The 62522-nt window shown below is 35.6% G+C and overlaps 3 protein-coding genes across 5 annotated transcripts; 2 read left to right on the top strand and 1 right to left on the bottom strand.

Moving 5' to 3' along the window:
- Positions 1-15813: 15813 nt before the first annotated feature.
- On the bottom strand, positions 15814-22132 carry LOC149075947 (myosin regulatory light chain sqh-like). 3 transcript variants are annotated; one of them, XM_089243464.1, is made up of 5 exons: positions 22055-22116; positions 21763-21851; positions 19838-20039; positions 19446-19675; positions 15814-16397 (listed from the first exon to the last, which is right to left on the bottom strand). In XM_089243464.1, exons 3-5 carry the CDS (start codon positions 20022-20024, stop codon positions 16278-16280), a joined length of 537 nt encoding a protein of 178 aa, XP_089099590.1. In that variant the 5' UTR covers positions 20025-20039; positions 21763-21851; positions 22055-22116; the 3' UTR covers positions 15814-16277. The 3 variants fall into 3 exon arrangements, with proteins under 3 accessions (XP_089099590.1, XP_089099591.1, XP_089099589.1); XM_089243465.1 differs by lacking the exon at positions 21763-21851 and having other exon boundaries at positions 22055-22132; XM_089243463.1 differs by lacking the exon at positions 22055-22116 and having other exon boundaries at positions 21763-21892.
- Positions 22133-23028: 896 nt separating this feature from the next.
- On the top strand, positions 23029-42948 carry Tgs1 (Trimethylguanosine synthase 1). The gene is made up of 11 exons (XM_089243462.1): positions 23029-23197; positions 26859-26965; positions 29633-29888; positions 31718-32892; positions 34502-34594; positions 34857-34992; positions 36451-36784; positions 37133-37264; positions 40299-40516; positions 41666-41740; positions 42127-42948. Exons 2-11 carry the CDS (start codon positions 26874-26876, stop codon positions 42262-42264), a joined length of 2649 nt encoding a protein of 882 aa, XP_089099588.1. The 5' UTR covers positions 23029-23197; positions 26859-26873; the 3' UTR covers positions 42265-42948.
- Positions 42949-46019: 3071 nt separating this feature from the next.
- Positions 46020-60229, top strand: LOC149075945 (nucleoside diphosphate kinase 6, mitochondrial-like). Its single transcript, XM_089243461.1, has 6 exons — positions 46020-46586; positions 50545-50647; positions 52620-52659; positions 52890-52973; positions 55447-55523; positions 57383-60229. Exons 1-6 carry the CDS (start codon positions 46509-46511, stop codon positions 57556-57558), a joined length of 558 nt encoding a protein of 185 aa, XP_089099587.1. The 5' UTR covers positions 46020-46508; the 3' UTR covers positions 57559-60229.
- Positions 60230-62522: the final 2293 nt, after the last annotated feature.

Below are 62522 nucleotides of genomic sequence, written 5' to 3'. Positions count from 1 at the left end.
TCTCCGGAGTTTGAAGAAGTGTTTCAAGGCGTGGCTTCTCCAAATCTCTTTCACATTCCCCTCCTTTTTACAAAGAAGAATAGCCCGTACACACTCCAGTGACTCTGTAATTACGTAAAACAGCATCTCTCTCTCTGTGTGTGCGCGCTGGAAGAGATGGTATGTGTGTGCGTGTTCAAGAGTAAGATCTCGACGGGAAATACCTTCAAGTCTTTTAAACTTGAAAATAAGTTTTTCCTTTCCCTGAAAAATTTCCAACGTAACACCGGATGCCCATGGACGGGAAAGATGAGTTTCGACTGTAACCGTATCTCTTTCGATGGTTCTAATGCGATGGGAATGAAAGGAGGTACGAGGGAGTATGGAGAACGCATATATACGTACTCTTTTAAAGGCACGTACATAATATAAATATACGAAGAGAGAGTAAAATACTTCTCACCGTGTATATTCGTGTCTCAAGATGAATGGAAAAGAGGCAAAAAAAAAAAGAAAAAATTGTGAGGTATGCCTGGTAGCTAAACACGTCAATGGGGTTTATTCTGTAGTTGCTGACAGGAGATGGATTAGTTTGTTTTAGGATGTGTGTGTATTAAGACGGGAAAAGGAGAGAAGAGTGATGGAAACATCATGAGGTTTACACGGATAGTTTAAACCTTTGTCGAGTAATAGTGTGTTAGTCACCAAACATTGGCTTTCACTTACGGCATATATACTAAACCCATGGACTGCGTGCCAAATGTAGCGTTCGAAGCATCTAGTGTGGCCTACGTAGCTAAACCTCATATCAGACCCACGTATAAATACAAGACTTTAATCAAAAATGTGAAGGTTCCAACTGATCACATATTGACATTGGGTTCTTTGTAATTAAAATCTGACCCCGAGTGGTGAATTATTCTCTCAGTAAAATGGTGATTGTTCCAATCATGGCCATTTAAACGACGTCAGATATTTTTTAGGGACACTTTAAACTTTTTTTTTTCTATAAAAACTGCCCAACCAGGGTAAAAAAATTGAATAGTGTTGGATACTGCAGAGGTATTTCGAAATAATTGAACAATAATGGATGCACAAGAATCTTAAATAAACGCATTTTCAATGTTAAGTGAATAAAAATGTTGGGCTTCCAGATTTCCTAGCCGATTTTTTTATTAATTAATTACTACCTTAAATCATAAATTCCTTATTAGAAAAACTTCATTGGTAATTTTGAATGAAATCTTATGTTGAAAAAAAATTTACATGTGATTTTGATATCATGTAAACCGTTTACCTTCAACTTTTAAACATGATCGATTTTTTTAAGAACTTTTTAAGACCTTTTGTTTTGTTACACGAACAGTATTTTTGGCAATTTTTTGGATGTTTCGTCCCCCCTCCTCATACCAGAAGCATGAATGTGCAAATTTTCAAAACGTGGGAAATGACGTTTGAATGTATGTTGAAATCTATTTGAAATGACTTCACGTGACGCAGTCATGAACGACTGTCTTGAGAACTCTATGGGGCGCAGTTGCCCAGGTCGATAAGGTACTCACCTAAAGTACCAAAGGATGTTTAGAGGTGTCGCAGTTCGATACCCGGCTCGACCTTGTCAGGAAACTTTCCTGACACAGGGGTACAACAGAAACGGTGACATGACCGCAGAAAAAATTGATACCGCAGGGAGATTGATACCCCCACCCACTTATCATCATCCCCATCGAGGGGTTAGCGCACCAACCTCTCGATGAGTATAAAACAAGCCAGCCGTTCGGAATCGGCAATAAAATGTAGGTCCCGTTTTTATATTAGTCCTCATGGGCAGAAAATGAACGTGGTGCAACAAAAATGATCAAATGAGAGAATTCTATATAGTTTTACGTTTGGTTGTCAACTTTGAGAGGCTGTTTGTTTTTCTTCTCGGACGATGTTTGTTTCTCGAATGTATCTTCTCATACATTGAAATATAATTCAAATTATTTAGGCTGCCTGTCACTGTAGCTGACTCGTATAATAGTTTCTCTACCCTGTTACCCTATGACTATCATTCCTTAAAACACTTCATAACATGCGTTTAAATAGAGGTTGAGCATTCGCGTTTCAGACAAAACTTACGAGAAAAGAGTTTGGAGGTGACGTCTTCAAAAATTTTTGAAAAAGTTACCACTGATTCTACTCAGTCAAATATGCACAAAAATATTTTTAAAAGTCCGGTGGAATTATCATGGGTCACTCATAAAAAAATTTTAATAATTATATTTTTGACGCCAATATATAGGTGGATTTTGAAATTCATTCTTGAATTTCAAAATCCCGCAACCGTGGAGACTTAAGTGGAAAAAGGAGAGCTAGAGTGTGGAAACGATTTATTTTATAGATATCGCCAACAAGCACAAGAGGTGATGAGTAACCAACTGCTGTTATTTTTATCAATTTTTTTTCGGCTTTGATAGCGGCATTTCGCCGCTAAATTTTTTGATTTTATGTGTTTCTGGGTGAGATGAACGTACTTAATTTTTTCATAATTTTTTGGAAATGACACTTTGGGACCCTTTCCTTGTTAGATAGCAAAATAAAGGATCCAACCAGCTGATAAACCCTAAAAAAGTGAAAATTTGCACATACATGCTTCTGGCATGAGGCGAACGATTTTATCAAATATTTGGAATACTTACAGAGTAACTAGATAATTTTTTTTAAGGCAACAAAATCCGAGACTTGGTAATGAATCATGAAAACTATATCTCTGCATTCATCTTCGGTTCTTCTGTCCATGCATTCAAACATTATCCGTTCGAAACGTATGAACTGCATTATAATATTTACTATATAACTGTATTCCTAATAAAACGCAGCTCTGCAAATGATCTGCGTTTGCAGGTCTACCGCTCATGGTATCTTTCACCATCCCCGCAACCACAAAAAAAAGAAATTCTGAAACCTCTTCAAATTGTAAAGTGGGGGAAAAACCCATTGATATTCATATCACGAAATAACCTCAGGCGAACAAGCACCACCATCGAAGTTTCACCTGGTTTTTCAGCAACAAAAAAATCTAGCGGCAATTGGATTTAAAAAGAACGGCTCTTCTCAGCGTGTATTGCAAATTAATATTGAAAAATACACGCAAAACAGGAAGGGGGGTGAAGCAAAAAAAAAAAAGTGTTAGGAGGAACGTCCTCCTTGTTATGAACGCACCACCCACAAAACCTCTCTCGGGACAATGGAGGGCAATGCGAGAGAAAATGAACGTCCTCTCTACGAAACAAAACGACCATCTCATGTATCAAGCTTTATAAGCCCGAGTTTTAAATTCTCCCCCACCCCCTTATCATCATCCTCGTGTACGTGGAATTCCCCGGAGGATGAATTTGCCCTACCGTTCTGGTAGATAGAGAGTGGGAGCCGCAACCAAGCCACCATCACTATCTTGCTCCACTTCACACAACTATAGGAGAGAGAGAGAGAGAGAGAGTCCATCATTTCGAGAGAGTTTCTCTCCCATTTCATTACCCCCCCATACTCCACCAAGTTAAATTGCTCCCAGTGCACGCTCATTTTAGGGCGAAATCAGACATAATACCAACTTTCCCAAAACCTTTAGATTGCGACCATCTCAGCGTTATAATGATGTAATTGGAAGTCCCTTTTGGGAATCTTTCGGATATTGGCCCTAATTTTCCGGGGTCTGTCAGAGCTCCCCGTTATCTCTTCCCAGGATACTAGCTGTGGGAGAGGGAATATTTGGGAAGGGGAAAAAGCAATAAGATGATGTCCTAATTTACATCTTGAATTCAAGAAATCTCTCCGCTTTATCACTGTTTTTACTTCTTTCTCCAAAGCATTCGAGGAATTCGAGGGGAAATTGAAAAATTGGTCGCGTGATTAGGTATTTTAACAATATGTCTTCGAGGACATTATTTCGTTCTGCTGTGGAAGGAATACAGCAGTGATCGGCAGCCAGATTTAATTAGCGAAAATCGAATCTGATATATAGTGGAAGCCACTGCAGATTGCAAATACAAATACAAATTCCACAATATAACAGGCAAAATGGCCAACGAGGTGGGGGGGAAAAATATCCATAAAAAATATGGATGTCAAATATATCTAAACACATATATGCTCAACCCATGGCTCGCGGGACAAGTATGGTCATCGGACTCATTTGATATGGCCCGAGCCTCAAACCTAATTTTGTAAAAGTCGCACATTTTTATAGATCACTTGAATAGCACCTAGTTCATTTAAAGATCAGTCAGTAACTGACCTGCAGTGCAGTTCCAGATAAATTAAGTGTTAAGTGACTCGCGACACAGTTCCGGATCACTTAAGTGATCCGTTGAACAGTTCAATATCACTCAAGTGATCCGCGGCACATTTCCAGGATACTTGAGTACCCGTGGAACATCTCCAGAGCAGTTAAGTGATTCGCGGCACATTTATCGGCTCAGCATCAGCGCCAACGAGTGCGAGCGTACACGCGATTAGCGTAGTGTCGCCTCGTGTCTTACCCATACCATATTAATTGTCTTAATTTGCGCTGTAGTTTTGATTTCCGTTGGAAGCAAAACAGAGTGCTGCCCTGCGTCGTATCGCGAACACTACTAGCGGCTAAATTTGCTCTTTGCCTTATAGATCACTTATGTGGTCCGCGATAAGTTCTCAAACCAAAATGAAGGGACCTTCACTCACTTGAAGGTTGAGTATTCTTGACCTAAACCAGTGTTTTCCAACATGGACATTAATGCCCCACTGGGGGGGGGGGGGGGATGGAATAGTCCGGGGAGGCGGTAGAAGGCTACTGGTATAATATAGGATCCTAGCTTGCGTTGGAGAGCGATGGGAGAAAAAATAATATCTGAAAAGAAGGTGGCGATGGGGACAAAAAAAGGTTGGGAGACACTGAGGTTGGCTGCAACTAGATGCTTGGTCAGCAGAGGCAAGCACTCATTTTGGCACCCCTTTGTAATGCTGAAGGGTGAAATTTGCACCCCCCCCCCAGTCCACAGCCCGAAACACCAGACCTGCCTGCTCCCCAAGTTGCAACCCTGGATATTGATCTAAACCAGCGGTTCTCAACTGGCACTCCGCGGAGCCCTTAGGGCTCCCTGTGCACTCTCCAAGGGCTCCGCGGCCGCTCAAGTAAAATTTAAAAAAATATATTATAAATATTTTTAAATAGTAAAAATAAATCAGTAACTTTGATGAATAATTAAAAAATTGTGTCTACGGGGCTCCGCCATAGAATATTTTTACTAAAAAGGGCTACGCGAGTCAAAAGAGGTTGAGAACCGCTGATCTAAACTCTATCAAAAATACAGCAACCCAATAAGAGCAATTAAAAACCAATATAATTATGATAAAATATAATGCACTGCCCGTAAAAAGTTTTTTATTGTCTATTTCTAAGTATGGAAACCTTTCGATTTACCCCGTATTTATCCGTATTTCTCCGGTATTATCGTATTTCTTTTTAAACGTGTCAATTGAGTTGACTTTCAACTTCTTATTGGTATATTACCATTAAATCTACCCGAATATTTGATTGTGACCAAACTTTCAAAAATATAGTTCCAATTATCTTCACAAAATTTATGCTTTCCCTTAATTTTGTTTGTAAGGATATCAAGAGAAAAATAATCGGGACAAAAAAAAAATGTTCCAGTGAATCGACCAACAAAATAGGGCCCGCGATCTACCGTCAATCGTGATTTTGCGTGGTCTGTTTCAGAATAAGAGTCTATTACAGATATTTCCATCGCTTTCCACGACCTCACTTTACGCGTTTTCGCTGTAACGCGATTGATGAAAAACTTGCAATATATATTTACGATTTATATCCGAAATTCTCTCAGGCTCGTAACATCAATTTTTATAGGGATGAAGATTGTTACCCATCAACTGAATCTCGCGACTATTTCGTTCAAAAGTAAGCTTGTCATCCTAAGCTCATCAGCAGAGCCCGATTTCCGCATGGCCAACATGGGCATTAACCCGGGGGATGCCCAAATTTATTAACTATATACTGTGTTTTAGTCAAGTTTTTATAAATTTTATTTGGTAAAATTTTGAAAAATCAAAGAATTTTTCCTGAATCACATGATACTTTTCCAAAATGCCCATTATTAGCAAACCCTATTAAAAAATAATCAATATTAATTTTATTATATTTTTATATATTTATTATACAATGCAATTGTTGCAATATTAACTTTACGACAAAAATATTTTTCAATGTGTCACAGTCTTCAATTCTTCTTCGTTCGATTCCTCAATTTCAAATCTTTTTGAGCGTAAAATGATTTATGAAACGATGCCGAGAAAGTTTGCATGTTTGATCAACGTAAAATCCATAAATCTTCATAAAGTATGTATGTTTGCAGTGAATCTGATGCATCTGGTCTCGAAAACATTTTTCAGACAAACTGCAACAATTTTTCTCCCTGGTTCAAGTTGGTGACACGATGCCACAAATATTAGATACCGCTAGAGACGTTTCCAAATGTTGAGACAGTATTGATTCATCATTGACAACATTCCTAATATCCTAATATCAAACTGATTTAGAAGAAGATCATTCTTATTAAAAAGGATAAAATCATCAGTTCGCTCAAGTCTTTCACAAGGAAAACTATCATCTTTAGCTTTATTTTGTGTATTGAAGCTAACTCAAAAAAAATTATATTTTTTTGATGATATTATCAATGATTTTTTGCTCATATGACAATGCGAAAAAAGCACTAACTGTAAGATGGATAATTTTACATTACATTTCTCATTTAAAATAGTGTATATAATTTTTTGATTTTTCTTTAAACAACATGTACTGTATTTGATGATGTACTAAACATCTTCGACCACAGTCGAGGGTGGGGGGGGGGGGTCCTCCAATACCTCTTTTTTGCCCAAGGCCGCATCAAGTCAAAGTCAGGCCCTGCTCTTCAGCAGAGAAAGATCTACCAGAACAACACCAGATTCTTAATTGAGAACAGTCAGAAATATAAATTTAAATTTTCATTTAGCGCGTGAATTCACGAGGTTGATTTACTCTAGTTTGAATAATTGGTTCATTCACAAAAATTCATTTTGCAACTGAAGTTGAGTTTATTTTTCTATCCTTCTATACTTCGCATCTTCCCTCATTAAAAAGGTATGATTACACAAGTGAGAGCTGATCCTATGTATTAGAGATTTTGAAATAATTTCAAATCTCGTCCTATAAAGGTTATATGATATCTCACGTTTTACTATCCCCTTACGGGCTCGTCGTAACTATGAAAAACAGGGCAATTTGAAACGAATTGTCTACAAAATCGATCATCAACGTTTCACACGTAACTCAATTAAAATAAATCACAAGGAGTAATGTCAGAAAATCTGAGAAGCTTTTTTTATCAAAGCAGCAACCACTGATAAATCTTATCAGGAAAAACCAGCCCTCCATTAAGATGCTACACTTCATGTTTTCGTGTATGCTTGAGAACGAACTATGTGTTTTTCTTCATAAAATAGTTGCCATAAATAGCAGTCATAAAAGTGTAACCTGGGCCACAACCTGGAGGGAGGGGGGTGTCGAAGAGCAGGTGGACCTGGTTCCCGAGAGCTGGACCAGAGAGAGAGGGCGCAAAAATTTCACCCTTTAAACTCTCCTTCAACATTATAAGGGGCACCAAAGCGAATGCTTGCCCCGGCTGACCAAACATCTCGTTGCGGGCCCTGGTAGAGGCCGTAAGATAGCAGTGAGGTCGCAAGAATTTTTTCTATAAGTCTTAATTGGCGGAAGTTGTACTTTTGAGACCCTGTTGCACATTTGTATTCTCTCAAATTGTGAAATCGTTTATTTCATTAGTTATGTGATATTGCTTTCATTATTATTTTACGAATTTTTATTTATTGAGAAATTATTTCTTTCATTAAAAGATGAATTTTTCCGTTTGTTTCATTTCAGTAGATATTTTTGGGGTGCCTGAGTTTCTTCGCCATTTCTGTATGACCTTCAAGTCTGCGTAAATTGGATTACGATTTTCTCTTCACGAGAGCAAGCATACTCCTAAAAAAATAAATATTCAGACAGAAATTTTGAATTTGGCGCGTTTTTATATTAGCCCCATCTTATTCAGTTACTATTTTCGGACATTCACTGCCATCTAGCGACAACGGATCAAAACAAATGCATAATAAAAGTTTAGTTGTTACCTATCACTTATAGATGGCAGTAAAACAAAAGTACTAGAAGTGTGTGTTTGTATCCTTATTTAACAGTCTAAAAAGGTTTTTTTTTTCAATATCAAGCAAAGAAATTTTCCATTTAGTTCGTAGCTATTTGTCAGAAGCATAAAATTATTCGAATGAAGCAAAAGTATAAAATGTTATGGATATTAACGGATGTCAATGTTATGATGATGAAGGGTGTTCAATGAAAAATACACACCCACCATTTGTGTATACCAAATTACTCCATAATAGAATACCCAAGGAGATAATTAATTATAATTAACTATAATATAAACAATTGACTTGTCCAATAAAACCAAGAGTTATTTAACAGCCATTCAAATTACTTGATGTCTTGGTTAACATCACTGTTCAACCCAGGGTCGTCCTAAGAGCCTCGTGGAACTCGGGCAAATTGATTTTTCTGAGCCTTCCCCCTTAGAAATAATGCCTGCCTACCAATTCACGTGCTTAATCTCGAAAATTTGAACCAGATCCAGGACCGTCTTAAGAGCATCATGCGCTCCCCGGGATAAGGGATTTTTCTCAGGCCCTACCTGGAAAATTCTCGAAAAATTCAACATCTCCCCGGGTCAGCCCATGCGTTGAGATGACACTGGTTCAACCCCACGGCTGGTCCTGAACATTTTGTCGCCGAACAATTTTTTGCCGTTCTTTCAATGCGACTTTCTGAAGAAAGCTTTCTTTCTTCACGTCCATAACACTAATACGGTGGTTCCCAAAGTGTGGGACGCAACCCCTAGGGAGGGGTGGGGTCATAACGTTTATCGCAGCTCCCCAGAATAGTCTGAAAAGAGAACCACTTCAAAATGCTAAATAGGCAATGTAACGGCTCACCAAGACGTCCTTGACAAAATTAGGCGACACCCCTAGTATAGCTGTCGCACACACTTTGAGAAACACTGGTCTAATCCCATAGAAAAAAAAAAAAAGCACAGACGATAAATAATTCAAAAATTTAAGGTATTCTTTATCGGAGACAAATTTGTGCACCAATATCATGTCGCTGTTTCTGGTGATATTTTGGGGCTGTCAAATTGCAATAGAGAATTAAGTCGCATCAAAACGGGAAAAATATAATGTTGTTAATAAAAATTAATAAAAATTATAATATATTGAACATGTTAAGACCGCTGCAGAAAAATGGCATAATGCCAGTAGCTTTTTATGGCAACTTGTTTGCCAATTATCATGTTCCCTACGACGCCTCTGACAAAGGCTGGGGACGTCCCTAGGAGACGCGATGAGCACTTTGAGAACCACTGGTATCCAAAAACGAGCAATCCAAACATTCCTGAGCCGAGACAGCACCACACTAGAGATCTATCGCCTATCTTTAGTATGGTGTTGGTCGAACTTGCTGAGGGATTCGGCCGAAAATAAAGTTGACTGCAAAATGTGTTGATAAGTGAAAAGATCCTTTACAAAGAAGATGAAGGATCCTAATTTTTCAGAAACCAGCTGCTGTAGAATGCGAGCCGATCTCCCCGTTAAAAAGTCTCGCCGCAGAGTGCAACAGGCCTACACGTTACAATTGCTCATTCATTACACTTCACTCACTATTCGTTGAGGGAAAACTCATAATTTACAAAAATTGATTGCAGATGGCAGCACTAAACGTAACAAGCATTACACAGAAACAAACTTCACTGAAGGTTCACTATACATACACACACATTCCAACATGTACCAATTCGTTAGAAGTTCCGTAAAGGAATATGGACGAGGTGCATGTCTGGTTAGTAGTAGTAGCTTCTATAGAGACCTCAACCTGAAGAACTACATGGACTCAAGTTCCCATCACTTACGCGATTCGAACTGGAAAAGCTATAGTTCGCTGTCTATGTCCGGTGCGGCTGTCCGGCCTATGTGTAGAAGCCGGATTTACTTTTTGGAAGTGCAGGAAAGGTGGTGTATTGAAATAAATTGGGCATTGAATGGCAGAGAGTTCGAACAGAGAATTTTAAAAGATAGAGTATTGTATTTACTCATCACACTTGCACTTTCTCTCTCTCAAAATCATTTCGATGTGTAAAAATCTGCGAGAATGAAAACATCGTCATAATCACTGCCCGGTAGTTGATGACATTTGCATTTTTCAATACCTTTTCACTTTTAAGACATTTTTCAGGTTTTAGGCATTTTTAGGGCATTTTTTTGCACTTTTGAGATTTTTTTAAATAAAAAGTAGGCAAAAACTTTTTCAAATGGGGGGAAAAAAACATTACTTCCATAATGATCTTCCTCTACAGATGGCAAACAAGGTTTAGAATCAATTCTAGGAAAATTTAATGTTACAATAAAAATTCCAAGAGCTGACCACACTTAAAGAAACAATAAATGAAAGTGAATTCAAGAAATTCTCATCCTTATATAGCAGGGATTCTTAACCAATGGGTCGCGACCCAAACTTGACTCGCAAGGGCTTTCTAGACGGGTCGTACAAATCCACTTGCAGCCAGGGATTCATGAGCTACGGATCATCAGTCGAACTTGATTCACAAACAGTGACGTCTCAACACATGGGAAACACCCGGGCATCTAGAGAAGAGATAGACATTACAGAAATGAAATCTGGTTGAAATTTTTGAGAGTTATCATGTCAATTTATCAAGTAGAGCTTCGGAAAAATCACTTGGCCGGGGGGCTATGATCTCACTTTATGGTCTTATGTCAAAGGTTTCCGAGATGGGTCGTATAAATTCAATTACAGCCAGTGATACTTGAGCTGTGGATCACGACCCAAACTTGATTCGCAGCGGCTTCCTGGATGAGTCGTACAAATCCATTAACAGTCACATTATTATAAATACACTGCGTCACTAGTTTCATTAATTTTAAAAACAGTCCCATGGGTCGCAAAGGTTAGACTTAGAATTAGTTCATCATCCCCATGAGAAGATAAAGATCGGGTCATAGGCGGTCCCCCAAGTCTGGGGGGGGGGCACGATGATGATGATGTCAATTCATATATGCATATATACTCAACTTCATCTTTGACGCTGGGGGGGGGGATATCTCCACCCATGGCTAGGGTTCGAGTGCTCATCTACCGGATGGCAGCAACAATGTTATTCAACAAATGGATAGCTCATTCTCAGTCTCGTGTGGGATCTTACAATGCCCTTCTGTAGTATTGAAACGTCTATTGAAGATCATTCGAATTGCAGATTTCACTCCGGTAAGACGCGTTCGGTTCTGGTCTCCAAAGAAATGCCTCTCTTTGAGGTCTAACCTAGACTGAAGTAAGTATAACAGTTTCTTGGGCTTGAGGATTGACATGGTTAGGTAGCTTTGGGAGGATTCCCCCAATGTTTTCGTTTGACGTTTTTGTGGTTTGTTCTCCACCTCTCTGTTAGATGTGGCTCAGCTCTGAGGATCAGCGAGGTACTGAGTTTCTTGACCTCCTGGCTGGTTGAGTCGAGAACCCTTTGTGTTCTCGAATATCTCTCGCATCATTGGAGGTCAGTTGCTCCGCCACTTACACTTACCATCGTCGTGGCAATGGTAACACGGGCTAGTGTCTTCTAGTCATTGTGCCACTTGGTGCCGGGTTTTGAGGTGGTGGGTTTACTGATCCAGAGCTGAACTCAAATCATTCAATTCAAAACTAAATGCTCAAATTTACACGTTTAAAATACGGGATTCTGTAGTCGAGGCCAATTGCACATCTGCTTAATGTAATACTGGAAGACTTTTGCCCGTGGAGCCCCGTGATACTGTTTAGAACAGTGGTTATCGACATTTAGAAGACCGCGGGCTGGTTGATTTTCTCTTGAGAGTGGAAAGTCCGGTCATACACATGTCTGATGGGGATGTGATTTATATAAACAAAAAAACTCACTGTCCGGTTTGACTGATGTCAGGGCCCGGTGTTAGGCCTGGTTTAGACAGCCATTTATACAGGGTGTCCTGTAAGTCCTATTTCAGATTTGTCTCATCAACCGTTCATCGTAGAACATAGTTTCCCAAACTTTTTGTTCCACATCGCCCCCTTCTTAAGATTTTTTTCTCTCTCATTGGCCCCCAACACCGCAATTGAAGCTACGAGTATAACATAGTATCCTATGATATCACATGTTATACTCGTAGCTTCAATCACCACCCTCCTCGGACCATTTCATCGCCCACTAAGGGGTGATATTGCCCACTTTGGGAAACACTGTCGTAGAGGAATGGTTCAAATTTGAAAAATGCTCAAAAAGTATTCAAAAATCACTTTGTACCATTTTTGAGAGTGAAAATACAGTGTGTCAAAAAGTTTTTTTATATGAACACCCTATTCTAAAAAACGCAATTAGAAAATCGTTGCCCTGTTTCTACTGAGGCTAACGAAAAAATAAATAAAAATTCGCGTTTTCAAGTGCAATATTCACACAGATATTTGAATTCAAAAATTGGATAAAAGTTGGGAAAGAACAGTATAAGCTAACGTGCAACGCACTTTCCCCTCATTTTCATGCCGTTCTTTCCTAACTTTTCTCAATTTTCAAAGTCAAATATCTCGGTGAATGTTGCGCTTAGAAACGTTTCTGTTTTTTTTTTTAGATTTTGTTTAATCCTTTTTAGGACATGGTGGTCATATGAAATTTTTTTTTATTTTGTGACACATTGTATTTTCACTTTCAAAACTCGTACGGGGTGATTTCTGAACGCATTTTGAGCTATTTTAAACTGTAACCGACGGACGGTTGGAGAGATAAAGGCCGAGGACTTATAGAACACCCTGTATAAACTGGTCTAATTAACGCTCGTCGTATGCTTAAAACAAAATGATATGATTCCATTCAAACTGAAGTTATTTCATATTCTAATTGCGACCAAAGCCCTACGGTTTGTTTTCGAATGCGAAAAAGGTAGACCAGGGGTCTCAAACGCATGGCTTGCGGGCCACATTCGGCCCTCGGAACTTTTTGTCGTGGTCCGCAGATCATTTTGAGAAAGTGGTTGAAGACGTTGAAATACAATTAGTTCTAGAGTTGAAAGAAATAATCTCGGAATTGATGAAAAAAATAAAGATTACGTTAACGGCCTTCAATGTATTTTCCTACCCACTATTAACTGTCACTCCCCGTTAGCGGACACTTTTTTTGGGTCCCAAGGGAATTCTTCGCTACTCAGAGGTTCTGTTTTACATCGAGACATGATTTGTATTTGAGACGTCGAATGGTGCGACGTTGTCGGATATGGGTCGTTTTCTATAAATCAAGGGCTTCTCTCTATGGGTCCAATCTTTCTATAATTTTGGATCCCCTAGTTTTATTCATGGATCTGGGTCCCTTTGACCCACAAGAAACAAAAATGAATTTACTTAAAAAAGGAATTTAGTTCTGATATTTTCCCCCAACACTTCTATTACCGCAAGCGCGAGGCCCGTGCCACCGCACCTGTCGCACACCCTCTAAGGGTGGCTCTGCTTGAGATCCTTGCACAGTGCTCGGGTGGTAGGCTATTTTATAGGTAATGCAAACTGGTGGGCCACTTTAAATAAAGGGCACTCAACAGCGTGACGGGCGTCATAATGATTGACAAAAAAAAGAACAATAGATCATTGCCGACGAGCGGACGTTTTTTTCTCGTTATTGGTGGGCCAAAACTACACCGATTAATATGCGGCTCTTAACCTTTTTTTTTCGAACTGAGCACAACTCAGGTCTATCGCCTTGGCAATTTACTACCATGAGTTGTGCTGTGCAAATCCAGAAGTCCAGTTATACATAAATGCACGAATTGCGTCGCTGGTGTCACTAATTTCGAAAAGCAGACTCCCATGGGTCACAAAGCTTTTTTTTGTTGATTATGGGTCACAGTTGAAAAAAGTTAAGATCCCCCGCTATATTGGATGTTGAGAGAGAGGAATTATATATAAGGGAGAAAGTATAGTATTTGCATTTACTACATTAACGGGGTGATTTTGAAATCTGCGAATTCGTGTTGAATGATTTTGTCCGTAAGAATGCTGCATGGAGTAAGATTTCGAAAGCTTTGTTTTGCCTTGGGAATATTGAAGGACCAATGGCGTACATAAGACCAATCTTCAGTATTTCAGTTTCCGTCATTCAATCCTTGCAGAAAAGTATCGAGCTTATTGATGCTATCAATAAAGTGAGTGTACTAAAAGTTGGGTAGGGGCAAATTTTTGCTATCATGAAATTTGAAAAAATAATGGGGGGGAGGGAGAAAGTGGACTTTTTGATGTCTACACGGGAACGTCTAAAAGTCTTGAAATTGAAGAGAAATTAACACTGTGAGTAGATCAGATTCCCCCCTCCAAATATCTCCAATAACATTTGCTGATGTTGAGAGAAGTTTATCCTGTCTTTTCAGAAATTTTGTATTCTTGTCTTGTAGATTTCTTATAACCCACTCATATGTTATTTATTTGAAAAATTCCATCGTGTGGTAATTTTTGATGAAATTTAATGTTGAGAATGAATGTGATTTTTTCAGTAGATAATATAATAATTTTTTTTTACTCTGACCTCCAGTTAATATAATGACTGGTTGCGTCTCAAAAGAAATTTGTTTTACATATTTTAATAGCATTTTTTGGGCCATTTTTCAAGATTTTTTTGGGTCAACATCATGCGGGCCTTGGTCATAACAAATCTGACATGAAAAATGCCGCCCTAGGCGGTTGTTAGTCACCTCATGCCTAGACCTGTTCAACCCCATGAATTCATCCAACCAAGGGATGAGACTAGCAGGTCTTAGCCTGGACCAACTAACAGACTGACCTATAAGTATATTTTTTACACAATAAATTTACACGATAAAACGAGGCCGTTAACTCATCTAGCATACCAAAAAAAATCATGACTCACAGACATCCTCTCAAGTATGTCAGGGCAACAATCAGGGCCGTGGCCCCCACTAGGATGAGGCTGACAGAGCTCCAGCCCAGGGGGTCTGTGAGACAATTACCATCATTTTTTGTGTTTTTCCATGCTATAAATTCACTATAGAAGAGACCATGAAATGTCTGGCTATGGGGGAGCACCAAAGATCCCAGCCAAGGATCCCTGCTCAAGGATGTGGGAACCATCTTTAATGTAGGGACCCACCCAGCACACGGTTCGCAAGTACCCAAGGAGCCTCATGATAATGAGATTTGGCACTGTGATGCTCGAGAGTAAGTATGTAAAATTGGTGCGATAATCACTTTCAGTTAGATAGGGAGCCCAGAACATCACTTGGCCCAGGGCTGTTAAGATGGGCCCTAACAACACTCACCATAGCACATAACACATTTTATCAATCCCAAGAAATGGATCCTATACAACGTTTCCTGATAACTACCATAGAATTGAATATACATTTTGTTTTTCTTATAAATATAATAGGTTGACCAGGTCCGCAATATAGTCAATGAAATTTTTTTTTACAAACTATGAATTCTCCCATAAACTATTAGACACTTTGCATTTATATATCATGAAACCTTCCTACAATACTCGATACAACCATAAATCCCTCTACAACGATATTTTTTTCATGATCCACAGAGAGTGTTATATCGAGATTTCACTGTATATAAAGATTCAATTTTAAATACAAACACTAGACTAAAATCATGAAGAGGATAAAAGATAAATTTATAAATATGTAATTTATTTTGCACCATACAAGACACTAAGATTGAACTGTTTATAAAATTGCACGTTGCAAGTAACAAAATAATTTTCAATACAATTTGTGTCAAACTTCTCAACGATAGTAATACAAAGTTTTAAAAGATCTAAAAAAATTCAAAAACCTTTTTTTTTTATATACAGCATATATAAAAAATTCAAACACTGTTTATAAGATAACAAAATAGCTTCAGCTCAGTTTGGAATGATAGATAAATGTAGGAATATGGCACTTACGAGTAAAAAAAAATCCCATTGAAAGACCTTATGAAAGTACATTTTTTCCCCACATTTAATAATATAAATTCCCCCAAATAAAAGAAAAAAAAAACAGACAACCCGTTTCAAAAAATAAAACTATAAAATTCATAACTATCACTGAATTATACAATACAAAAATAAAATAAAGGAAGAGTCACACATCTATGGTCGGCAATTCCCATCGGTCGGGTCCTTTGCTCCGTGTTTGAGTATACGAGCAAACTCTAAGTAATCAAACATGCCATTCTTGTCAATGGGGGCTTCTTTAAACATTTCATCAATCTGAGAAGAGAGGGATGAAAAAATTATATCGTTAGTGGTTCACATAAAGTTCCAGCAAAAAATATTTTTTTAAAAATAAAGAATTATCTGATAATATAAGTGATTTATTGCATTAAAAATATTTTTTCGAGTTTGTTTTTTCTTCCCACACAACATTTTTCTTTGACTTTCACCAAATATTTAAAATTTCTCCAGGAATTTCTAGGCCACTGGAAACCCTGTACAAAGCCTCAACCTGCCAGTTACTAATTCAGGGCTCCCACTCAAAACATTAGAAACAGTAGGAAACTGGGGGGGGGGGGGGGGCGCCTCAGACAGCATAATCAAAGCACAACAAAAAAAGTCACTCAAAAATTTTGTTTATTATTAAAAAAAACATTTTAATATTTTTTTCCCTTCATAGCACCATTTCAGTATCCTATAAGATTGACTTGAACCAAAACAATAACGAAAACAATTTTGGGCCAAAACAGCGTACTAGCAAAATCACAGATAATTCTTTTTTTCTGTTTCTCTCCTCACAATATATTACATTATTTTTTTCGAGGACTCTTCAAAAGTCCAGTCTGCTTTCTTGATGCACTGCAAATTATTAAGACATGTATGTATTTTAAGAACAATGCTCCTTCGAGACCATTTCCAAAAGCGCAGTGCAAAATGGGTAAATTACAAAGTAACAATGTCAAGATGAACGGGATAGTTTTACTGCATCCTTTTTTTTAAAGGAATTTTTTTTTACACTTTTTACTCTTCAATGCCAGCAAGATCATTTTGGACAAATAAAACACTTTTATTTCTAGCTCTTGACAGAGCTTCGTAAACATTGTTTATGTCTCTGCATGTCCTAAAAATACAGAAGACAACTGAATACTATTGGGTAACATCAGAGTCACAAAACCTAGAATAGACCTATGTATCCAACTGCTTTGTTATACTAACTGTTATTTCACTTATACATAAAATGTGCACCATAATTTTCAATGATGAATGTTAGTTACTGTACAATGAATAGTCCAAGACCATGAAGTAGTAAATACAAAAATTATTTTTTCCATCCAGACATAAATTTTTAATGACTAGTCAAAACATTGGCACAAAATGAGTTTCTGAAAAATAGCCTGAAAAAACGATACAATTTCTGCTTTGGCAGAATGATTAATTGTAATTGTAATCTAAAACATCTGTATAATTTGGCAATATTTCTATAATTCTTTATTCATTTAAAAAAGTTTAGGAAAATTAGGACGCAAAACCTGGAAAGTAGGACATTTTACTAAAAATTAAGAAAAGTGGGACCCCTGGCTAATTTTTTTGTAACTCGAGTCTTTCCAGCAATTTCATTAACTTTCACACAGATTCATTCTTTTTTGCATCAAAATAAACTTAATACATTTAGCTCAGATTTGAAAGATTAAAGTAAATATTAAAATGACTCATCATAAACAAATACTATGCAAAATAACTGATATTAAAGAATGCCAAATTGCATTCTTCTTTCTGGAGCAATGCTCACATGAATAAGTGATATGTTAAAATAGACATGAGACAGGATATAAAAATAGAGGAGGGACATGCAGTGACATAGGGTTTGATATGAAAGGCCCTGAGATTTTTTTTCATATGAAGTCTCTGAAATTATTGTTGTGCCTGCTGAGCTTGTATATAGCCGAGTGGATTTTCAAATGAGAGTTTTTCAGGGTAAAGGGCACCATCAATACAAGCTCATTTTTTTAATACTAATGGTTTCCATCATCAGATGATGTGTACATGTAATTACTGAATTGGAAGATTTGTTACTCGCTACAATTTTTTTCTCCAACTGGATGACTTTCTAATGATCACGGCATGTAATTATAAGGTTTCTTCTTGGCGGATAATGCTTTTCCTTGATTGGATATATAGAGCTTGAAGTATCATCCATAGGTTTAGAAGGCTGGTATGAATTAACAAGAAAACGGTAAGGTATCAGTTGCCTTACTCATTTCACTGCTGGCCACAGAATTGAGTGGGTCTTGTGTTCTTTAGAGAGGGGATCATTGTGCTAAGCTCTATTGCCTCCTCTCTTCATTTTGCTAAGTTTCAAAAAATAGTCTTTACAACAAAGATGTGGCATTACAAAGAAGGAAGTTCCAACTGAGACACCCGTGAAGAAAAAAAGAAACTATTACATAGCTCAAAATTGGAAGGGTGAAAATGTTTATTTCTTGAAAAAATTATCACATCTGCAAGGTCTTACTAAAGTGTAATGCTCAAGGCAGCAAAGTGTTTGGTTCAATATAGGACTACTATTGGAAACATTTTCCCCAGAGCCTTCTAATGAAATACACTGCAAGAAGAAACAACGTCAAAGAAAGTTATTTCTGAAAAATTAAACAGAAATGACATTCGCAGTTTTTGTTCTCTATAACCAGAGTGTGAGTGTGGCATCCTAAGATTGCAATTTTTCAATACATGTGAAATTATGAAATATGCCACAAGGTGTATATGGCAATTCTGTGCACAGAAGAAACAGGAGGCGCATGTAAAACAAAAATTTAAATGTTAATCGTGGTTGATAAATAATCATTTAGTGATGACATTATTTGAAAAAATGTAATGGTAACAATAATCTTTTTTTTTTCTTAATATATATTATTTAACCTATTTGCATCTAATATGCTACTCGCTTCATAAATCTGATGTGCTCAATTGATGGGCCATATGCAATGCCATTTAACAATAACTAAACAAATTGGTTTTCACATAACATTACTGTACTGACCTCACCAGCATTTGGCAAAGAAAAGAGTAAGAGAAACTACAGTGTGCAAAACATGTTTGAAAAATTTTAAGCCAGTCACATTACAACCTCTAGTATTTTTCTTTATTTCCAGAAGCATTGGAAACAGATTATTGGTGCAAAGCTACCATTGACAAACTATTAAGCTTTTGGTAAAGAATGCTAATCATTTTGGGGAGTATTCTATCCTTACTGATAAGGAACAAGAAAAATTTGCTGACTATTCGACTTGTGGATTCGAATGGATCGAATTACAAATTCATACTCACATCCTCTTCAGAAAATCTCTCACCCATGGAAGACAACAGCTCCCTCAGTCGATCTTCGTGCAGCATACCAATCTTATCCTCATCAAAACACGCAAAGGCATTCCGAACAACTTCTTCGGGATCAGTACCTTGCAACCTTTCCCCGAATAAGGTCAAAAACATGGTAAAATTTATGGGTCCTGGCGACTCGTTCAGCATATCATCTATAACACCATCATCTGGATTTTTGCCTTTAAAAAAAAATTCATTTCATAATGAATATGCATTTATAGCAGTCTAGTATTTGAAACAAAGATTCAATTGCTTGCTTTTTGTCATTTAGATACTTGTTTACCAAACATTTCACCATATTGAAAAAAAACAATAATGAAGAAAATTTTGAAATATTGCACCTAAAGAGGCATACATATCCTTCAAATCGTCCTTGTCAATGAATCCATCCCTATTCTGATCAATCAAATTGAAAGCCTCTTTGAATTCTTGAATTTGAGCTTGGTCGAAAATTGCAAATACATTTGAAGTGGCACGTTGAGCTCGCCTCTTCGTCAAGCTCCTGCCCTTTGTCTTACGACTTGCCATTTTGTCACTGATATTCTAGAAAATTCATAGGAGAAAAAAGCAATCGAACAATGTAAAAAAAAACATGGGTAGAGACATATAAAAATTTTACGCAAATGAATTCTCACAATATTGGTTGAAAACCCTTGTGAAGTTGATGTGTTGAATATGATACATTTTAAAATCTTTAACTTGAACCCTGCTTTTCCTGGCATGCCATGAATGTACCAGACTCCAATCCAACATTCAAAAAGTTCCCCAATTTTACCACATCATGGCTAATGTTGGGGAGACAAGACTTTTGGAAAAAAGATAAGATTCTTAAGGTAGAGATAAAAAGAACAGTATCAAATTAAGTTATGCCAGAATTTTTAGAGATGTTTCCTACTAGTGTTTGTATTTGTGCGCCCGACAGAAAGTTAAAAATTACTTATCACTCAGACATTTCCGAAATTTAAAAGCTATCACCTTGTAACTTGACAACCACTGGTTTGGACTCCAGATTAACCAGTTATTTAAACAATTACACCGTTAGATGAAACATTAATCCTCTCCACTAATTATACAAAGTATAATTGCTTGGATACAAAGTGAAGATTGAATAAGGCTAATGGTGTTATGAGCTGTTGCTGAGTTAGGAGGCTGTCTACATCACAGTTCTGTTCAATGTAAACGTACAGCCCAACCCTGTTACAGTGCTTCCCCCCTCCCTCACCAATATCATGCCAAACCCACTCAACGACAGAAATTTTCAGTGAACAAATCTTCCTATTCTAGGCTTTACACATGCTAAACCGTTAATCAATGTAACACCAAACTTGCTACAGCGCTAGAATTCGCAAAATAAACAGTACCATTAAATTGGGATCCAACTACGTTTTAAGGAAAGAAAATGCCTGTCCTCTGTAGCTTAATGATACAGCACTCGCCCAGACTTTGATACGGTGGTTCGATTCCCCAAAGTGCATGTTAATTTTATTCCAGAAATTCATCTTTGCTTTGTATCTAGGCAATTGTACTTGGTATGTGCAAATGGCAAAATCAGAGACATATAAATGGTGTTGCCGTCTGTGGGGATACACAAACACGAGCGCCCATTCCCATTCTAGTCTAATTTTTCCATTCTAATTTTTTTTGACTACTCTTGAATTGAGGTAGTCTTGAATTCAGAGGGTGGTGAATTCTTTGAATTCGAAGAATTCATCACCCTGTGCTATATAAACACACTTGGCCCTTCTGCACGTACACCAGTGTTAAAGTCACTCTTTTAGTCATTCACATGTTTATACAGGCTCTAGTTTACCCATTGACCTCTGGTCCTTTGCTCTGCAGGTTACTTGTTTTGTCATTCACATGTCTGCACATGCTCTAAGTACCTAACTCTTCTGGTCACTCACATGCTTGCACAGGCTCTACATCACTCTTATGGTCACTCACTGACTTGGTCTTCTCTTGTTGTCTAGGCAGAGGTTGAATTTATTGAGGGTTATACAAATTTTTCCGCCTTTCCATTCTACTAATTTTCTTGGCCCACTCATTCCTCAAATTTGCAAACCCTCTAAACTTACAACCCTGGACTGTGTTTCCCCCCTCCCCGTAAATACGCCACTGGGCAAAGCACAATACTGTAATACAAAAACAGACTTGTTTTTAAGGGACCTAATAATTCAAATAATTAAAAGTAATGCTCAAATTGGGAAGGGAGACCATTTGAAATGAAATTTTACAAAGCTCGTGTTTCGGAGCTTAGATTACTCACCGGCTTCGATGACTGCGCCAGAACTAAATGAAATACTAGTGATCAAATGTGTAGATCCTTTTTCAGATATTGGTTCTCGCAAACCAACCCTTATAAGGAAAGGATACAATTCCAATGAGTCAAAATATAAAACAGATTCAGAGATTGGCTCTTTCTTCTAATCCCTGGTCAATGCCCAGTTCCTTAAAAGGTTCCTTAAAAGGCCTCTCGTAGTGTTCTACTTTTAATAAGGGGAAAAAAAAATAAAGACCCTTAACAAGGAACAATAGCCCTGAGTCTCTTACTCACTGACCTCAAGTTTCGTTGCGTAAACGAAAACGGCACCCACAACGGCGGCTCGAAACTTGTTTGTTTACTGTCTCCACGTGTACCTGCAACTAGTAATGATAGATTGGCCAATCACAGAAAGTCTTGGAAAACGAACTAGATGCTTCTGGAAAGAAATATCATTTGATTGGCTGTGAGGTTGGGAAGACTGTGTTCCAGATTAAAAATCTATATACAAAAGCTTTCATTGGCTGGAACTGCTGCTGACATCTATTAGTTGAAAGTGGAAGAATATTTAATTTCACTCCAAAAAAACCAGTTGTTAGTGTAGTGCGTTCTTGTCTGTATAGATGACGCACCCACCATCGTTTTTTGTGCGTGATTGTAAAAAGTCCTAGAAGAAAAATTTGAAGCTTATCACTTTTTCTATAAGCTCGATGGTAATATAAGCATGATGTTTGAAACATTACACTGCCATACAGTTTTTTTTTGTTTTGTTTTTTTAGCTGTCAGGAAATGTTTGTGTTTCATTTCATGTTTAATAGCTGGTAGCAAAGATGTTAGCAAAACATTTTAATTTCATTATTCAGTATCGTATTGTGAAAGGAAAAGCTTGCAACTAAAAGACATTTCGCGGCTCACTTTATATCAACCAGTGGCTGTTACTTCAATCACTTGGCTTCCAAGTGCTCCCTAATGTCCTGGTTTTGTTCTAATGAAATATGGTCAAAATATAGAATATGTACTAATAAACAAACGTACATCAACACAAATGACTTTTATTCAACACCATCAGAATTGATTTACATTTCAATAAATATACTATTTTAATTCAAAGATTGTAATTGTATTTCCCAATGTAAAATCTCGTTTCTTTTCTCTTTTGCATTAAGAAGCCTTGGCTCGAAAGTCCGTAGATTTCATTCAATATTTTCTCGGAATCGTGACACAATTCCTCAACAGAAGTTACGAAGTCGATTTAATTTTTTCATTTTTTTTAATAGTTATTGTGAATAAAATATTGGCTCGGCTTCTCCGCTTTCTCGTGTTTTGATTCTCCAGGTTGCCATTTTATAAACAAATAGTATTTATTTCCTCGCCGGTCGGAGAATAATTGAGTCCAGGAACGGACATAGTCATCCAGTGTCCGGCGCCAAAGTTTCTTTAGGTAGTAGAGTTTTGTGTTTTTTCAAGAAACGTTCATTAGTTGATTATGACTTTGATAATGAGTGATACATTTCAATTATTTGATTCACATTTCACTTAATAAATTACCTAAATGTATATCATTATACACACCATTGTTATATAGTTTCAGTGTTGCTCACTAATACCTGCAAACTGCCAGTTTTAAAGTACTATTTGAAATGTATTTTACTATGGTTGTGCATTTGTGAGCAATGATATTGAAGGGCCGGATACACCCAACATTCAGCTTCACATCTCAGAGATATTGAAGCAATCCCGAAGGATGGGTGTATCTAGAAAATTTATTGATATATACAGGGTTGCCTTATAGTGGCGACAAACTCAGAGGTGTCATATTAGATATCAAGAGGAACCAAAATTTCTGTTGAACACAGTATCGCAAACCCTGTATAGTCGGTGGAAATTGTAAAAATACTCATGAAGGGTGTGACATCGAGTGGGACAAAACGACCAATAAAAGTAGTAAGTGGAGAAAAAAATGTATTTGACAGCATGATTATAATACAGCCTGTGCAGCACAGTTCAATGCCAAAAAGCAGACAAAGAGAAATGATTACAGTTTGAAGTTGCAACTGCAAAGGTCATTGAAGTAGCTGACAGTGACGGAATAATGAATGTCGGACACACTCAGATACCAGGTGTGCTGGCTATGTCTGCCTTGCTACAAGATCCTCCAGTGTCTCCACAGGTGTCTGATACACGACTGACTTAAAGTGTCCCCAAAAGAAGCCCAAGGGATTAAGGTGTGGGGAACTTGAAGGCCAAGCATCCTCTCAACGTCTATTTTTGTGATTTTCACTGACTAATTGTGGTTTGAGATGCCATGTTCTGTGGCAATTTTTGTTCCTCTTGATGCCTTATATCACCCCTTTGAGTTTGCCGCCAACATCCTGTATGTACAGTCAATCTCACTTATATACATGGGTAATAAGCATAATAAACCCAGTAAATGTTTTTCCACTTAGTACAACCCCTTTTCATTGTCTCAACTCTGATTCTCATCAAGATTTCCTGTTTAAAGCATTTTCCCCACTCATAACGTTTTTTCATGACAGTTTTTGGAAAATGTTATAAGCAGGATCCACAGTATAAATTGCAAATCACAATAAATCTTGGATAGATAAATAAGAAGTGTCAATGTCCCGTACAGGAAGTCAATGAAATCTGGAATCGTCAATTAGTCTTTAAAGCTTCCATCCTGCTTGTCAAAGCAAATAGCCACCAATACCTCCTTTAATTTTTGTTGTGGTCTCTGATTTGCTGAGTCTACTGAGATGCTATTCCCCTTCCTGGCCATTGACCTTGTCACTGGTGAAGAGCGTCTTGTTATTGAGAGGTAATGGGTTTTGTGATGGCGAATATGGGAACAGCTACAGTATAATTCCTAGTTGATCCTTCATCAATGAGCTGACTGGTTTCAAACCCACAGCTTGCTTCAAGTGATTTTGAATTTTCTGTGGGCTGACCTTTTGCCATGTTGAACAAGCCATCTACAGGCACCAGTTTGGGCACCTATCTTTATGACCGGGTGTTGAGCACCATTATGAAAGATAATGACAATCAGAAGTTTTTAATAAATAAATAACATAATTTATTAGGTACAGACCGACATGGTTTCTTGCCATCCACTCCGAAAAAAGTTATATTTTCTTCGCAACTTGTGTCCTCCTCTTTCAATGAAAAAATGTAAAGCATGACATCATTTTGCCACTGTGAGTTCAACTGGAGGTTGCTATACATCCACCCATGTCAATCATAGTATCCGTCTATGATTGACAAGATCCATGTATACAATGTAATATGAATAGTCCTTTTTTATGAGTTTCTTTCACCTCCAGAGGAAAACAAGATTTGCACGAACGAAAAAAAAATTCTCTTTTCTTTTTACTATCATTGGGCTTGGCCTTCGAGGTAGTTTTTTTTTAAAAAATTATGTATATTTTGAGATAGAGGTGTGAAAATGAATTATTAACTCAATACAGTAAATGCAATGAATTTTTTATTTTTCGAGAAAGAGAAATTTGACTGTATATTGAAGAATTAGACTCTACAAAAAACAATTAGGTAGCCTATCTGTTTTGGTCAAAAAATTTTTGTAACCGAGTCATTTCTGTCATTTTGCTTTGGCTTGAGTTGATCTTATAGGATACTGAAATAGTGCTATGAAAAAGAAAATTGTGGATCCATAATTGTGGTGTCGGGAGGTACCCTCCCCTTCCTACTTTTTAGTCTAACTTCTAATTTTTCGAGTGGGAGCTCAGAATTCCTGAAACACAAGAGACTACAGTTTGACATCTTTTTTCTTTTTATAACACGAGAATGGTTCCATGAGCAAAGTTAAACCGGCTTTTCTCATGGAACTTTCAATCATGCAGTCGAAAATAATTGGAAACTAACATCTATGTTGAAAAACTGTTCTACTAACCCTTTTTTTTAGTCTGATTTAAAGCGTAACACATGGCTGGTATAAATTGCAAAAAAAGAGTAAAGATTCAAAAACAATGTGTTCAGAGACTAAAAATTAAAAAAAAGCCAAACAACTGATTCAAAATTTTGGCATTAAACGATTAATTGCCAAATTGATCTTCACCTTGCTCATGAAATCATATCCTGACCAAATTTGATATTTTCAAGGGGTAATTCCATGGACATTATGAAACACCATACAAAACCGTTTGTTAATGCATCGGGTATTGTATAATGAAATTTGTCTAGTAATTGTTAGAATTTTATGAAAAGTAGTTTTAAAATACATTTGATAGGTTTCCTACCCTTTTGTGTGCAGTGTTGTGCCTGTTAATCCGTCATTCAAGTGGTTTTTAAATTTTTCTTGATCCACATTATAGCTGCCACAGTGGAAATCACTAAAAATCTTCTAAAAATCGTCACTTGTTTTCAAGGAGGATATTTTTCTCCCATTACGTGAGCTGATAAATGCCCACCCAACACAAAATAATAATAAAAAAAAGAGAAACCATCATTTTCTGACTCGCTAGTCTGGCCCATCCAGTAATCTGGCATTTTTTAGGTTGGATTTTTTTATTATATATATACAATTAAAAAGCATGTCACTGCATGACTTTGCACAGAATTTTATATTTAAATAGAGACTTTTTTAATTGAGTTCCAGTAATCCAGCGATTCCTGATATGTACCAGATTAGCGAGAGTCTACTGTATTTATGCTGTATGCTTAATCTTATAATTATCTTGAAGGGAAAGGAAAAACACCAGACTTTCAACAAAAGCTGACTATCCACTGGCAGTTGAGAGTCAGCTTGACAGGAGGGGGAGAAAAAAAAATGTTATCAGGAGAACGTATACCATAGACTGGAGTACATTTACCTCTCCCCCACAGGATCAACATTTTCTCTGTTCAAAGAGCCTGTAGCCTATCCATTTATGCCCATGACTGATATAGCTATTCAAACATGCGAAATCATTACATCTTAAATTTCAGTGTCACCATGCTATTGAAAAGTATCCCAGTTACGTCACACTCATGTTATTAAGTTATGTCATTGGATGCATTAAGAAAATTTGTATAAAACAAGAGGATTGTTATAATATTGTCATAAAAGAGTGTCAAAATTGCTTATTTTTCATTTCTCACATCCTCAGCTTTGGTCAATCAAAATGCCAGTGTATTCTCGTCATGATGATGTGTGGCTGGAAGCACATTTTGAGGATTTGGATTCTCATTGTTATTGCACTAGAGTTGCACTGAAGTAAGTTCTCAGTGATTTATTCTGTAATATATGAGTTTTTAATTGATCAATATTTAATGTTGCAATTGTTTTTGTTTTTCTGATAATGAATTTTTATTGCATGTGTAATCATTGTAGTCTTTATTTTTTATTATTTTCTAATTGTAAATATCCAGTCAGACGCACCATATTCGCCCAGCATGCCTGTATATTCAGAAAATACATCATACATGGGGGTGAAAATCACTATCAGGGGTATAGGAAAAATGAATATAGGGTTACAACAAAGCTTTGGGATGATGAGAGAGGAAAGAAAACAAAGAGAACTTATTTGGTTTTATTCAATTGGTGTTTGGACACAACATTACATCCTTGATGTAAAGTTGCTAATATTCATATTTTCTGCTTGTAGTTTGTAGTTTATCCATTAATGATATTTGAGAGATTGGGGTGACAAAAAGTAGGTAGGTGATATGAAAATATACATTCTTGATGATTGACAAGATTTGCTTCAATTAATGAGCTCTCAGTTAATTTAAATTAAAAAATCTCATTTAAATAATAAAAAAAACATGGCTTTTTCTCATACCTTGACTTGAATTTCATTATAATCGTTCAGTTTTGAAAATTGATGCTCACAGCTGAAATTAGATGTAATCAGTATGCTTTGTCTGTTACTATAATATAAGCATTCATTAGCACGCACTCACACACACACACACAGAAATTCAAATATAAAATAATGCATCATAGATTCACTGCATATTTTCTGCAGATTATACTATATAAAAGATGTAAAAAAATCTGTATTTCTTAGTGTTGGGGGAGAGTTATAAACTGTGCTATGTGTATTATCTGCAGTTGAGCGTAGTAGCCCAAGTCAATAAGGTACTTGTCTAAAGTACCAAAGGATGTTTAGAGGTGTCACGAGTCTTATACTCGATACCCAGTTCATCGTTGCCAGAAACTTTCCTTACACCGAGGTGCAACATACACGGCGATATCACCAAAGATTGCTGCCACAGGGAGTCCCACATCAAGGGGTTAGCACACCATTCTCTCTCATCTCTCAGTGCTTATAAAAAAAGGCTGTCATTCAGAATCGGCAATAAATTGTAGAACTCTAATTAACCCTCGTGTGCAAAAATGACTAGTGTGATGTGACAAAAATGATTATCTGTATTTTATTTTCACCTAAAAAGAAAAAATATATAAAAATAATTTAATATATATATATATTTATTTTTTTCTCAAAGTATGGGATGGGGTATAGGTACAAGTAAAGGGATCAACTTGTTTTTTTTTTTTAAAGTGTGACTAAAACTCTTAAATCTCAATAAGTCAGATGTCAGCTACAACAAAAACTTCGGATATCGTTTGTTCGACTTATCAGAAATCCTGATTTCAGAGTGGTGAAAATATTTATTAAAATAACAGCGCTAGCCTATTTATGAAGCAGTAGTTAGACATATTTAGTAAGATATGTCAAACTACTGGAGATGGAGAGATTTGAAAAGATAAGTTATTCGTATTTAAGTATTGATTGAGAATATTTATAGACATACATTCTGTATGTAAATGCTGTATTATGGAAATGGACATATACACGATACTCGTATAGATGAAACGAATCATAAATAAAGTTTATATGATTATTTGCTGTCAAAAAAATTAGTGATTTTTTTACTGTCTCTATTTTTTGTCCTTCCTTCATGAGAAAGCCATTTATTTTCTGCAAGCAGACAAATGAATCTGCTCAATTCCATTGCTAAATACTGTTTTCTGAATTTCTCTCATTCCTGAAAACTTTGATTTAAAGAAAGAAAACAGTGAAGGAAAGATTGTAATACTAAAGTACAGAAAAGGTTCTGGAGTTGAGTGAAAACTTCTACTCAAACTATCAGAGTTCAATTTATTAAGGTTTGATTATATGTAGATTATAGGGGGATGTTTGCACCCCCCCCCCTCCGAATGCTGCCATGGTTTATCAAAAAGAAGTTAAAGAATTTGAAAAGTCATCGAAGAAAACAATACAGAGCTCCTTTGACACATTTTTGTAATTGAAGTTACTCGAAAGCTTCTTTGAATCATGGATAAAGTTTTGCATGTGGAAAACAAAGTTAACGCAACTACTGTAACTTGTATCACAACCAGTATCCTACTAATAAATATCAAATAAGTGTTTATTATTCTATCACACAGTTCTTTTGAAAAAGTTTCATCAATTTTCTACTATAAGGATCTCTGTAAATAAAACTAAGATCTAATGCTGAGATTACACTATAAAAGTTTTGTAAAAGTGCTTTTAGAAAACTTGCGAAATACAACCAATATGCTGATCAATTAAATTACATTCGAAAAAATGCAACCAATACAAGGGTGTATTTTTCAAGTTTTATAAAAAGCACTTTCACGAAACTTTTATAGTGTAATCCCAGCCTAACATGTAATTGACAAATAGGCAAATGAGATTTTTAAACAAACATAAAATACATATCATAAAGTTACTATATATTTTTTCTGATTTGCATTGAATTAGTATATATCCCTTGGTATTTCAATGCAGAAATGAAAGAAAAAAAACTCATTGAAGTTTAGAACATAATTAACTTTGATTACAAGGAGACTGATTTATCCATGCAACGTTAACTGGTATGAATACCCTTTAAAGTGACCTTCATTTTTCAGTGATTATCCCCGCGCCAGTAGTCACAAGCGAGAATATGATTATAATGACGAATGCGATGAAAATGAAGAATCACCAGATGGCAGCAGCTCAACTTCAACTACTGAATTCAAAGGTTTGGCAGAACATGGTGAAACAAGTCGTCATGATGAGGAGGACGAACCAGATCTACCTTTCGAAGGAGAATATGCTGAGGATGCTACATTGATGAAGCAGATGGGTCTTCCATTGAGCTTCAGCTCAAGATCAGTTGCAAGGGTAACTTGAATAACTTTTCAGTTGTTTCTTGAGTGATAAAATGATTGTAACAATGTAAATTTCATTACAAAACAAAATTTTACCATTCCTCCCTCATTCCATGAGTATTTTGTTTGCCCACAAAATCTGATAGGTAGCGATAAAAAAATATTTTTGCAGTAGTATTACTGAATGACAATTTAAGAAAAAAATGTGACTTTCAGGACTTGACAAAAAAAGGGGGGCAATAATTCCTGGAAAAGAAGGGGGGAAAATATTTTGTACCACTTTTCCTTGGGAGTGGGGGGGGGGGGGAGTTTCCCTCCTAAAAAATCTGGCTGGCCCTTAATTTGTTTTTCTATTTGTCAAGCCCTGGTGACTTTAGTTCTTAAGTTTAAAGTAATAAGCTAAGGCTATTGAATATCTTCTGCAGTGAGTTGATATATTGTCACTATATAAATAAAGAAGAAAACTATTGAAACTGTTAATTAATAGAAAACCAATGAGAAAAATAGCTATGAAAATTAATCCCAGTGCCATGGTTTTATTTTCCCATTGAGTCTGCAGACTTTTATCATAGCATTTTGTCAAAGGAGGTTTAGATCAATATGATTACTTCAATTATTTTGATGCCAAATCATTTGTTTTTGTTGAACATCGAAATGATTTATATATTTTTTAAATCAAGTCATTTTGTTTGAATCGAAGTGCTCATCACTATAGTTTATTAATAATTTGCCCTTTAATATTAGTGCTTAGGAAAAAAAAGTTGAGGAAACAGTCCTTGAGGATAAATTTATTTGAAGTTTTCATGTGGTTTTTTTCCCAGAGTTTAAAATTTAATGAATTGTATCTGTTATATTATTGACAATAAGAACTAATTAATTTTCACCTATTTGTTGATAAAATTTACTAAAAAAATAGACACAGGCAGCAGTTACGTTATCTAGATCAAGTGCTTTATACGGGATGCAATAACAATGAGTCCTTGCCACAAATTACTGATGATCCGTTGATCCTAGAGACATATTTCCAATTAACAAATAACATCAAAATAATGTGTAGACTTCAAATACGTCATTTATATTGCAAGGGGTTGTATCATTATTAAAATAAAAAATTAACACTTTTTTTTTCATCAACCTGTCTTAAAAACCCCAATTAGAAAGCTGTTGCCCTGTTTCTCCTGAGGCCAACGAAAAAAATTGTTTCTAAGTGTGATATTCATTGAGATATTTGAATTCACAAAAAAATTGGAGAAAGGTTGGGAAAGAACAGCATAAACTAAGAGACAAGCTCATGCTGTTCTTTCCCACCTTTTCTCCGATTTTTTTTAAATTCAAATATCCCAGCAAAAAATGTTTCAAATGCAATTTTTTTTTCTCTCAAGAAAGACAAGGCAACAACTTTCTAATTGGTTTTTTAACGACAGGGTGACCAAATAAAGTTTTCTTTATTTTATTTTAATAACTATGTAGGGCTTATGCCCCTGGCAATATAAATGAAATATCTGAAGTCTATATGTTATTTGTATACTTTTTCTAACTGGAAGTATGTCTCTAGGACAGTGGTTCTCAACCTTTGAAAGCTTGCAGCCCGATTGAGTTTTTTTCGAGTGTAAGGCCTGGTCATAAGCAGAACTAATGAGAAATGAATGGAGAAAAATTAAACAATGAATCACTCACTGCCTGGTTTGACTGATGCCAGAGTCCAGGCCGCTGCGCAGCAGTAGAAAAACACTGCTCTAGGATCAACGGTTTGCCAGTAATGCAGCAAGAGGACCTGCCTGTGCACCCTGTATAATCGTGTTTATAACAATTTTCTATTTGTAACACCTGTTTTCTTTTCAGAAGAAAAAAAGGGCAAAGAGGAGAAATAAATCTAAGCCAATTAGAGGTCAATTCAGTCACAGTTTATCCTCAACATCAAAAAATGCATCTGAACAAGAAATTGAATCTGAGTGGCAGAGTTATTGGGAGTTGCATGGAGAGACTATTATCATGAATAGCTGGATAAACAAATACAGGGATTTCATCAATGATGATTTTCTCAATGCACATGATAAAGCGAAAGACACAAATGAAGATAAGGATTTGAAAAGTGACGTATTTGCTGCTATGAAACAAGTGCGGGAAAAATTCAAAGTGCTTAGCTTCTCTGATCAGAACAATGTTGAGCCATTAACACCAGTAAATCCTGAAAACATGGAGATGAATTGTGATGATAAGATGAACAAAGACGATTGCAATTCCTCTGAAACTATGAACGTAGACTCAAATGCAGTTGGCGATGGTTTCAATGTTGATTCAGGGTCAAATACTGATCAGCCAACATTTCTTTTTCCAAAAAAGGATTACAATAACATGTTTTCTGTGGATCCTTCTAAAGGAGACAGTGACAAGATTGCAGACAGCTCTGATGGCATTGGAAACCAATCTTGGATGGAATTGTGGGAAGTCCATAGCAAAGAACAGTACGAGTTTCATTACAAGATTTTCAAAGAAACTTACTATGAAACTGAAAGTTTCAAAGATATCACGTTACAGTCCTCTTTTGAAGCAGCATACCACTGTGATTTTTGTCGTGGTTATGGCTGCGAGTTCTGTTTGAAAGATGACGCTTTTTGTGATAGGCTGGAACTGTCCAATGTTGACTATGGTTTGGATGAAACCTCTCTGGATGTTGAGTATGATAACAATTCCCCGATTGATTTCAATTTTGACGGACCAGATGCGGATACCAGTTTCAGCAATGCAGATTTTGCTGGTGATAATGCTTCAGATGTTGCTCATGAAGGTATTGACTGCCTGGCTGCTGGCAGCAGTGATAAAGGTCCTCATGTTTCAAGTTCTTGTAACAGTTTTGATGATCAGACTGGTGCAAGCACTTCTGGTGCATCAGCTGGGGGAAGCAATACTTGTCGATTCAGTGATGCACAAAGTAATCTGAGAAGTTTCAGTGGTGAAAATGATGATGACGACGATGATGATGGGCCCGATGAAATTCCTATAAGGATTAAACGAAGGTAAGTTAAATAGAAAAAAAATGACTTTTTAGATAGAGGAAAGCTTAAAAAAGGGACATAAATTATATATATATTTTTTTTTCTGCTGAGGAAATATAGTATTAAATTTCATTTAAAGGATTTTGATACTGTGATACATTTAGTTATGTAAATGAATGAATGCCAGAACTCTGCCACCAGACTTGACCTGTTGTCAAGATCTCTTCTGGTCCAGCTTCATGGCATAGTCTGGAACAAGTTTTGTTAGCTGAAAACATCAATTGATTCAAATAGTGTATCGAAATTAGCTGCAAAATCATTTAGAGGGAATTGATATTCAGCCAAATGGCAGTGTTCTCCCCATCCTTTTTGTGAAGAAAATTTTTTTCTCTAAAGTTCCTGGTACTGAAAAAAAAATGGAGCCAGACATTGGAAAATGACTTCATCATCATCTCATAAAACTGATTCGAGTAAAGTTTTTTTAATATTTTGATATCTTATAGGCCTATAAGGTTTATCTCATTCATAAAAAAAATCCCAGTATTTTCTAAATCGCTCTGTCATTTTTAACCATCATATAAAAAGTGCTGTATAAAACATAAGGATTGTTGGGATGGGGTATTGAGTTTAAAACACAGTTAATGATTAAAAAACTACCCACGAGGTTTACAAAAAACTTACTTTTTTTTATTTAACAACATACTTTATGCTATTTTTCTACATGGTCACCATATAAATTGAAATAGTACTTGTCCTATCATGTAATGAGCTGTTTAATATCTACCTTGTGGTTCTGCAGCTGCTGGTGCTTGTTCTCTAATTTAATTGTGTGGTAGGCCAATTACTGTTTATGGATTTGTCTGTTGAATGCAGAAAATCATCGTAATAACAGTGACAATGTTATGGATGAATGTTTTAATTCCCAATATACTGCATAATGCTTCTTGGCGACTTTTTTATTACCAGATTGGATTCAGCTCTATTTGCTAAGGTTACTTTCAGAACAATAAGAACACCCAATTTTGTTTAAAAATGTGCCAGAGAGGATGGTGTTGGTAACTTATCACAATTTTGGCATAGTCAAAAACTCAGCGACAATAAGGCATGTGGTATATTTGGAAGTAACCTACCTTTTTGGCGATTGTGTCAATTTTTACTGGGTATGATGAGCAGTGACAGTGATGGTGCTCTTGCCATGTGACTTGCTGGATCTGGTTGACATGGTGATGGAAAAATTGGTGCAAATGCCTCAAATGTTTTATTCATGGTTGCTAAATTATGTTCACAGGACAATGCAAAGTTTGCGGATGTAGTCTACCAACATCAAAAGAGGCCACCAAGTCCTGTGAAAGTAAAAAAATGATGAAACCCAGTTGGGCCTAGGTGGTGGTTTTTTTTTTTTTTTTTTTTTTTTTTTCAGTTTGCCAACTCTGTCTTGTATTTAATTTTGAGTCATTAACAAAAATTTAAAGTCAAACATTAGTTTCAAAGTCGTTAATTTAGTGATAATTCTTCAACATGAAAGGCATACATGTTTTTTCATCATCCCACACAGATGGATGTCGGTGAATTCCAAGAAAGTTTGAATATTTTCCTTTTTCTTTTTTTCCCTTTTAATACTCACCCTCAGTCATGAAGAAGATGTTGTTGCTGGAAGAGATGAAAATGGTGATAGTTATTTTCAGACTTTGGGATTTGTGGTTCAACCTTCGAATGCCATAAGGTATGTTTTTATGCTGATAATAGACCTCCCTTCCTGTAACCTTCCTTGTGATTCCCCCTAATTTTAAGTTTGGCCCTCCCAAGTTTTTTATCCTCCTTAGTTCTGTCTTAATGAATGAGATGACATTTAAAATAATAAATAAAGCTTAAACAATGTTTTATACCAAATGGCTATTAATTTGTATATTTTAGTGGAAGTGACAATTCTTATAATTCAGTATACTTCATTGCAAACAATGTTTTCTTATCTTTTCTTGTTTTAGCGTTTCTATGAAGTCAAAGGGTAATTTTGGACGTTACAAACAGTCTCGATTATATGATGCCTCTAAGCGATCTCATATACGCTTCAATGAAGATGGTTTACCTAACCCAAGACTTAAAAGTCATGTACTGAAAAAGGTGAGAAGTTTATTCACATAAAACAAGTGATTAATTCGTAGCTTTCTGAATCTAATTGGAACAAACTGATATTCGATATGCGTAAATCAAAATTTTCAAGTGGTGGATATTTGAGGCAGGCAACATGTAAAATAAAATACATTTTGTTCATCTAGTTCCTGGTAATACGTCTAAAAGGAAGCATGTGCTTTAAGAACATAGGTTGATGTTGCATCATCCTTTTAATGTGAAAGTTGAGACACGATTAATAAAAATTATGTTTTCTTTTTTCTTAACCCAAATACAGTTTGCAGGCCTCTTCGAGGTATGAATATAAACTGGTTTCCCATTTGAAGAATTCTCTGCAGAGAGCAGACATACCTTCAAAATGATAGTTACACAATACAAAAATTCAGGCATCTGCCACTTCTACTCCTAATGTGGAAGTCAGATGGCAACACCACTAGAAAACAAAACATGCATAACTTAAACAACTATAACTTGGATGCTTTATGGCCGCACGTACACACACACTAACATTTTGGCATATTCCTAATTTGTTAGAAATTTCCCAGAGGAATGTCTGAGGTACAAGTATGGTTAAGGGCCATTCAAGTATTACGTCAGCATCAGGGAGGGGAGTGGGTTTCGGGTTTGCTAACTTTTGATGACGGGGGAGTTGTGTATGATGCTTAAGTCATCAACCACCCTTTATAAAAATATGAAATATTCTTAATGGCATCTTTACTGGGTGTAAAAAAAACAAGAACCTTTCGTTAGTTTGTGGGCACCTGAACTAACATTCTTCCTATTGATAATTCCTCTATAGAACCACTCTAAATGTCCCGCTGATCCTTCAAGTTAGCTGGAAATGTGTCCAGATGCTCAAGTGCTCTCGAACTGTGCCGCGCATCACTCAAATGATCTGTAAGTGTACCATTGATCACTTAAATAATCTCGGAATGTTCAGCGGGTAACTTGAGTGGTGTAGAATTGCACTGGTGGCACAAGCTCCCCCCCCCCCCCCCCTCGCATACATATCTGATTTCAATGTGCGTAGGAGATAAGGGAGGGGAGTGATGACGAAAATTTTCTGATTGGGGGGGGGGAGGATCGGGTTTTGCTAACAAGAGGAGGGGTCAAAAATGGCAAAAAATGTACTGACGTAATACTTTAACAGCCCCTAAGTAGTAGTCTGTAGGTCTGATAAAAAGCTATTCAAAAAGGTTCAAGGTATTTTGTTATGAAACTTCCTAATAAAAGCCACCTAAACTCTCAAATGACTAAATACATATGCTCTTTTTTTTCATCCGTCTTCCATATGAATAGCTAGACGTAAAACTTCTTTCTTCATCAGACAAGGGTCTGGTTATATTCTGGTTCTGTTTTCATATATATTTTTGGGAATGGAATGGAATCTTTCATTTCATCATTCTTTTCATGTGTCAGATAGATCATGTAATGCATGGTTTTTCTTAGGTTATGAAGTTCTTGAAGACACAGCAGGCAGTTGCAGATGAGAGCTTTGAGGAAATACCAGATATGAGTGATTACCCTTTGGAAGGAACGACAACTGTAGAAGATTCAGATGTGGCTCATTGTTCCCCACAAGAAAATCTTGGTGTGAGTGCCATGAGTGAAGGTTCTGATGCTGAAAAGGACAGTGATTTAAATCTTGATCATGTAGACAAAAAATTCAGAGTTACTGCAAATGCTCCTTCTGAGGTATCATCTGACTTGCAATTGTCCAAGTATTGGCATCAGCGATACAGGTTGTTCTCCAAGTTTGATGAAGGAATCAAACTGGATAAAGGTAGTTTTTTTTTCTTTTTCTATTCTTTTGATTAAAACTTGCTGGTATTTTATGCAAACTCCATCAAAGTGAATAGTTTGAATGTGCTGCATTTAAAAAACTTTTGTTTTAGCCTTTATTTTTTGTAATGTTAAAAATAATGTGTTAGGTTTGTCATGACCAAGATAAAACACTTCATGTTTTCTTAAAAGTCTTTTAAGAAAACATGATATCTTGCTAGTTTTTAAATGATTCATTGGGTTTGGCAAGACATCTTGTCAGTGTTGCTGAGGGACTTGATTATTTCTGGTTTTCGATTAATATCTTTATATATTTTTCTGCTTATTTGTTTGACTTCTTTCCTCTTAGAGTCTTGGTTTTCTGTGACACCAGAAGAAATAGCAAAGCATGTGGCAGAAAGGTGTCGCTGTGATGTGATAATTGATGCCTTCTGTGGTGCTGGTGGCAATACCATTCAGTTTGCATTCACTTGTAATCATGGTAACTATTTTGCTTATAGTGTACCGATTGTACTACTCCCGATTAATTTTTTGTTTCCTAACAAATAAATCATCGGGGGATGACAATAAAGAATTACACCTCTTTTTTTCACTTGAAAACATTTAACAATGTTAAGATTAAATTACAGTTTAGCAATTTTAGATTCTTCCGATAACACAATGCAAGTTTTCGAATTTTAAAGTTTTTTAAAACTAAATAAATATCACATTAAAATTTGAATGGTCTCACTAGATCTGACCTACTAGAACATCACCAAACAGAAATGTCTCTCCATCCGTGAAGCCTATGCCAGTTTCTTTCCCGTCGCTCCATCCATGAAGCCATACCAATTTCTTTCATTTAGAGTGCATGGGGATCCACACCTTCTCTCATTCTGACAAATAAATCGGAGATATTCCAACACTTTATGTAGTTATCAAAGCTTGCAGGATCTCAACTGAAGAACCGATGAGAATTTCAGGGAGGAAACTTTTACTTTTGGTTCATTTCGAGGAGTGAACACCAAGGCAGGACTTACGATTCAGGAAGTCACTAGAGCAATAGTCTCAGTAGCAATAGTCTTAGATCATGTCAATGTCGCGCTCCATGATAAACGCAATCATATTAAGTTTAAATATATCGACATTGCTCAAAAACATACTGAAGATAATAGTTGTGCAGCATAAAGTTTATTCTTAAAGTTTCATATTATATTATTATATATCAACTCATTGTCTCACTCACCCTCAAAAACAATATGTATAAAAATAAAATATTAATCACTCACCAGACACCACCTGGAGCGATGGCCTTTTATGCCATTTACCAAGGCATCCCTTTTTGACGGCACCTCACATATTTATTTCCCTCATGATCTCATTCCACGCACTATGCACATTTTAGCACTTTAAGAAATTAAAGGCGCATCATCACAAAAGCATTCGAAGTGCCTAGCACCTCAACACTAAGGACTACACCCTCATCGAACTCACGAGAACGAGCATGTGTTCTCTGCTAGAAACCTTGGTGAGCTCTGTCTGTCTCAACAGGCAAATCAGAATTGCTTTAGTTTCAGTTTTCTTTGTTTGGATGAACAACTAATGTAATTGGCTAATAATTGGTGATTTTGCACTCATCACATATTAAGAAACCAAAGAATGAAAAGGAGAAGGTGTTTTGGATTTCAACTGGTAAAATCCGGATTGTAGCACAGCAATGATTCATAAGATGAAACGTCCCAACTCTTCTAATGCCAGAGATATTTCGAAAAACAAGTATGTTATGGCGTAATTATGTCAACTATGTCATGATTATGCTTTCATATATTGGCGTCAATGTTGTTGATGGATCCCAGCAAGTTATATCTAATATAAATTAAATGAATGTGCTGCGATTCTCAGCATGGGAAAGAATGTAGGAAGATGTTAATGAACATGTTAACTTTGAATTAATATTTGAAATGAAATTTTGGATTTTTAGAATGAATACTTTAAAGGGGAAATTGTGATCATGACATCAATCTGGACACAAAAGCAAACAATAGAATATAAATGTTCACAACACATACACCTGTTATAAAGGGAAATTCCCTGTCATGCGAATTCAGCAGAATCAATCCGCTTGAGATTCATTCAGTATCGAAATTAATATATCGGACAGAGAAAAACTAATTTTCATGTGCTTACATATTTTTACATCACTTATTATGAATCTGGCATCGACACAATTGTAGACAATGATGATTCGGTAACACTGATTGGCCACGATTGGCAGCAAGTGACCCTGGGGATTAATCCCGGTTGGCATAGTAAGGTAAGAACATGTTAAAAATGCCTAGACAAGGATCCTTTCATCAGGGGTCTATGGTTTTGTTACAATAGCTGAACTCACTAATATGGAATTATTTATGTGATGACAATAAGATAAGTCTGATGTTCCCATGTTTTTTCCAATATCAATTTTGGAGATTCCAAGAAATTTGTAATATTGTTCATTTGTGTGGCTCATTTATATGAAAGTGACAAACACCACTGATTTTTTTAAAGCCCCAAGTCCTACTTTTTGATATAAAAAAAAGTAGGACTTGGCAATTCAGTTAGGCTATGTGTATGGAATTGTCTGATGTCATCTCTGTATATTTTTTGCACCAATGTTCTGTATTTTTTGGACATAAAACTAATCATGCAAAAAAGACATTTTTGCTTCAGCAGTTGTTGTTATTGTTTTTAGTGGAATTTATCAGTGGACTCTCTTAAATTGGGGGTCAAAAAAAGAATAAGCAAAGTTGGCTGTGCGTGAGAGGGGAAAAATGTACATCTAGTGCAGTATCCTAAAATAGTACAAGAGCATGATATTTTAGGTCACTTTTGGCAACAGATTACAAATTGAGTTAAATAAGGTAGCGTGCTTCTTTCATCTTCACTTTTAGAAGTAATAATATGGGATGGGGGGGGGGATCTGATTGTAAACTAATTTGTTTCTGTTGATGGGTATGGAAAATTTTGTTTCATTGTTCGACATTTAATGACAGATTTGTGTTGAATTGCAGGCATCACTGCTACTCAAGTCTAAATGGTGCTGTTACTAATATTTTTCTCCCCTTTTTTGTTACTTGAGTGTCTTGTGACTGCTTGGATTAATATAAAGTAGGTAGTGACCCAACCACATTTTTTTTCCTTCCAAAGTTTACTTTATCCCCCAAAAGCAGAATATGCTGAAATATGTGACATACATTGCAGAACAACCTGAAAGAATTTTAGGAAGTGTAAAAAACAATATTATGAGAATTTTTACTGCAGAGTATTTCCTGTCAGCCAAGAGCTCATTGCAAAACAATGAAAAACATTCTGCTTTGGCACACTTTATATGTAGAATTGATGTACTACATCTCAATGTTATGTAGAGGAATATATAAATTATAATCATGTAATTGAGACGTATTTGAGAAAAATATGAATTAAAATCGCTAAAACATGATTACTAGTTGTAACTGTTGCATGGATGACTTTTATTACTGGTTTTTTTTCTCATGTAGTCATAGCTATTGACATTGATCCAGAAAAGATTGAAATAGCAAAGCATAATGCAAAAGTTTATGGTGTAGAAAAGATGATTGACTTCGTTGTTGGCAATTACTTGGAGCTAGCACCTTCATTAAAAGCAGATGTGGTCTTTCTGAGTCCCAGGTGGGGTGGACCAGAGTATTTATCATCTGAGGAGTATGACATAAGTAACATAGACCCTGATATATATCCTTTTTTATTGCATTATATTTATTTCTCTTTCTGGGAATTATTCATTATAAATATTGCTTTAACACATTCATTGCTGTAATGGTGAGCCTTTGGTCTACCCCTTGCACTAAAGTTGAAACAAAACTCAAATTGATCCAAAACTTGTTTATTTTACCTTTAACATAAATAATAATCAAATATGTGTGCATGTGTCCTATAAGGATTTAAAACTTATTTGCATATAAGTCTGGCATAAAGTTGGTATTTTTCTAAACTGTAGTATTAAAGCATTAATTAGCATTATTATTAGCATAACTTTTTTCTGTATCATTTTAGTGATTTCCGCGATGGTGAGTATAGGAAAGCAGTTGATGAATTCTATGCAAAAATTTTGCCTGAAGCCATGAAAAATATGCTGTTAGCACCCTCTTGTAGAAATTTTGTGAAAACAAAACTATGGACTGAGATGCACTGAAAATTTAATAAATAAGTTGCTGGATACGCTGCAATAATATGGGAAAAAGAAACCTAATATAGAGAATGATTTGTCTTTAGCACTCGGCAGATGTTCTTGGAGAATGAGATATCTCTTCCTCAGCGATGAATGTGTTAAGTACATGAATGCAAGGATTGACTGGTGACTACAATGGATTTTTTTTTCTTCTGACAAATGAATAAATTTAACAGCTATTATTTCATATTGATTAATGTCAACTAATTTTATATTTATTATCCTTGGATAACCCTTGTATGTATGAGCTTTAATATCCAGCCAGCCATGAAGAACAACTTTGTTGGCAAACATTTTGGAGATAAACTATTCTTTAATATTGATATTCAAAAAAGTATGTCAATTGAACTATCAAATTAAAAAAAACTCGTATTCAGTGTGTTTGTTCATTCTTATGAGTTCATATTGTTATGGTCCAAGTTCGAAGACCATCATTTCTACAAAGTGACTGACCTGTTGGCTGACCTGATGTGTAAAATCCAGTGAAGACACTGGATTTTGCACATGGACCATAACACATGATACAGGGATTAGTTTAGAATCAATTACAAACAGCTGGATAACTTAGTGGGTAAATTGAATGCTTTGTCATAAAGTCTTTTTTTAATTTAGTAGCTTTCTATATGTGCACATATTTCTTAACTATTTCTCACATATAAAACTTTTGAGGTATCAAGGAAGATCACTGAAAATATTGCAGTTTTTGTGCCAAGGACCACTATTGTAAATCAAGTAAGCATGGATTTTTTTTCCCATTCATGTACATAGGATTCAAAAGCATCAGGGAGTTTGATTATTGTTTAAAAAAAAAATTGTCAGTGTATATCACACATTCATAAAAAAAACTGATGGAGATGACGTGTGTGTGCTTTAGAATGACGATAGTGAAATTTGTCTTGAACTGTGAAAAAATTATGAAACAGCACATATACACAGCACTTTCATGAGCTGATTTATTTGAAATTCCTCGGGGAAATGTTTATGAGGTGTAGCTTTAGTTGTAGAATAATAAGAAATTGTAATATTTTTTTCATTAAAACAGTTCATCAATACTCTCTTTGCAGATTAGTTTCTTGTTGCTGGAATTTTTCATTTAACGAAATTTCTTCTCTTTACAGCTAGTCACACTTGCAGGAAAGGGAAAGAATGTAGAAGTGGAGCAGAACATGTTGAATAAAAAAGTCAAGACCATTACTGCTTATTATGGTGATTTGATTCACACAGAGAAAGAAGCTACGTGTGAACCTGTGTTGTAAAAATTTATTCCAAACAAAAAAAGAGAGAAATGCTTGTGATCTACGCTTTGAGGAGGCAAAAGTCTTTATTTTCGATCGAAAATTGAAATTTTTTTTTCTTACTGCCACTATACATTTTTTTTTAAATTCCTGCCACATTCATGATGGCTCTTAGATCCACTGAAAATGTGATAGCATTTTTCTTATTCATTTCGATTGTTTGAGGTGTAGAACGTTATAATGTGATCAAAGGCATTGGTGAAATTCAACCATTGAGCTTTTATGGAATACACAGCCTTTGCATGAGACTTGATTAAGTATAGGTTTTTTAGGTGTAACTTGCAAGTATTTTTCATTACTATTTAAATAGTGTGCAATTTTTGTGCATGTGGTGTTTTCTTACACGTGATGGCAGGTTTATATATACACACACACACATGCTCAGCCTGTCAGAAATTTTTTGTCTTGCTCTTATCAAATGGGGTGCATTTATATTACCCTAAATTTTGTTTTGAATTATTTTTGTTTCCTATTTTTTTTTATTTCGAACAATATTTTTCTGTATTTGTCAAGTGTTTTTGTCAATCATTCCAAATCCGTTTTTCGTGACTTGTTTGGTTCTAATCAAGAGTTGTATTTGAAATGATGTCCTTGTGTTCATTTTATTAGTTTACAATGAAAATAAAGTTTTTTTTATCTGGTTCATAAGGCTCATGATATAATTGCTGAAATTCTGTTTCACACCTGAAAATATAACCTGATATCATTGTGGTATTATCATGCATTATTTCAGGTAGAACTTCTCTTATCCAGCCTGAGTGGAACAGAGGGTCAACTGAATTTAAAAAAAAACATCAAGGCAGATCAAAACTAGGGGGAAATTATTATGTATTTCATATGGGATCTGTTTAGTTACAACTGAAGATTGTTTGGTTATATACCATTGGGAAATATTGCATTCACATATAGGTACTATTTGAAAATAATGTGAATAAATTGAAATTTTTTAAAAAAAAACAAATTTTCAGCGCTCCCACTTGTCCTCCTTTTCTTACTTTTTAGTAAAATGCTCTACTTTTGTCCTGCTCTAGATTTTGTCGTACTTTCTAGATTTTGTCCTACTTTTTTGCCAAATTCCGTCAACAAAATGCACATAAATGTTTTTTAATGGAGAGGAAATCAATATATTGCCAAACATATTGTTACAAATATAGTAGATTTCAATTAATGATTCTGCCAAAGTAGAAATTGTATTGTTTTAAATGTTATGTGGGGTGTATGTGGACCATTTTTGGTTCATTAATTTTTTCTTTTGCTTAGTTTGAGGGTTCAAAAACTCATGTTTTGAAAAAAACTATCTGATGAAAAAAAAAGACATGAAGTAACATTGTATTGTACATGTTAGTTGCATTGTATAGTAACTAACCTTTATCATTAAAAATTATAGTGCACATTTCGTGTATAGGTGAAACAACAGTTAGCATAGCAAAGCAGTTGGATACATAGGCCTATTCTAGGTGTTGTGATTCTGATGCTACCCAATAGCATTCAATTGTCTTCTGCATTTTTAGAACACGCAGAGGCATAAACAATGCATACAAAGCTGTGCAGAGGGCTAGAAATGAAAAAGTTTCATTTGTCAAAATCTGTGATGCTGACATTGAACAATAAAAAATTTAAACAAATCCCTTTAAAAAAAGAATGGACTGCATTGTAAAACCATCCAATTCACTTTTACTTATTTACGTTGGATCTTGTAGCCTTATTTACATATTTTGCACTGTGTTTTTTTGGAAATGGTCTCGAAGGAGCGTCATTCTTAAAAAAACTTGCATGTCTTCATAATTTGTGCATCAAAGAATAGAGTTGACAGACCAGACTTTGAAAGACTCGTGTTAAAATAAGAATGTAGCTAGTGCACTGTTTTAGCCTGAATTGATTTTTCTTACCAAGTCATTTTTTCCATTTTACTTGGGCTCAAGTCAATCTTATAGGATACTGAAATAGAAGTATGAAAAAAATATATGTAGGCAGAATTATATCAGAACTTTATATATAATATATAAAGTTCTGAATTTTTCTAGTGCGCTATGATTATGTTTGAGGGAGTACCCCCAATCACACTTTTTCTAATTTTTTGAGTGGGAGCCCTGCATTCTGTAGAAACCAATAGGAAGTATACATAAATGTGCTCTAATGACTAACAAGTTAGAAATGGGGGGGGGGGGGGTTTAAGCCTGATAAGAGAGAGATTTGGTTTAGGACTGGCTGGATGATGATAGGTTCCCTGCAATATATTTTTTTTTCCTTCAAATTTTTTATATAGTTCAACTCTGACTATACTTGCCTGCACATCTTGGAGGTGATAACTGTTTTTCATGGGTGTCCAGCTAGAGCTACTCTGTCAGGCTCTTACATTTCTGGACATTACATTTGCCGAAATTTTCATTTCTTTTGATTATGTAATGTTAAATTTTCCCCTCTTTCTTTTCATGTTCTTTAAGAAAACTATTGGCAAGGTTGGTGTTATGGAAAAAAATAAATCCCTTTCCAGTGGCAAAACTGGAACCATTTTCCATTACCCCTCATTTTTATTTTTTTTGTATTTGCGTTCTAGCAAAGCCTCCCTTCGTTTCTGCAAAATTAGGAGATGGAGTATAGAAACGGATGCATATGTACCTGCAGCTTAGTTTATTTTTTCCCTTCAGCACTGTGTTCAAAAGAGGTCTCTGTGAAGTACTGACCTCTTTTCCAAAAATTAATGAAATCCGCATCAGGACAAGGGAGGTCCTCAAAAATGTTTAGATACTTTCCTCAACACCCCCCCCCCCCAATCGATGACGAAAATGTTTAGTAGGCAGAAGAGTTTTAAACAGTTCTTTGGCCTCAACCCTATGATTTTTTTTGGGGCTCTAATTTTTTATATTAAATCTAATAAAAAAATCAAAGTGTATAACCCCCCACATCTAGCATCTTTCGTGGGCCCTAGATCACTGGCACCTCTATAGTGTGTTTATAGGAGGAAGAAATAATATAAATTGTCCCTAACTGAAGAACTGTTTTAGCCATCCCTTATGGGGGCCATGAGTAAAAATAAAACAGTCGACGACGCTCGATACAACGACCCCCTTCGTCCCGCCGCAAACGGACGTTATATTCGGAGGGTCGTTATATCGAAGTGAAACATGATAGTTGTTCTGTGAAAACAACCTACCGGTCGTTATAACGAGCGTCGACTGTATTTGGTCACATATGGCCAGGGTCGTATCAAAATACTTTGTCAACTGGAACAAGCCGGAATTTTGGCACCCCCTTGCATGTAGAAGAAGCAGTTAAAGTTTGAATTCGGCGCCCCTTATGGTCCAGCGCTCGAGGCACCAGACCCGCCTACATAGTTGCGGCCCTGTACGTTGTGACGGGCAAACATATAACTTGGCCCTCACAAAAGTAGATTTCCAGCCCGAGACGATTTTCACCATTTTGTTTCTTCATACCTCCCCCTCCCGATGAAGATTCCAGCCTAAGAGCCTCTGCTACGTGTTGCTGAGCGGTTCCCCACGCATTAAAAACTCTACTGATTTTGGCAGAGTTAAATCGGTATTTGAAAAAAAGAGGAAAACAAATCGAGAATATATGAATACACACGTTGTTTCCATGACTTTCAGTCACCTGCCGGAAGAGGGCAGCAGCTGTAAAGAACTTTTTTTTTTTTTTTTTTCGTCCTCTTCATAGTTTCCTACGATCTAGGATCAGTGCCATATTGTCTTTCCCCCCCCCCCCCACTCTTTCCGTAGAGAGAGAGCGTCTGTTTATTTATTATAGGCGACAAAGCCTTGGGGTCGATTTAATAGCTTTGTTTACATTTTTTCTCTCCCGAAAACAAGAGCCAAATAAGTGTTTGTCGCTGCGTTTTATTTTGTCAAATGATTTTCAACTCGGATTCGCTTCCAGAGACCGCTCTGTGGTACCATCGCGATTCGTTTCTCGATTATTATTATCATCATCATTACTATTCCAGGGGCCCCAGGGCAATCTTCCAATTGCAGCACGGTGGTGAGGTCAACGTGTTGATAAACAACTCCCAGCACGCTGACTACATGTGGTGGGTGCATGATTCCTTCGACGACGACAAAGATATTTCGGGCTCCTCACTTTGAAAAAAGTTATTATTATTATCATCATTACTACTCCTCCTCCAACCTTGTCTTCACAACAGCATCTCCTCTCTCTCGTGAAAGGCGGAAAATTTGAATACGCGAGCAACAATGAAGCTATTGCGCCCACTGGAGTTGACGCTCGCCCTCATAAAGCCTGATGTGTGCAGGAATCCTCAGAAACTTCAGGTATCATCTTTTCGTTTTAACCGAGTTTACATTAATTGTCTATAAATACAATAAAAGTCCGTGAAAACGACAATTCATAATCAGAGAAGTAAAATTGCCGTTATAACGGACTTGTCGTTATAAACGGATCTCAGTTTTTTTTTTTTTTTGGTGTAGAAACATATAAGGGGGGGAGACAAACTACAAGAAATTGCGTTTTTCAACTTTTGAATTAATTTTGCTGAAATTTGCATCTGCAGTTAACTGCTCTTATGCATACACACATAGGTGGAGATAGACTTGAAATGATGATGTCAATTCATATAAGGCCCATTCACATGTGTTAATATTGCGGTATCATTGGGAGTTATAGCACCTGCTTGACAAATTTCTTCCTTCGTGAGGAAAGAAATGAAGAGCAGCTATTGGTGGAAATTCTCGAAGCAGATTTTAAACCCGCTTTTTCTATTTCCCATGTGAACGGGGCTATATATGTACATATGCATTAGATCAGATGACTACACCTTTGACACTGGGGGCAATGCCCCAGCATCTCCGCTGCATATGCAATGATTGTATAACAAAATTTTGCACTTTATGGAATGCAGCAGTTTCTGCAACTGCAATATTCATTGCAATAAAAGTGTCCAAAAACAGTTAAGGCAGAGAAAGTGATTGATTAACATCTGTTTGCCCTGTGTGTCCAGTTTTAACGCGCCCGAGTGGCATGGTGCTAACACGCTTGTTTACCACTGCGAAATTTGCTGTCATGGTCCCAGGTTCAAACCCAGAGGAGAACATACATAAGATATTTTCCTAACGAGCTTGAGGCGACCACCAATTGATGGTGCTTTCATTTCCAACCCAACTCACAAATGGCGGTAAATTGCAATATAGCGATATGGCTAGAGTTGGTGTTTAGTTAAGTAGCATGTGTCCAGTTTTGGAAGATTCCAAGAAAGAAGACGGGGAGGATTTTTCAAACTAATTAAAGAACAATGTCATAACTAGAGGTTGCGTCCCATCTGCCCAAACAACACACCTACAGATAAAATGTATTTTTTCCCCACCTTCTACATAGATAATACGCAGCATGTGATCCTCTTATCTATCCTCTTATCTCTGAGGAGAAATACCTATGAATAGGGTGAAGGAATTTAAAAAATGTCACTCTTTTCATTCTATTTTATGTATAATTCATAAAGAAAGGCAAAGGAAAACATGCTTTCAAGAATTTTCGTTGTCATTATAGCGAATGTGTTCCAATTTTCTTTCATAAATAACTCGCTAAAAGTGAATGTATTTCGTATCTTTAACATTTACTCTTAGACGATCACTTTTGAATTACTCATAATAGCGAAATTTTCATTACAGTGAAACCTGTACAAAATGGAACGTTAATAGACTGAAATAATATTCCATTTTAGATAGATTTCCATTTTATACAGGTACAAATAAAGTCACTAATCATTGAAGAGACTATTTTGATTCTGTTTAAGACAGGTTTCAATCTCGTACAGTGTCCGTCTTGGACAGGTTTCACTGTATAAGGCTGTCCTCGTAATAACAGACTTTTACTGTAGCTCATTTGAGTTGGTGTGTGAGCACCAACTGTATTTGTTTTACCATGAGGCAGTGGTGTCTGAATTGGGGTGCTTGCACAGTATTTTGTAGTACCTTCAGAATTATAATTCAAACACCAAAATTTCCAGTATTAAGTTTAAGTTGAGCACCCACAGGTGTAAAACACTTCCAATGAGCATGGGCCTAGCACCTGCATATCTAAAACATTCTTGATGCCCCCTGACCAGATTGAATAACCATGAGACCCTCATGTACCTGAGGTCATGGTCGTAAGGCCTGGAGCAGGGTGCCTAGGCTGAAATCCAAGGTGAATTCTCTCCCTCCCCCCAATTGAATAGGATTCACCTCAGGACTAAAGTCTTGTCAGCCCCTTGGGTCATTTTTAGGGGGACCCATGCAGTAAGGCTGAGAGGATTCTTCAGAGGATTTTTCTGGATGCACAGAACTGTCGTGACACGTTTGTAGATCCAGAGCCAAATTCCTTGATGCACTTTTCATTATTTTAATAAAAGTTCAAATTAAAATGTAGATTGAATGCACAGAGTATAGACAGACCACTACTCAACGGTATATGCACGTCGTACACATTCCTCTAGAGCAGGGCTATCATTTCAACTTTTTCCAGGGGGGACAAAGAACATGTACTCAATGTATGCATATATATATATATATATATATATATATATATATATATATATTTGTATATATATACCATTTTTAGTGTATTTTTAACCCCCCGAGCCCCCTAAATGACGGGCCTGCTCTAGAGAATTTCTAACGAATAGGATCATGCTGGAATATGTGCTTTGAGTGTATGTAACTCTGGCGTATGTATGACACGTAACATATTCAGAGTATAAAACAGTTTAATTTCAAAATGGGTGATACTATGGTTTGTGGGGGAGGCAGAAGAAGTTACATATACAATATGGGATCCTATGAGTTGACTTAGCCAAGGAGGCAATGGGACAAATGCATTTTGTAGACTCTGGTCTAAAGTATTCATAGGCGGAGATAGACTTGGAAGTCTGGGGGGGGGGCATTATTGCTGGGGGGGGCAAGATGATGATGATGTCAATTCGTATATACATTAGATCAGTCGACTCCACCTTTGACGCTGGGGGGGAGGGGGCATCCCCCATATCTCCGCCCATGAAAGTATTTTAAAAAAATGGATGCAACCACTTGTTAACAGACCAACATAGGACAGATGATTTTGTCTCAACAAAATTCAAAAATTATCCACTGAAGGGCAGTGTTTGTTCTATGTGACGGACTTGCATCATGAGGACCCGGGTTCGAACCCCACCGATGCCACAGTGATGGTCAGCTGAAGATGGTTTTCTGTGGTTCCCAATTTCGAAGCACAAAAGTGTCATTGCAGAGCTACAATGGTATTCAATCATTACAATTCATGCATAGTTAGAAAAATTGATGACAGCTTTACATATAACAAACATTACACAGAAACAAACTTTACAAAATTATCCACTGAAGGGCAGTGTTTGTTCTATGTGACGGACTTGCATCATGAGGACCCGGGTTCGAACCCCACCGATGCCACAGTGATGGTCAGCTGAAGATGGTTTTCTGTGGTTCCCAATTTCGAAGCACAAAAGTGTCATTGCAGACCTACAATGGTATTCAATCATTACAATTCATGCATAGTTAGAAAAATTGATGACAGCTTTACATATAACAAACATTACACAGAAACAAACTTTACGGAAGATTCACTACACGCACATTCCAATATGTGCCAATTCGTTAGAAGTTCCGCAGAGGAATATGGACAAGGTGCATGCCTGGTTTAGTAGCAGCAGTGTTTGTTCTATGAGGTTCGGCTGAATTTGAAATAAACCATCCTCACTATAATGTGAGAATTATTTTAAGCAGAATATTTTCTTGAACGGCTTCCATGAAGACATTTTCCTTCTCCGTATTTCTTTCATTCTTTCTGTGCGATGAGTTTTAAAAAGTTTTCCTGCAAATATTTTGAAGTTTCTCATGAATACTAACTTGTATGCATAAACATGTTTTGTACTAGTGGTCAATAATGGATTGTTATGAGCGCAGATATCTGTATTCATGTTTCACCAAATTGAGATTAGTATAATAATAATCCTATCAGTTGGAAAGATAAGATTTTTTCTCCACTTGCTGTCTCTGACGGAGTGAAATTTTCAAGAAATTAGTTCAAAGTGTGTTTCTACTTTTGATGATTTCTTGCAGAGAAAGGGATTAAAATGCTCTGAGCAAAATCACCTGAACTGTTTGTCACTTAGCATCATAAATAAAACAGTGTATTTTTCCCTCTTCAGCGTTTCATTTTTCAATATTTTTCCTTTCATTGATGAGCCTATTTTCTAAAATTGTGTCATCTTTAATTTTTCAGAGTCTGAGGGAAATAATACTGGAAAACAATTTCTATTTCATCAATACCAAAGTCACACAATTGAGCCAGGGTGAAGCTGAAAGATTCTATCATGAGCATCGCGGTAATATTACATTTCCATTGATTTTTTTTTTCAAATATATTAATTTTATTGAAATTCATGAATATTAAAATATTATATAGAATGAGTACTACTGCTACTGAATCAGTTTAATTTCAAAGATTCCCAACTGTAGTGGAAATTTCAGTACACACACATTAAGTGTATAATAGGTTTCCATTAGCAGAAGCACAATGTCCCATGTGTTTCTTTGGAAAGTCTTTCAGTTCATTTTTTTGTAAGCCACCAAAAATTTAAAGATAAATTCTATTAAACAACGAGAAACACTGTATAAAAGAAAATAAATAGAAACTTTATTTGAGATATCAGATCCAAAATGGATGAATGAGAATTTAAAAGTGGGAAAACTGTAGATCTCTTTTTTTAATTTTTTTAATTTTATATATATTATTATTATATTTTTAATACATGGCGCGTAGCTAACATCTGGACATGATAGATAATGCGTGGACCTCAGATACATCATTTATGTTACAAGGGTTTGTATAGTTATTGGAATAAAAAAAATTACGTTTTGTACGAACACTTTGAGCTCAAAAATTCAGTTGGTAAGTTGTTGCTTTGTCTTTCCTGAGGCGGGGAATTCCATGTTTCCAAATGCAATGTTCGCTGAAATATTTGAATTAAAAAATACGATAAAAGTTGGGGAAAAATGGTGTAAATTAATGGGAAACTTTTTTTTTCCTGTTTATGCTGTTTTTCTCAAACTTTTCTCTCATTTTTGAATTCAAATATTCCAGCGAATATTGCACCTGGAAACATGGATTTTTTTTTGTGTGTTTGTGTCAAGAGATACAGGGCAACAACTTCGTAATTGGGTTTTTGAGCACAAAGTGTCTATAAAAAAGTTAATTTTTTAAATTTTAATAACTATACAATCCCTTGCAACATGAGTAAATTATCTGAGTTGTACATGTTATCTGGATACTTTTATTAATTGAAAGTATGCTTCTAGGATCAATTTTTTGTCAGTAATTTGCTGCACCAGGTGTTAACTATGCACCCTAAATACACAATGCAGTTGAGTTTGTGGGCTGTGGGGAGACTCTTTTAATGCAATGTGGTCAGTACATTTTGCTGCCTCATTACAAGCTGAAAATAAAAGATAAATAAAATCCTACATTAAGATATTGTGAAGACACGTTCCTAGAATGGCTTGGCTAGAGAATTCAGCTTGGTGCCAAGTGTCGGTGCAGGCTGACTGTCTAGGCCTGTTTTAGAAAAAACATGTATATTCATTGATTTTGTATGAAATGTCCCAAATGCTTCTGAAATAAAAAAAAGAGGCAGTTCTGGAAGCCGATGATATAAATTCATCTGGTTTAAGGGACATCCTAACCAAAGGGTGACTCAATCTGACTCAAGTGAAAGTAGTTCCAAAGATGATCAGTGAAAATAATTTAATTAGTTTAGACTATATATTATGCTATCTTGCAAACATTTATTGGCTGGATTTGCATTTGTTAGCCGAGTGTAAAGATAGAAATAAATTACCTTTTGAGTGAGATAATATGCATAGAGAAACGACATCAGTAAACCCAAAAATACGAAGAGAGCATTTCATTTTGACTCTTTGTCTTGAACAGCAAGTAACTCCTGCTACATGGACTATTTGCCTTTTTGCTGTTTTTTGTTGTTTTTTTAGCTTCTGAAGAAGGATATTCTTGTTCTCTTTGTTCTCTTCTTGTTCTCTTTGTATTTTGAGTTTACTGGATGTTTCTTCCCTATGCATATTATAAAGAAAGAATCATTTTTTTTGCTGGCCCAAGCTTTTTTATCAAAAAACGTTTTGTTAGCTGAGATATCACTGTATTTGAAATACAATTCGTCACCAGGGGAATTTAAATGATTATTGGTTGAATCATGGCCCCAGTATATTTTCATTATATTAATGTGAAAAATATGTTTGAAAATGTCTATTTTTTTAATATATTTTTCATTTTACCTATTTCAGAGAAATTTTTCTTCAATCGACTTGTAACATTTATGTCAAGGTATGATTTTGCATTTATCGTTTCAAAATTTGTATCCAGAGTTTCATTCTCATGTTATTACAGTTTTCAGAATGAATTAAAACTATATTTCTAGTTATATATTCCTAAATTATTCAATTTTTTCTTCGAATTTGCTTTTAGTTTAAAATCAAATTATAAGCATTGAGGGTGGCTAATTCCCCTGAACAATATATTTTACTCATTTATTTTTTCTCTTTTTCTTTTAACAGTGGATTGATTTCAGCCCATATTCTCGCACGAGAAAATGCCATTCAGCACTGGAGATTGTTGATGGGTCCGACTAAAGTCTACAAGTAATTTTTCATTTAGAGTCAATATTTTTGATACAGTAAAAGTCTGTTAAAATGGCAGTTCACAATCATGAGGGAAGTTGGTATTATAACAGACCTCATTATAAGTGAATTTCCAATTTTTGCCCTTTCAGGTTATAAAATTGTTGACCTTTATGCTTTATCTGCATTAAAACGTTTTTTTTTACCATTTCATTCTACGTTAATACCTTTCTTTGTTACCACATTTGACGGTCGTTGTAATGAACCTTATCGTTTTGTCGTTATATCAGAAAAAGGGTATATTATTAGCATTTGAGACTCGTCATACCAGTTGTTATAATGGAATGGTCATTATAATGAGCATCAACTGTACTATTAACAAATGATCAAATCATGAAATTAATTTTTCGTCTTACAGCTGTTGATTCTCTAAGACATTTTTTCTTAGTTTCATTATTAAAGCAAATTTAATCAACCAACTGAGCAATTGAAATTCTCAATTAGCATATCACTGCTATGGCTTTATGGACTCATCAAAATTTTTCCACTTAACAGAAAGTTTTTAGCATTATTTTTTCAGTAATTTGGAAACAGCTTTTGACTTCTTGTCCCATGTTATTATAGTCACTGAGAGACAAAACTTGAATAAAATTGCCACACATCCTATTTGTACAGTGAGGAAGTGTGCTGGATGAAAAAACTTGGCATTTTTGTGTCCATTCTTTTTTAGAAGTACATCAGAGCAATTTTTATGAAGAGGGTCTGTCATGATAAGAGTCATCCTCTTTGATTCTTGAAGAGAAAGAGAAGGAAAAATATTGGAATTTTTTTTTTTTTAGAATTTTTTTGAAATTATAGTGAATTCTTTTTAATTTTCAACTCGCTGCAACCAAATATTTTTTGAGTCTGTAACATTAGCTATTTATCAATCACTTGCAAATCACTAATTATAGTTTGATTCTTATTATAAGCCATACTTGTTATATCAGTCTTTTACTGTAATTCTGTAACTATACATCTTGGATGATAAAAAAGGTGAGAGGTATGTGTGTTTGCATAGATAGATGGTTTGCTTTAAGCAAATTCAAGGCTATTTTTACTCAGTTTTTCATTTGAAATACTGCTCATGCATGTCTCAGAATATTAAATTTCATTAATTTTTTCCCCTGTACAATAACATTAGCACTTCATGATCACGCTTGTAATGTAACAAGACCGCATCTAAAAATCTCAGATGATCTGAACATTCATATCATTAACTTAGACATAACTCAGTTTTAACAAAAATCCAAGGTGTGGTCTTATTGCATGATATTTGGGATGTAATACATTTTGAAATGTTATCAAAACTTAGTTATGTCTAGTCAATTTTATTAATATTCAGAATACCTCAGATTTTGAGTTGTGGTTAAAGCATTTTGGCCCTTTTTATGTATCAATTCTGACTTGATTTAAGTTGCAAACCTATCAAGGTTGAACAAGTCGAGAACAACCCCACTCCCTTTGTATTGTTCTTTCTTATCTTTTTTTCCCCTCCCAACAAACAGCACATAGGTTTAAGTATCTCTGACACTTCACATATATATTTTTATATCACAGTTGTGTGGTTCTGAAAGTGTACATCATGGCTTCTAATTCTCTGTCGGGGGCATCATATGGAGCTGGAGATATTGATGTGTGACTGTTTGGCACTTTCATTTTGATGTGTACCACAGAGCATACCACAATATTTTGTACTGTGAAGTGGTTTTTTGTTAGATTATTCTGGGGAAATGCAGATAACATTAACTAGGGTAAGGGCGGTACATATGACAAAAGTTTGAAAACCACTGTTGTACAGTAAAACCTATCAAATTGGACACCTCCCTACATATTAGGCAGTTTTGAATAGAACTGGTCATATGATCTCACAGCACAGAATATATTTATTACTGTACTTCCATGTCTTGGACAGATTTTAATGTAACTACACGTGTCAAACATGGACAGGTTTTACTGTACTTGTATACAGAGGTTGTCTAACTTGGTATGTCTGTGTAAAGCTAATGAAACTTTAGAAATGTCTCAATGATGCAAAAGAAATCAAATATAAAACAAAGGATAGTTGCCACTTTCGTCAGTGCATCTGCATCTGCAACATCAGATACATTTCAATCAGAGGGAAGTGGGAATGAGATGCCAGTTTCCTGCATGCAATGTCTAAAGATATGGTGTAAACTAGAGGAAATGAACATTATTTAGCTTTTCCTGAAATTTACTAGTCGAATACTTGTGTGTTAGTTAAAATCATTGATTATATAATAGAGCCAGTACTTATTGCTTGTAGATATCTGTTAATAAATTGCACTCCCATCTTCATGCAGTAGACTGTTACATATTAAGATTCCTGCTAATAAATAAATATTTTAAATTGCATAAGATAAGGTGAGCGCAATATAAATTTATATTTAAAGATGTAAATATTTGATTGTGTTGCATTGTTTTTATGTTGCAGAGCTCAATACGAAGCTCCTCAATCAATTCGAGCACAATTTGGGCTGACAGATACGAGAAATGCTACTCATGGTTCCGGTAATTACTATTCTTTCATTAAGTTGATGGTGTATATGTTACAAAGTCTGAGTAATTTTACTAATCACCAGCAACTTTTTAAATTCATTTCAAACATTGCCTATCTCTTACCATAACATCCACTTTTTCATCATACAGGGATATGCTATTCACTTCAGTTCTTACTTTTCTTTTTTTCTGATGAAGTTTCTTACATTGAAATAATTAGAAGAGCTCTTAATAAGAATATCAGATGTAAAGAATTCTCAGGGCGCGGTAGCCCAGGTCGATAAGATACTCGCCTCAAGTGCCAAAGGATGTTTAGAGGTGTCGCGAGTTCGATACCCGGTTCGTCCTTGTCAGAAAACTTTCCTGACACAGGGGTACAACAAAAACGGTGACTTGACCGCAGTAAAAAATTGCTACCGTAGGGGGCCCCCATCGAGGGGTTAGCATACCAACCTCTCGATGAGTATAAGAAACAAGCCTGCCGTTCGGAATCGGCAATAAATTGTAGGTCCCGGTCTAATTAGCCCTCGTGTGCAGAAAATGACCGTGGTGCGACAAAAATGATCAAATGATCAAAGAATTCTCACCACGAGGCACTCACATTTTCCTACCCCTAGCATGCAAAATTATCAAAAAGGTAGAAAAGAATTTGAGAAGAAAAAAGTTCTTTGACAAAAAATTAATTCACATTATTTGAGGGTACAGTGCACTTCAGGGTTTAAGCTGGATAAAAAATTCCTTTCGCAAAAAAGTGAAAATTGGGGGCGGGAAGCTTTAGCAAAATGCTGCAATGCTAATGTAATGATTGATGGTTGGACATCTACTCGTTGCATATTTCCTGTATGCATTTTTGCAAAAGTGGTTGCTACTTTTTTCACATTCTACGATTTTCTTTCGCATTTGGCGAAAAATGCAACCGTAGCTTAAACCCTAGTGCACTCAATGTGATCACATTGAGCCTTAAGGTTTTTGATGTCAATAAACAATTGTTAACTGTATCAAAACAAACCCACAAAATGTTATGCCACTTGCATTCTATTGATTTATTTTCAGTAATTTATCATGCTGTTCTACACTGTATTTTTTTTTTTTCCTTCAAGCTAAGATCATGTCTTTTTTTTTTTTGCCTTTTTTTTAAATTCAGCTATCCCGAAGAGTAGGAATAGGGCTGTTCAATGTGGATTACAATGCTTTAATAATATGTGTGTATGCGTGTGTGTATCATACTATAAATCTTTTCAGTGAGTCTTTAAGCTGTGAGGAACTGTGAATCTGGTGAATTTTTAGACACTTGCCAAGAACTGAACTTCCTCTTTTTATCTGTCATTTGCTGACACATTAGGAATTTTCAGCTATTGCAAAATCACCAACCCACGTACATGAATCTCAGTGGTTACTATGGCCTGATTAGTGCATTGTGAACAGAGTACAAAAATGTTTGTAAACAATGAAGGATTGGTACAGGTCTCCTGGCCTCTTGCATAGTCTGCAGGTTGATAACTTATAGAAAAAATGAATCTGGTTCAACCTTAGCTTCGAAATTCACAAAAAAAAAATATAAAAAAATTGGCAACATGAAATCCTGATAAATATAAATGAATTTATTCTCATATTATGATATATGTCTGATTCATGCTTTCCAAAAGTGTTAACAATACCTGAATCATAGCATTATCTGCGATTCCAATGAGTGTCATTTATTGTTTTTATTTTTTTATTAATTTTGAGCACACATTAAAATATATTTTTTGATTTTATGTATAAAATATGCATTCATAGAATCACTTTATTAAAATTGATTTGCTAATTCATTTCAGAACATAAATTGCATGTGTGAATATTTGTGATTGTTGTCTATTTTCGTTTTTCAGATTCTGAGGATTCGGCAAGAAGAGAAATTTCATTTTTCTTCTCATCTTTCAGTATTGAAGAATGGTATAAAACTCAAGAACCACTTTTCCGTAACAATAGCGTTGATTTTGACCCAGAGAGATGGGTTCATGAAATTGGTCGTCCTCATGCTCGAAAACAAGAGCTCGAAATTTGATAGATAATTTCTTTATTTGTTGTTCCTTCTCTGTTTTTTTTACATGTAAAATGTTGTTTGTGGTGCTGATATATTTTTTTTTCTCTGAGGTCACATAAAAAAAAACTGTGATTGAATTTATGCTATATTTCATATACGTACATATTAGTGTTCATCGAAGTTATCTTTTTTTTGACGTAGCTGTAGATGGCAGCTCAATATTTTCTCATGCATATCTTTGAAATAGATCATCATTTAATTCATTGCTAATTCAAAAAAATTTGAAGAGTATTTTTCCTGCAACATGTAAATTTTTTTGCTATTAAACTTAAATCTTGTTTGACTTTTTCAAATTGTAGACTTAAATCAAATATCAATACTCCTACATTCTTAAAAAATATCAAGAAGAATACTCTAAATTTGAATTTCACTCATTTAATCAATTAAATGATTGCAGCTCTTATTTCGGTTGATCATGGGGCCATTTGTTTTTGAAAACCCTCGCGATAAAAATGTCAGAAAACATGAATTTAATATATATTTGCAGTTGCACCTAGAAGGTGGTCCCATAAAAGACAAAACATAATTTTTGGATGCGTTTGGTGACAATGTAAATACAGTATATATAGGTAGGCAAAAAAAGCAAGGGCTTGCATATTATCTTGCATCTCTTATAACCTCCTGTGTCACATTTGGGAAACACTAGACAGTACCACCTAGTTGAATGAAATGCTCACAGAGACATCAAAATTAGTTCTAGATGTTGTAAAGATTTAGTAGTAACTTATTCATACTCATCTGTTGGCAGACTAATTTTGTGCAGTTTCATAGTTGAAAATAAGTGTAAAACAAAATTGAGAGTTTCCTCCAGGTTTGAGGAGGATGACCGAAAAATCCATCAAGTAGCTTATCAGTTAAATATGGCTGCTGTAATTATTAGTGGCGACTTCGATCTCAATATCTTATTTTAGTTATTAACTTGATTTAAAATTTTTAAATCTAATAGTCGTAGACTGTAGCATTTTTTTCATGCAAATGAAATTTGTACTAAATTGCTTCGACAAAGATTTTCTGATTGTCGAATTTATAATGATTTGAATAGACCAGTTTTTCCTTTTTAGTCACAAAAACTGGCTCTTAATTAATGTTGTAGATACAGCCCTTATTAATTTTAAAAAAATGCTAAAATATTCAAGTTGCTAGAAATTTTCTATGCTATGGAACATGTTAATTACTGATCAATATGAATCAAAAGGTGCCTTCTAGGTGCATATAATGCAAATAATTTTCCTTTTGAAGTGCCTGTCATTGAACTCATACCTTTACCGCACAATTTTCTATGCAGAATAAGTGTTTCATTCTAGTTTTTTAAATCAAATGATATTACATATATATATATTCTTTATGTATGAAAATATTAGAAAATTAGTGTGTGGATTTTTGACAAATACATACTTGTATTCTGCATCTATACGATTTATGGTTATTGCTTTTTAATCTCAGTTCGTTTTCCGATAAATTTTTTTAAATGTATTTTCTTGTTTGTTTAGTAAAGCAATGCCCTTTCCTCCTCATAGTCAGATTAATCATGAAGCTATAATTTTTTTTTTTTTTTTTTGTATATGTGGTTGTATCATGAAATTATTATTTTGACCTTATTGTATTTGCCGAGCTTATTATTTGATATGCTTTTCTGAAACATTATGGTGCTTTAGAATAATTGTCTTCATGTAAGTTATATGTGTATATCCTCTTTTGAGCTGAGAATTTTCTAATTCGATATCAGTGTCCAGTAATTTCTCTTCTATATGTGTACAGGGTATTCCATGAAGAGTGTCTGAAAGAATGAAAATTTGGCAGTTGTTTTTAAATTCAATGTAAAATATGGAGAAATGTCAGAAAAGAGGGAGAGGAAAATTTAACTGTGATAGTTTTTACTTGTACGAATTTGTAATTGGGGAGGGAGACAAAAATTTTAATTTTTATGCAGCCCTAATAAAAATAATTGTGTGCTAATTGTGTTGAAAACTGTGGCTTTCTCTGTAATTTTTTGAAAGGAATTTACTTTTTAATTCAGTATATGGGGGGGAAATTTGCCAAGACATCGACAATGATGAAAATTCGTGGTTTTTGACACCTTTTGTGACTACCTCTAACTTTTCATTCTTAGTCATTTTAGCATGTGAAAAGTAAAAAAAAATTAAGAACTTAAATCATTGATATTTAGGTGAATATTTTTCCAAATATCATTCACTAAATTTCTTCACATTTTTATGACTGTTGACTGTGTAAACTTATATATTTAGACATTTCTCCAAATTTTCACTTTAACTACAGTAAAATTATTACAACTGAATTTCTTCTCACTGATATTTTGGCATATTTTACTGCAATTTTAAAATAAATTGAAGAATTTTCATTCTTTTTGAAAGGATCTCCTCATGAAATTGCTCATGTTATTATCCTATATGGTTATTATTGCATATATGTTTTTTATTATTGTGTAATGAAGTTATGAGTTTATTTTGGTAGAATTTTTGATGTAGTAGTTATATGTCTATGTAAAGTAAGTTGTGTATTTGCAGGTTCTCATTTTTTTCCTCTTGCTCATTTTCTTCCTGCCACACACCTTTTTTTTGGTAAAGTCATTTTTTGTAGATTATTAGAGAATAAAATTTATTACATCATTTTATTCATTTGTATTTTATTTGCTCTAAAAGTTTTAACTCTAAAAGTTATTGTAAATATCATAACGTCAGCAACCTTTTTTGAGCAGCACACACACACACAAGAACTATCTTGTTTCTCCTTTGCTCAATCTTAAATCAAACATAATCCTTGCTCACGAACAGGTCGCCTGTCATAAGCCGTTCCAAAATCAATTTTTATACATGAATTTGATGCTCAAATTAACCTCAGGAAAGGATATACTCATCCTCATGGCAGGTGAGAATTATCTATATTCATTAGTCCAGCTGAATAAGTTCAGAAAGTAAATACAGGGTGATTCAGAGAACTCATGGGCAAAACGTTGAGAGATAAAGCACACCTAAACATGCAATTTTCGTCATGCAATTGATAGTCGTAACGCAAAGCGGTGAACCACTAGACGGCGCTGACATTGAATACACAAGGTACTGTTTTTGCCACTGAACACTCACAACAAATCATAAACAGTCATTTCTCGGGTAATTTAGTGTGCCGAACACGCATTTAATTTTTATGACAACACAGAATATTATATATAATAATAAATACAGGGCGTTCATGACCCTGTTTTAAAGTGGCGTACAGGTGAAACCAGTCAATCAGAAAAGTGAAATTTTGTGGAGGACTCCATGAAGTGTGATGGAAATTTGTGTTTGGGGGGAAAATGCATTTGGAGCTCGTGGAGCTCCTCCACACATTGCAGTTTGTGTGTTAAGAATGTTCTTAACACACATTTTACAGAAGAACGTAACATCAGCCAACACTTCCCTAATCTATGGCCTCCTCGATCCCGGACTTTATCCATGCGATTTTTGGCTTTGGGGGCATTTGAAACGTCTTGTAATTCGTGACAATCCAAGAACTTTACCTGATTTTAAAGGCAGCATTTCACGCCACGTGCTGAAAATTTTTCCGCACACTTTGATCAGTTGTGGAACATATCTTGCGATTTCACATGGTATCTGAAAATGATGGCCATCATGTGGAACATGTTTTGCTGCAGAATCAAAAATTGTAAACGATTGTCTAAATGTGTCATTTATTAATAAAACGCCCTCTGGTGGCGACATGTGAAACTAATTTTTCCCCCCTTAAACAAATTCCCATCACTTCATGAAGTCCTCCACAAAATTTCACAATTTTCTGATGACTGGTTTCGCCTGTAGGCTACGGTAAAATAGGGTCTTTTAATTATGGGTGCCCTGTATATGGTACCATACCATATATTGTTAATTTTTCTGCCGCAACTGGTTTAAAACCAATAATTTTACTTCAAGAATTGCAACAATTAGTTTGTTTTTATTTATTAGGTGGCAGCAAGTCCAGCAAATTGTTTGTTTTTTTTTTTTTTTTTTTGCTACTTGGCAAAAATTGATACATAAAACTTAGTAACCGGTATTATGACGCGTAAAATGTATACCAATGTTTTGCATGGAAATAAAAATACATTATATCGTGTGTGTAACACATATTGTTCATTTTCGTGCAGCACACCAGTTTGAAAACAACCACCAATTTTATTTGAAACAAATATTTTTTTCCCTTTATTTGATAGGTGGCAGCGCGGGTTTCAGCTCAACTATGTTTCTCGCAAGGCAAAATATTATTCAGTTAGAAGGTTATGAAATTTTTTCTCCTATCGTTTTTTTTTCGCTGGTTGCAAATTACTTCTGTTTACAGAGGCGCTTACATGAAGAAAACATGGAGGAGGCTGAAAACCGCCATTCGTCCCGGAAAAAAAGGATTCGAGCTGGAACGCAGGAGGCGGAATAGTGCGTTGCATTGCATATTCATGAATTATTTGAGGGGGAGGGGACTCACAGTTCCCCCTTACAAAATTTATTGAGGGAAGACTCAAATATCCTCAGCCCTAGGTTCCGGAGCCGTTTATGACGGTCCTTGAAAATGTTCGCTTAATCTCATCGGTCCACCAGTAGAAAACAATTAAGCATGTGTTATATCAATATTGTAATGAGTAACATAGAGATATCTCAAAGAACAAGAGCCAATAAAAAATTTTCATGGGGATAATCGTGTTCAGCAGGTGAAATTTGTTCAGAATGATACAGTGTTGTGTCGAACGCAATTTTGTAGAGTTATCGTCGATGCTACAGTGGAATGTAGAAAGGATGGCTGATTTCAGGAAAATTAGTTTCATGCATGGTGTTGCGGACGTGAATGCTCTAGTTTTTCGGCGAGACATGTGCCAGATCACGACAGTACCGTATGGCGGTTCACCGCTTGCGTTATGACCATGCATTGTAGGACGAAAATCA

Source organism: Pholcus phalangioides, unplaced genomic scaffold (genome assembly GCF_987345545.1).
Source record: "Pholcus phalangioides strain wild (caught in Gottingen) unplaced genomic scaffold, Ppha-v1.0 ptg000015l_1, whole genome shotgun sequence".
In the NCBI taxonomy this organism is placed as follows: Eukaryota; Metazoa; Arthropoda; class Arachnida; order Araneae; family Pholcidae; genus Pholcus; species Pholcus phalangioides.
The sequence above is the reverse complement of the archived record's forward strand: the minus strand, read 5'-3'. Positions and strand labels throughout refer to the sequence as shown.

What these genes read in the sequence shown, in the direction of transcription:
- LOC149075947 (XM_089243465.1), bottom strand. Translation starts at nt 20,024, where the DNA reads ATGGCAAGTCGTAAGACAAAGGGCAGGAGCTTGACGAAGAGGCGAGCT. An exon ending in GGATATGTATGCCTCTTTAG is followed by an intron (nt 19,676 to 19,837) that starts GTGCAATATTTC and finishes TTTTTTTTAAAG; the next exon opens with GCAAAAATCCAGATGATGGT. An exon ending in AGAGATTTTCTGAAGAGGAT is followed by an intron (nt 16,398 to 19,445) that starts GTGAGTATGAAT and finishes CTCTCTTCTCAG; the next exon opens with ATTGATGAAATGTTTAAAGA.
- Tgs1 (XM_089243462.1), top strand. Translation starts at nt 26,874, where the DNA reads ATGCCAGTGTATTCTCGTCATGATGATGTGTGGCTGGAAGCACATTTT. An exon ending in CAACCTTCGAATGCCATAAG is followed by an intron (nt 34,595 to 34,856) that starts GTATGTTTTTAT and finishes TTCTTGTTTTAG; the next exon opens with CGTTTCTATGAAGTCAAAGG. An exon ending in ACATAGACCCTGATATATAT is followed by an intron (nt 40,517 to 41,665) that starts CCTTTTTTATTG and finishes TTTCTCACATAT; the next exon opens with AAAACTTTTGAGGTATCAAG.
- LOC149075945 (XM_089243461.1), top strand. Translation starts at nt 46,509, where the DNA reads ATGAAGCTATTGCGCCCACTGGAGTTGACGCTCGCCCTCATAAAGCCT. An exon ending in CTTGTAACATTTATGTCAAG is followed by an intron (nt 52,660 to 52,889) that starts GTATGATTTTGC and finishes TTCTTTTAACAG; the next exon opens with TGGATTGATTTCAGCCCATA. An exon ending in AAATGCTACTCATGGTTCCG is followed by an intron (nt 55,524 to 57,382) that starts GTAATTACTATT and finishes TTCGTTTTTCAG; the next exon opens with ATTCTGAGGATTCGGCAAGA.